This window comes from Procambarus clarkii, chromosome 49 (assembly GCF_040958095.1).
Source record: "Procambarus clarkii isolate CNS0578487 chromosome 49, FALCON_Pclarkii_2.0, whole genome shotgun sequence".
In the NCBI taxonomy this organism is placed as follows: domain Eukaryota; kingdom Metazoa; phylum Arthropoda; class Malacostraca; order Decapoda; family Cambaridae; genus Procambarus; species Procambarus clarkii.
The window spans coordinates 27,801,973-27,874,061 of NC_091198.1; the positions used below are offsets into that span (position 1 = coordinate 27,801,973).

Consider the following 72,089-nt stretch of genomic DNA (forward strand, 5'->3'; position numbering starts at 1 on the left):
CCGCAACACCACGACGAGGTCCCGATCATCAGGGGCAACCCCCCACTGCGGGGACCCAACAGCTTGAGACGCAGGAGGGCGGGCACAGGCAGCAACTTCGGAGCCTCGTACAGCACCATCATCCACGGCGGGGGATGCCAGGTGAGCACCATACTCCCCCACCTCCTCCCAAGGCACACCACGAAGGGAAGACACTCCGAGCCCGCCGCGAACGCTTCGAGACAGGCTGCACCACACCACGCCCAGCAGGCCCCTCCGCAGGCATGGCCACCATCTTCACATCCACACAGGCCACTCCCACACCGTCCGAAGAGTCCACAGAGGCCACATCGCCCGCACTGTCCACATCATCCAGGGAAACAGCCTCAGAACACCGACGCGCACGCTTCTGCAAAGAGATGGATAGAGCAGAACTACAGGCGCCAACACACACAGGCACGGCAGGCACTTCCCCCTGCCAAACCATACCTCCAAAACAGCAGAACCCGCATCCCCAGGAGACGGTACCACATCGACAGGCGGGGGTGGGACATGAACCTCCACCGGGACATCCCGCACTACACGCAGCGCAGGCGACGGCCCGACACCCACACACACCGGCTCAACAACCCCAGGGGCCACAGCAGTCACCAGACGTGTCGAACAGGCCGTAGAATTCGCCTCAATAGGCGGAGCAGCAGACAGGCAATCAGGCACCTCAGGCACAGCACCCACTCCGCCCTCAGAACCGTCCGAACACAACAGGGGCGGAAAATCCTCTGCACGAAAAACATGCACCCTACCAGTCACTCCCACGTCGCACCCTGCAGCCAGATGACCTCGTGACCACACCGGTAACAGGTGCGCTGTTGATGCCGATACTGGCGGAGTGTGTAACCCAACACGGACATTGATGACAGTACATTATACTTCAGCGACATCGTCAGGGTGCGGGAGCCGTCAAGCATACCAACACAGTGCCCGGCAACGACCTTGTTCCAACGAACACTTAACACTGTCCAAAATCGTTCAAAACAGGAGGTCAAGAAGTCGTCCGGTAATTCGAAGGGGGCACCATACACCGCCACAGTCGTCAAGGTGACACTAGGATTCACCACCTTAACAGAACCAGCAGTATCTGGGAGAGTTTAAACACGCCCCTCACACCGCTCGAGAAAAGCCTGAAAGGCAGCCTGGAGGCGGAACTTGACCACAGCACGGTTGTCCTGAAGCAGCTGGATGCCCACAAGGTCCGACAGCTGCACGTGGAGCACGTCCACCAGGGCGACACCAACCAACGAATGGTCCACTGGCACCGTAAATGCCAGACAAGCCGACAAAGTCCTCTTCACTGGAGGGCGAGAAGTCCCCATGGCTAAGTCAAACGTCACCCTGTCAGTGGCAAACCTCCACCAGCAATCACCCAACATAAACACGAGCCAGGAGCGGAGAGACCTGAGGAACGTCCGACCGGGCCGGTGGTCACCATGCAACTCTCTAAACTACTCACACATAGACTAGGGCTCGCCTTAGACAATTCAAAGAATCTCTGACAGCCAGCAGTTTCTTCCGTGGCGGTGTAGATAAGATTGACTACATTAAAATTTGTAACTGAAATCGTGTTCTTCAGTACTTCCATAATTTCCTAAAATTTCTACGTCCTTTATAAAATCTAATGAATTAGAAGGAACGTTGGTGCTAAATTATACTTTAAGGAATGAATTTTTGGGAGTGTTGTCAGATACAATTCCTCAGAATAGTTTTATATATCTATATAAATAAAAATGGAAATGTTCGTTTGTTCAAAATCGCTAATCTCCGAAAGTTCTTCACCGATTGCTTTGAAATTTTCACATAGCATTCCATTCGCATCCTAGCGGGTTTTTATATACATACTTTATAGATGTCACTTCTGTGACGGGAAAAAACATGCTTTTTTGAAAAACTGTTTTTTTAGGTGTTTTCCATGTGAGGGAAATCTTCGAAACCTCTTTTGATTTTGACACAACGTTGCATTCGAAAAGGCGTGTGTTTTTATTTACCTACTATATACATGCTTTACCTGTGACAGGAAAAAACATGCTATTTTTTTTAAATCGCCATCTGTTGGACGTAAGATCAACACAGGCTGTTAATCTCCGAAAGTTCTTCACTGATTGCGTTGAAATTTCGACACAATGTTTAATTTTAATATACACATGTTTTTATATACCTACTATATAGATATCACACTTGTGACAGGAAAAAAATATGCTTCTTTTTTGGAAAAACAGCGCCATCTATTGCTCATAATATCAGCACACGCTACACTAACTATGTTACGATTCCATTTCAATGTTTCCGATTGCATTGATAGGTTGAATATTTATTTATTTTGATTTATTTTCATTTTGATTTAATTTTTTTGTATGACATTGTGTTAGAATTGAGCTGTGTTATTTACCATACCATTCGTTTAGTAAGTATAAGAATAAATACTACACCTGTGACAGGTGAAAACATATTTTTTTTATGAAACAGTGCCATCTGTTACATGTAAGAGCAACACACTATACTAAATATGTTATGATTCCATTTCAATGTTTTCGATTGCAATAACAAACTAAATTTTCATAGATTTCAATTTATTTTAATTTTGATTTAATATTTTTGTGTAATATTGTGTTACAATTGAGCTGTGTGGTTTACCATACCGTTCATTTCGAGAGTATAAGTATAGATGCCACTTGAAATCAATCAATCAATCGACTTGAGAATAGTCCTGGATGGACCGAAACATTGTCATCCCCTCACTTTCTAGTGTGTGGTTTGGTCAACAATATATAGATGCAACACCTGTGACAGATAATATGTATTTTTTTTATTTTAAAATGCACCATCTGTTGCACATTAGAGCAACACTCACTATACTAAATATGTTAAAATTCAATGTCAAAGTTTCCAAATTCATTGTTAAATTAAACTTTCATAGATTTCGATTTATTTTCATTTTGATTTAATTATTTTGTGTGACATTGCATTGGAATTGTGTTGTGTTGTTTACAATAATGTTCATTTTATGAGTATTTTTTATTTTTGTATTTGTTCATTGTTTTTCATTTCGTTTTTAACTGTTTTGTTTATATTTCAGTGAGGGAAACATCAGATCATTTGATGTTCCCAATTTTCTGATGGGAACATCACATCATTTAGGAATGCATCAGATGTGGAAGTGGGGAATGGTGGAGTGGATGAGGGGACGGGGGAGTTGAGGATGATGGATAGGACAAGGGGATGGGGGATAGGGTAATAATGAGGAGGACTAGGGAAAGGGGACTGGGGAATGGTTAAGAGGATGAGGGGACGGGGGGAGTAAGGAATATTTGGGAGGACGAAGGGATGGGTGGGGGGGGGGGGGGAAGGGGGAATTGTGGGGAGGACTCGGAGACAGGGGAAGGTTGCTGTAGCTGGCTGAGCCACAGCAATGCGTGGCCGGGTTCAGCTAGTGTGTGTGTGTGTGTGTGTGTGTGTGTGTGTGTGTGTGTGTGTGTGTGTGTGTGTGTGTGTGTGTGTGTGTGTGTGTGTGTGTGTATATATATATATATATATATATATATATATATATATATATATATATATATATATATATATATATATATATATATATATATATATATATATATATGTTTAATATATAATATATTTAGAAGTACCACCACTGGTCCAATTGAAGGGACCCACATCCTCGAAGAAGAAAATAAAGAGTGTTGAGAAAAGACCTTGTGGATTGTCACTGAACACTTTAATCTTTTCCTCTCCTACCACCCTTATTATTTTTTATTAATTCGTTTTATTTAATTTTATTGCATTGCTACAGTTTACAGAGACCGCACACTTATATAACAATATAACAGTCAGTGTTCAAAGACTTCGTCCATCTCTTCGGAGGTCGGGTGCGTACCCAAGATACAGCACGTATATTCCCTCTGAACCGCAACACTGAGGTGCTGGAACATGAAATTGGCCGCTCTTGAGTCTTTAGTTTTCCCAATGAGGTCCTCACCAGTAGTATGAAGTATGCCAATGACGTGCAATTTTGTTTTTTTTCCATGCACGTCATTGGCACATGGGTTTTACGAACTTTTTTCTCCATGCACGTCATTGGCACATGGGTTTTAGGAACTTTTTTCTCCATGCACGTCATTGGCACATAGGTTTTACGAACTTTTTTCTCCATGCACGTCATTGGCACATGGGTTTTACAAACATTTTTCTCCATGCCAGTCTTCAATTTGCCTGGGGGTAGGATTAAAATGCCGGTCCCTGGCATACCCAAATTTCGTTAGCCCAGTGACCCTGCACAGACATTGCTAATGGTCAATGACGTCACCAGCTAGCCGCTCAGCGTTCCTGTACTGGCACGTTCAAGGGGATTAAAAAGCCGGTCTATGAGTCGTGTGTTTTGCGATACAACAGTGACCTTGAAACCTAATGTAAAATACCATCATCCCTAGTCTATTTTTAATTTCATATTTACTTCCAACCATCGCCCATTACATTTATCAAAGGGGATCATGTATGTGAGGGAAGAACATAACGTCAGCACTGCAAGAAGTTATGTGTGTATTTTCAAGTTCGTCTCCTGCTGCCTGTATTTACCCAGGTCTTTTTTCCTAAATATAAAACTTATCCAATTCATTCCTATTCTGTTTCATGTTGATACGTTTAATAGGTTATTAATATTCCCCTTGGCTATGACCATTCAGTCACACCTCTATCATGTCACCCCTATTTCTTCTTCGTCGTCGTTCTAGAGAATGTGATTTGAGCTTTGACAATCTTTCTTGAAGGATCGTTTATTATGCATAGGGCAAAAATAAAATGAAAAAAACTGCTATCAGTCGTTTATATGAAAAAACAGAGCCCTGGGCATTGGCGATTTCAATGCGAGTTCAGTAGTAACCCTATCCTCATACACGTCTCACATTCGCTCAAAACATACCTCCCACACCTTACTGTAGCATATAACAAATAAAAAAAATGCTCATTCAGTAAAGCAAGCCTCTCATGTTTTAAAATAAGGCCTTCTGCAGTTACCTTCTTTGTGACGTCATCAACCCTAATACGGCGCGAGGCGGCAACGCGCTAAATGCGGATCCCAGGAGGTTCACACAAAAGTGTGAACTCTTAATCTGGCTTAATACCTCAAGTGTACTCTGTGCTTCATCAAAGTTGATATTCAGCTACAATAGCTCGTATTTTCGCTCATTGCTTATATTTTCTGTTATTCGTAAACCCAATCAAACCATCCTAACCTAACTTATTATATATAACAAACAAATACATTCTACAGACCAGTTATTGTTGTTGTTTAGTGACATCGTGAAAAGCGACCTCAGGTATAGGGATAAGGTATTGCTGGCCATTAGCATATAGGTGTCAAGGTATTACAGCGCCTGACTGGTCAACTATGTATGACGTCACCAGATAACCAATGCGCTCTTTTGCGTCCTACTTGCATGTGTATTTGATGTTACATGCTCATATTTGATGTTACATGCTCGTTCCCATGCTCCCAGTGGAGCATGGGAATGGACGTCAGCTGGGAGTGTTGCCATTTCCGGAGTGTTCCAGAATTGTGAAGAGGCGGAGAGAAGGCTGCTCATTTATTCCTTTGCCATGTTGTTGATGCAGAGTTATGATTCTTTGATCTTTTAAGTAAACTACAAAACCACCTCCGTGTTTGTGTCAACCCTCCGTTACCTTGTTGCTATTGAGACTATCTAAGAGTGAGTGATTTAAACATATACTTACCTGTTACCAAATTTATTAGTATTCCCTGGGGCCACTACTATATTACAACTATTCCACTGAGGTGTTACTGGACATGGCAAACACCAGTTGGCGACCTATAGTGAGCGGTAGAGCCCTCTGTCGGGGCGGGCACATGATCAAGTGAAGTGATTGTGTTCTCACTCGTCTTTAGGTTACGAGGCCAGCTGGAGACAGACTGAGAGACTCTCCTAGTGAACAGTGGCACCGTGAGGATCGAGTGCAGACCCATGGGGGCTACAGTAAGTAACGTTTATCACTACTAATACTTGGTGGTGACTGGATAGAGAAAGAGACACCCCGACAATATATATATATATATATATATATATATATATATATATATATATATATATATATATATATATATATATATATATATATATATATATATGCAACAATGATCACAAAAACACTGATCCAAGTATGCAGAATAACCACATATGAAAAATAGAAAATGCTTAACGCGTTTTCGGCTAATTCGCCTTCATCAGAGCAAAGTAGAATCATTCTACTTTGCTCTGATGAAGGCGAATTAGCCGAAAACGCGTTAAGCATTTTCTATTTTTCATATGTGGTTATTCTGCATATATATATATATATATATATATATATATATATATATATATATATATATATATATATATATATATATATATATATGCAGAATAACCACATATGAAAAATAGAAAATGCTTAACGCGTTTTCGGCTAATTCGCCTTCATCAGAGCAAAGTAGAATCATTCTACTTTGCTCTGATGAAGGCGAATTAGCCGAAAACGCGTTAAGCATTTTCTATTTTTCATATGTGGTTATTCTGCATATATATATATATATGCAGAATAACCACATATGAAAAATAGAAAATGCTTAACGCGTTTTCGGCTAATTCGCCTTCATCAGAGCAAAGTAGAATGATTCTACTTTGCTCTGATGAAGGCGAATTAGCCGAAAACGCGTTAAGCATTTTCTATTTTTCATATGTGGTTATTCTGCATACTTCATACATACGTCATACATAGTTGACCAGTCAGGCGCTGTAATACCTTGACACCTATATGCTATGCATATATATATATATATATATATATGTCGTACCTAGTAGCCAGAACTCACTTCTCAGCCTACTATTCAAGGCCCGATTTGCCTAATAAGCCAAGTTTTCCTGAATTAATATATTTACTATAATTTTTTTCTTATGAAATGATAAAGCAACCCTTTTCTCTATGTATGAGGTAAATTTTTTTTTATTGGAGTTAAAATTAACGTAGATATATGACCGAACCTAACCAACCCTACCTAACCTAACCTAACCTATATTTATAGGTAAGGTTAGGTTAGGTAGCCAAAAAAAGCTAGGTTAGGTTAGGTAGGTTAGGTAGACGAAAAAATATTAATTCATGAAAACTTGGCTTATTAGGCAAATCGGGCCTTGAATAGTAGGCTGAGAAGTGCGTTCTGGCTATTAGGTACGACATATATATATATATATATATATATGTCGTACCTAATAGCCAGAACGCACTTCTCGGCTTACTATGCAAGGCTCGACTTGCCTAATAGTCCGAGTGATTTTCTTTATTTTCCAAAAATTGTTTCTAATTGATTTAATTGGAATATTATTATTATTATTATATTATAATATAATATAATGTGTGTTCTTGTACTAATTATCATAATAATAATTGTTGTATTTAATAATTATCACTCTTCCTTCTACTTGGTTTTTAAGGACGCCGGCCTCGGGTGAAAAGGGGCTGTGATGATCCTTGTCTGGAACGCGTAGGTGCAGGACCAGGATGTCCACCTCCCGAGGGTCGTGCGGCCCAGGCTCTGCTTCAGGTGGCTGGGGTCATTCATACCCTTGATGGGGTGGTTCTTCTCAGGTCCCGACCACGGCGGTCTCCGGGGTTGGAGGTCCCTGTGCCCTTCTTCACCACCTTCGAGGTCAACCCCAGAACTCACAGTTCCTGTGACGGCGCTGGAACCAATCGTATTGGTGTATGTCTTTCCATTGGAGACTTTCAGCGTCCTGGAGAGGGGGGACCTGCTGCCTGGGTAACAGCGTCTCCCCCCAATCGACCTACCCTGACTTTGCGCCCTGGTGAGGCCACTCCAGACCGACAACCAGAGCGCAACTCAATAGTCTCCTGAGACTGATGGATGCCTACTATATATTAGGAACATAATTTATTAACTTATTAGGTTAGGTTAGGTAGGTTCAGTCATATATCTACGTTAGTTGTAACTCAAATTTAAAAAAGTTAACACATTCATAATGAAATGGATAGCTTTATCATTTCATATGAAAAAAAATAGTAAAATTGCGAAATTTAGGAAAACTTTGCTTATTAGGCAAATCGGGACTTGCATAGTAGGCCAAGTACTGCATTCTGGCTACTAGGTACCATATATATATATATATATATATATATATATATATATATATATATATATATATATATATATATATGTAACTAAAAACTCACACCCCAGAAGTGACTCGAACCCATACTCCCAGGAGCAACACAACTGGTATGTACAAGACGCCTTAATCCACTTGACCATCACGACCGGACATAATGAGGTGATAGCCGAGGCTATTTGCACCACCCCACCGCCGGCACTCGGATAGTAATCTTGGGCATAGCATTTTACCAAATCACCTCATTCTTTGGGGCACACGTGAGGAACACAAATGTGAACAAGCCTGAATGGTCCCCAGGACAATATGCAACTGAAAACTCACACCCCAGAAGTGACTCGAACCCATACTCCCAGGAGCAATGCAACTGGTATGTACAAGACGCCTTAATCCACTTGACCATCACGACCGGACATAATGAGGTGATAGCCGAGGCTATTTGAACCACCCCACCGCCGGCACTCGGATAGTAATCTTGGGCATAGCATTTTACCAAATCACCTCATTCTTTGGGGCACACGTGAGGAACACAAATGCGAACAAGCCTGAATGGTCCCCAGGACGATATGCAACTGAAAACTCACACCCCAGAAGTGACTCGAACCCATACTCCCAGGAGCAACGCAACTGGTATGTACAAGACGCCTTAATCCACTTGACCATCACGACTATGCCCAAGATTACTATCTGAGTGCCGGCAGTGGGGTGGTTCAAATAGCCTCGGCTATCACCTCATTATGTCCGGTCGTGATGGTCAAGTGGATTAAGGCGTCTTGTACATACCAGTTGCGTTGCTCCTGGGAGTATGGGTTCGAGTCACTTCTGGGGTGTGAGTTTTCAGTTGCATATTGTGCTGTGGACCATTCAGGCTTGTTCGCATATATATATATATATATATGCAACAATGATCACAAAAACACTGATCCAAGTATGCAGAATAACCACATGTGAAAAAGAGAAAATGCTTAACGCGTTTTCGGCTAATTCGCCTTCATCAGAGCAAAGTAGAATGAAGATGACTACTCTTCATTCTACTTTGCTCTGATGAAGACGAATTAGCCGAAAACGCGTTAAGCATTTTCTCTTTTTCACATGTGGTTATATATATATATATATGATGCACAACTTGCCTAAACATGCAAATGAAGTTATACAACTTTAGAACACTTTCCCACCAGGAGACTCGAACCCTAGCCAGCACATAAGCCTTCCAGCAACTGGCATAACAGGTACGCCTTTAACCCACTGCACCATGCTCAGACCCTTAAAAGAGATGGTAATTTCAGGGTATTTCAACACCCCAAAGATTACCACCTCCCAAGGCAACTAGAGCAAGTGATGGGTCACTTATGTTTTTCATCTCGTCCCTGTTAATATGGGAGAACTCTGTGTCTATGCTTGATGCACAACTTGCCTAAACACACAAGTGAAGCTATACAACTTTAGAACACTTTCCCACCAAGAGACTCGAACCCTAGCCAGCACAGAAACCTTCCAGCAACTGGCATAACAGGTACGCCTTTAACCCGCTGCACCACGCTCAGACCCTTAAAAGAGATGGTAATTTCGGGGTATTTAAACACTGTGAAATTCTGCTCCACAGCTGTGTATCGTGACTTTGTCGGCCGCAATGACGGGAGGACGTTGACTCTGCCTGAGGGTGGTTGTTCGGTGGAAGTGTCGGTCAGGTGCAGTGAGACTACCTATGTGGCAGTTCATGGTGCTCCCTTTGAGTTCCCAGACTCCCTTCTCCAGTGTCACTTTACCCGGGTCTTGAGTGTCCGGATGAATGCAGTTTCCTCTGGGCGGAGGAAGGGTATCCCGTATGGGACCCTCATTGTGGTGCTGCGCTTGAAGGATCCAGTCCCCTCTGTCAGAAACGCCGACACCATTTAATAATATTACATACAATAGCCAGATAATATTGCTGCTGTGTTGTATACACAAGTTACCCATAGAAAATGTAGCTTGTAGTGGAATTTTTCGTCAATAGAAAACGGGATATCATTGCCACATAGTACGATAAATTCACCAGCTATTCTGTTGGGAATTATTCTTAAATGCTGTAGTCTTTGGACTTTTAATATCATAATGATCCGGTTCGAAGTACCATATAATGTGGGAACCAACTTGTGAGATTTATATTTATTTAATTTATGAGAATTTTTATAGAGTTTATATTTACGTTAATTTAAATATTTCGATAGCAATTTGTATGATGTTAAGTGGACTGTATTTCTGCAATATTTCTCACAAATCGATCCTTACACATTAGGGGGGTTTATATTAAATTTATATATATGCAGCCAATCAAACTACAGTATTAACTACAAATATTAGTAAATAAATTGGAGGTGCCTTGTCTTATTGTACAGCAAGCTTAGTACACCAGATATAACTAGGATGTAGACACCAAATTATCCTCATGTGAGGCTAGCTTCCATCACCCATAGTAACTGATATACCAAGATTAATTCTTGCTACCTCTCCTTGTTCCTGTCAAAGCACAGTAGCTGTAAAGTCGGAATCCTAATATACGACAGCTTATCAGAGAAAACACTGTATATTATATGATAAGGACCATGGCTTAATCATGTGTGTTGAGTCGATCGTTCGTGTTCTAGCCAGAAATAATTCTTTCTAACATAACATTACTGGCCAATAATGACTTAGATAAGATTTCGGAAAGACACTCCTCTTGTGGTTGTTGACAGCGTGTTGATGATGGTAGAAGCACTAATTTGATCTCCATAACACTTCGTCCAAGAGAAATTATAGGAGCCGAACTCGCTCCAAGTGTGTCTGAAGGTGCATAAGATTGTTAAATGTGTTTAGATTTGTTGTTAAAAGTTACTAAATAAATGGAATCTTTATTTTATGTGTTGCTTGGCAGTATACTAAAACTTTAGATAAGACGAGTTTTCTAGTGTTTATATCAGCAGTTTTAATTATTACACTGCGTGACTTTAGATGATGTATTGAACAGATGGCCGTAACCCTGATCTGGATGGGACTTGTGGGTCTCCTAGCAATGGGTATAGACTCTGAAGAACACTACACTTTCAATACTCTTCACAATGAGACTGGATCCCTCGCCATCGTCTCTACTAACACCTCTACAAAACGTCAGAGGGACGTGGGGTGAGTAGATCTCCCAGCTCCGTAATTACTAAATTGTACCGTTATTATTTTTTCCATTTTACCTATGATTCTCATGTGTGAACACAAAAAAAAAAAAAAAAAAAAAAAAAAAAAAAAAAAAAAAAAAACTTCTTCCCCTAGGCCTCGTGTGTCCTTCAACGTGAAGAGAGCTACAGATAAACTAACCGCCGTCGCTCACGTTCATTTTCAGGTAAGACTCGATAATTTGAGTCTTGATAGGTCTAGCAGTGTACTGTAACAGAATTTGTTAAAATGTACGCTACTTGCGTTTCAGTTGATGAAAATGTAATTTATTTGTGGCATTTATACACACGCTACAGGGACTTTAACTTGCAAAATCTTCGTACCACTAGAGTAAAATAAGGGGGGGGGGGTTCTTTAACGAGGTTAGCTGAAAAGGTTAAACAAAATTAAAACCTACTGTATAATGCACGGTAAGTTTGTATACTTGCACCACTTGACTCCTCTTAAGTTTAAACCCAGACGGTGTAGTATTATTCCCTAAACTAGTAAATTAGGTGTTACCCCTCTACCTTCCCCCCCCCCCCTTGTTTATGGTCAACAGTCCTTACCTGCAGCTCTTGATAGAAACATTATAAACTGTTCTGCATTTAAACGTCTCTAGTCACATTCTGTCCTAGACTTCTCAAATTATTCTAAGACTATAAATTTTTAATGTAATTATTGAACTTCCTAGATATTCTAGAGGAAACAATAGTTAACTTCCTTTACTACAGGAAGTGGTGACCAACACAGGAGGCGGTTGGGACAATACAACCAGCGAGTTCGTAGTTCCTGTTGCAGGACGTTATTTATTCATTTTCGGCGCTATTAGTGACCAGACCAGCAACTTTGCGTGAGTAGCAAACGCCCAACGTTATGAAGTGCTGAAACGAATAAGTGTGCATACAATATTATTTCAAATTTACACATGTTTGCAGACTGTCTTTGACCCACAATGGCGTGAATAGGGCGACTGCTTACGCGACAACCACCACCTTGGAATACGCCTCCACCTCGGTGACCCTGGACCTCTACACACTTGACAGGATATACTTACAGTTGCAGCAGGGCAGGATACACGAAAGGCCGGGCGAAGAAACCTTTACAACCTTCGTGGGTTATCTTCTCGTCCCCTGGTAAAAGTCTGTTTGATGTGAGGTGCCTTTATTCCGACTAAATTAATTTGTGCCTTGTGTTAATTTTACTAAGTTCGTTCCCATTGCTTGTTTATCCTGTATCGCTAGTGCTCAAATCTTTAGCAAAGTTTCAAATGAAACTTGGAGGGGAACTGGGCTGAAGTTCATAAAGATCTTGTATGTATGAATAGAATGCTTAAACATTAAACTACTGTAACTAATTGATCATGTCTTGACGCAAGTTAACCATATGTAATGCTAACTAGTCGGTCTTTCATGTTTCCCAATGTAAAGAAAAATAGTTAGTCTTTACTCTAACCTACAAAGGCCCCAATAGTGGGCAGTACATCTAAATCGCGAGCCGTTAACATTTTCTAGTAAAATTTGTCTTTGTATAACAAGTACGAACGAAATCCTACCTACTCTGTAGGATGAAGAGTTGGGTCAACATGCGTGACTCTTCCAAAACTAAAAGAAACGTAACTTGTGTGAATAAATCCACAAGGGCCATGACGAGGATTCGATCCTGCGTCTGGGAGCATCCCAAACACTGCCTTAATTTACTGAGCTACGACAGGGTAAAAGCACTGGAACCTAGGTTCTACTGAACTTGCTGGATCCCATAACCTCTCAGAGGCACAAACCAGGATTTTACAAAACTCCCCCTTGCACCTGAGCCATGTCAATAGGCAGTTAGGCCTGCCATAGAAGAGGGATATGTCAATAGGCCTGCCTCCCCTAAGGCAGTGTCTGGGATGCTCCCGAACGCAGGTTCGAATCCTCGTCACGGCCCTTGTGGATCTGTTCATTTGATGCATCGCGTTACTGTGATTGTGTAATAGTAACTTGTATATTCTTCCCCCTCGCTATTTCTTCCCCCCCCCCCCCTATTCCTTGCTCAACACTACATTTGAGCATGCTTACTGGGATCCAGAGGAGCCTCCCTAGTAGTTTAAAGAACGATAAAATGCAAGGAACTTTTACATTAAAACTTGGCTATACCCAGCCACATGTTGCTGTGGCTCGGCTATGTGTGGGAGTTTGAAACACGGCACCTGTCCTTCCCACAATTCCCCACTCCACCTCGTCCTCCCCCGCCACCCCATTCCAATGTGTTCGAAAGTGATATGATCCCATCACTGAAAAAAAATAAGAATAAACTTCAGGGGGGGGGGGCAGAGTTGGAGGGAACAAACTATACAAAAGAAATAAATTATATTGTGACACGGCTCAATGACTATGTAATCTCGAAAGAAATGATTAAAAACAAAAAATTCTAAATTTAACCAAGCAATCGGAAAGGTTGAAATGGCATAGAAATATGGTGCCTTCTTTTGATAATTACTTACTTACTTACTTAGTCCCGCTTCGTGGGCCAAATACTTTTTATCTCCTGCCTCTTGATTCTGCGCCTCTTGACGATTTCTCCCTTCATAGGCACATTGTTGATTCCGTGGACGGCCGTCACCTTCAACCCCACTTGTCTCGGTACATGTGTCGTTCCTGCTCCTCTTCAGGATGCAGCTTCCCACTCGGCTGCCTTATCCTGCCTTGGCGAGATCCCTGTTCAGGTCTCAAAGAACGCTCGGTTGAAGGCCAGTGTTGGCACTGTTCTCCTCCCGCCCCAATGTTGCGACCGGTGTTCGGAATCTGCAGGACTACCACGATGATAATCGGCATATCCTTGATGCCCAAGGCCATTCTGTCCTCCAGGTACTGTTTTTACTAGTCCCTCTCGTGGTCGTCGCCGTCAACCCCTTCGCGTTGTGAAGATCACCTTTGATGGTAGGACCCTTCCATCCTCTGTCATTCTTGCTGGTGCAGACCCCCTCCCAATCCGGCCCGTTGGCGCCGTGAGAAGGGCTTAGTAGACGGCTGCCGAAGTGTGATGCTCCACGGGACAGTCCTCTGTCCTTTTCTAGCCTTGTGCTCCTGCTGCCATCCTCTCCAATTGTGCTGAGCATCTTTTCCTTTTCCTTTGTTTAGTTTTTCTTCCCCCTCTTCTCCTATCTGCTTGCCGTTTCCTGCCGACCTTTTGCTTGTTTTGGTTATTCCCTTGGACTTCTTCTATTTTGACGCCCGGGTGCTTGAGGAGGCATACTCTTGCACCCGTAGAACTGTAGTACCCGACGTCGAGAGCGAGGGAAACCTTTTATTGTCAATCCCCCTTTCGTCACTGAACCCGATCTCGACGGACTGTCGGTTTCTTAAGGTGGCGTTTGTGGGGCGTATACTCACGACGCACCCCTAGGAGGCCCCGACAAGATCGGCGATAGCTTCTTGTTGGGTGTCCTGCCTCTAATTGTGGCTCCATGGTGGGTGTGGGGGCACATTCGTGAGTGAATTCTTCTTTTCGTCAAGATGATAACCCCTGTTTCGGCTGCTTCTGGCTTACCTTCTCAGGCTCATGGGGTGGGCGACCAAGCCCCCGAGTCGGTCCGTATTGGAAGACCGGGCTCTGTAGCCTCCGCTGCATTGGGCCCCGACCTTGCTCCTCCTTTGGCCTCTCTGACTCCTTCCCCTGGCCCCCCTCCCTCCTCTGTGGTTGGGTCGAGCCCCAAGCCCCCAGTGGTGACTACCTCGTCCCCTGGCGCGGCTCCTTCTCTAGTTGTAACTACTGCGCCTTTTAACCCCTCTCTCTCTGGGGGTTCTCACCGCCGTCCTCGTCACGGCCGCCCTCGCTCGCTTCCTTCCAGTTCTGCTACCTATCAAGCCTTGTTTGGTCCCGCTTCGTGGGCCAAATATTTTGATCTCCTCCCTCTTGATTCTGCGCCTCCTGACGATTTCTCCCTCCATCGACATCTCATTGATTCTGTGGATGCCTCCATTACTTTCAACCCCACTCGTCTCGGTACACGTGTCGTTGCTGCTCCTTCTCAGGATGCTGCTTCCCACTTGGCTGCCTTATCCTGCCTTGGCGAGACCCCCGTTCGGGTCTCGAAGAACGCTCAGTTGAATGCCAGTGTTGGCACTATTTTGCTCCCGCCCCATGTTGCGACCGGTGTTCGGGACCTGCGCGACTGCCACGACGATATTCGACATATCCTCGCTGCCCAGGGCCATTCTATTCTCCAGGAGGACACGTTTACTCGTCCCCCTCGTGGTAGTCGCTGTCAACCCCTCCGGGTTGTGAAGATTACCTTTGATGGTAGGACCCTTCCACCCTCTGTCATTCTTGCTGGTGCCAGGTGCTCTGTCCAGGAGTACATTTCTTCTCCTCGGCTCTGCAACAAGTGCTGGAGGTTTGAGCATGGTGCCCTCCGCTGCTCCGGGACTGTCTCTCTCTGTCCTTTGTGTGGTGGCGAAGGTCGCTCTAAGTCGGAGTGCACTTCTCCCCAGGCTCGTTGCCTCAACTGCGGTGAGGCCCATCCTACCTTCTCCCGTGCGTGTGTCCATTACAAGCTTGAGGCAGCCGTCCTCAACCTGAAGCACCGGGAACGTTTAACTTTTCCTGAGGCGAGGCGCCAGGTTCGCCGGCTCCCGCCTTATGCTAATATCTCTTATGCTCACGTGTTGCGCTCTTCCTCTCCTCGTCCTTCCCGCCTTCCTCAGACTCACAACCGTTTCCGGGCCTTGGACCCTGATGCGCCCACTGCCCCCTCCTCTGTTCCTTTGGGTTCTCTCCCGAAGGATCCTCCTCCTGGTCCTCTGTCTGGGGTTCCCCTTCCTTCTACCCGGTCTGTCGTGTCTTCTGTGTCTGCTTCCTCGTCCCCCTCCGATCCTCCTTCCCACCCTCTTCCTCCATCTATCGGCTCTCCCCACCGCCTGTCGGTGCGGGCGGATGTCCATCGCTCTCCTAACGGCCGTCGTGTATGGTCTCGTTCGGCTTCTCCTGTCGAGACACTGGAATCCGTTGCCCGGTACGTAGTTGCTGGGACACCGGTCTCTTTAAGTCAGAAGCGTCAGCCTGGCTCCTCTCCTTCCTCTTCCCCGGCGGGTAAGAAGGCTTCGCTTTCTTCCTCAGCTCCTCCTTCTGGCTCTGTTGCTCCTTCCCCTCCCGTTTCAGTGCTTGCGCCCCCTGTTCCTGCTATGGAGGTTTCTTTGGCCCCTGCTTCCCTTTCGGTTGCTGCTCTTGCTGGGGTGCGCTCCCCTCTTTCTACTCCCCCTCTTCCTGCTGCTGTCCTTGACTGCTCCTCTCCGTTGTCTCCTCCTCTTCCTCCTCCTCCTCCGGACCCTGCCCGCCCACCTCTGATCTGTTCTCCCGTTTCCTTCCCTCCGTCTTTGCTCAGTTTACCCATGCCCCCTAACCCTGACTTTGCTGACCCTGATCCCGACCCTGATATTCTTTAACGTGCTCTGTTGCTCTTTCGCCTTTGTTTCTTCCTTGTTCTCTGTTTTTGTCCTTTCTCTTCTCGTCGTTGTCCATTCTTCAATGGAACGTTCGAGGTTATTACGCCAATTTCCTCGAACTCCAACTTCTGATTTCGCGGTTTTCGCCCCTTTGTGTCTGTCTCCAGGAGCCAATGCTTGGTGCTCGTCCTGGTCGTTTTCGTGGCTATTCCTTTCTCTCCCCCCCATTGCTGGCGCTTCTAATTCTTCTGCTCTCTTGATTCGGGCTGATGTTCCCTTTGTTCCTTTGCTTTTTCCTTCGCCTCTCCATTGTTCTGCTGCTCGTATCTTTGTGGGGAAATGGTACACAGTTTGTTCCATTTATCTCCCCCCGAGTGTCCCGCTCTCTCTTCCTGATTTGAAACACCACCTAGACTCCTTGCCGGAGCCTGTGCTCCTGCTGGGTGACTTCAATTGTCGTCATTCTCTTTGGGGTGACGTTCTGACGAATACCCGGGGTCGCCTTCTTGAGCCGTTTCTCATCTCTTCTTCCCTGTCTCTTCTGAATTCTGGTGAGCCCACTCATTTGGACTCTCGGACTCGCACCCTTTCTTGTCTTGATCTTTCTCTCTGCTCTTCTTCTCTTTACTTAGATTTCACGTGGCAGGTTCTTGATGACCTCCATGGAAGTGATCATTTCCCCATCCTTGTTTCCTTTTTCTCTTTTCGCCCTTCCCTCTCTTTCCCTAGGTGGCAGTTTGCTAAGGCAGACTGGACCCTATTTACCCTCAGTGCTGCTCTCTCTGACCTCTCCCTTCTGCCTCTCTCTCGCGCTCTCCTCCTTTTTCATGACACTGTCTTCAACGCTGCCCTCCGCTCTATTCCTCGCTCTTCCTCTCGGGGTCCACGGAAGTGCGTTTCCTGGTGGAATGCGGAGTGTGCTCGGGCTGTCCGCTGTAAGCGTGCAGCCTGGAAGAGGCACCGCCATAGGCAGACGACCGATTCTTTTCTTTTCTTTCGGAAAGCGAGTGCGGTGGCCCGTAGGGCCATCCGTATGGCTAAACGTGAATGTTGGGCATCTTGTGTCTCAACAATTACGTCCGAGACCCCTCTGGCCCAGATCTGGAAGCGTATCCGCAAGTTAGCGGGTAAGTTCGTTCCCGATGTTTCACCGGTCCTTCACCTCCGTGATACTCTTGTGGCGGACCCGTTGCAGGTCGCTTCCGAACTGGGTTCCCACTTTTCTTCTGTTAGCTCTGGTCTTCATCTTCCCCAATCTTTCCTTCTTCGTAAACCTGTCCTTGAGTCTCTTCCTTTAGATTTCTGCACTCATCTTCAGCTTCCCTATAATGATCCCTTCTCTCTCTCTGAACTTCGTTCTGCCCTGGCCCTCTGCGGTTCTACGGCGGCGGGCTCCGATGGTATTCATTATGAGATGCTTCGCCATCTCCCTCCGAGCACGTCTCAGTATTTACTGAGTCTGTATAATTGGATCTGGGAGTCGTCGTCAGTCCCTGAGGGCTGGCTCGATGCCGTTGTCCTCCCTGTTCGCAAATCGGGGTCTCTGGGTACTTCCCCTAAGGACTTTCGCCCTATTGCTCTCACAAGTTGTCTGCAAACTCTTTGAACGTATGGTTAACGTTCGTCTGATGTGGTTCCTGGAACACCATCACCTCCTCTTCCCTTCTCAATTTGGTTTCCACAAGTGCCGCAGCACGACAGATGTCCTGGTGAACTTGGAGGTCTATATTCGTACTGCTTTTGCTGCGAAGACCTCCGTTGTTGCCGTCCTTTTTGACCTAGAAAAGGCTTACGACACCACTTGGCGTTATCATATCCTATCTCAACTTCATTCTTTTGGCCTTCGTGGTCATCTCCCTCTCTTTCTCCGCAGCTTCCTCTCTCGTCGTTCCTTTCGGGTGCGCCTTGGTACTGCTCTCTCTCCCTCTTTTCAGCAATACGAAGGTGTGCCCCAGGGTAGTGTTCTGAGCACTACTCTTTTTCTGGTTGCCCTCAATGGTCTTCTTTCCTCTCTTCCTTCTGGTGTCTTCTCCGCTCTCTATGTCGATGATCTTACCCTTTGTTGTCAGGGTGATGATTCGCCTCTCCTTCAACGCCGGCTTCAACTTGCAATTGATGCCATGTCGTCTTGGGCCACAGGTCATGGCTTCAAGTTCTCTACTTCTAAGACTTGTGCCATGACTTTTACGCGGAAACGGGTTGTTCTTCGTCCCTCTTTGTCACTTTATGGTCATCCCCTTGAATACAAAGATTCCGCGAAGATTTTGGGATTATTCCTTGACACTCGTTTGTCTTGGTCTCCCCATATCTCTTACCTCCGTGTTGAGTGCTCTAAGGCCCTTACCCTCCTTCGGGTCTTGTCCCATACTTCTTGGGGGGCAGATAGGCGCACTCTCCTTGCTTTACATTCCTCTCTCGTCCTGTCTAAGCTCGATTATGGTTGCCCTGCTTACTCGTCTGCTTCTCCTTCTACTCTTCGCCGTCTTGATGCTTTGCACCATACTGGGTTGCGCCTCAGTTCTGGTGCCTTTCGTTCGACTCCCATCCTTAGCTTGTATGTTGACACTGGTTTCCTGTCTCTCCAGGACCGCCGTGATCGCTACTGTCTTCGCTATCTTGCGCGGTCCTTGCAACATCCTTCCTCTCGCCTCTGTCGTGCTTTAACTTTTACCCCTCCTGCGGTTCCTGTTCCTCTTCACCACCTCCCTCTTTCTGTCCGGTTATCTCGCCTACAAGATTCTCTCTCCGTTCGTATTTCTGATGTTTCTCCTCGTGTTGTTCCTTCTTTGCCCCCGAGTAAGGGTCCCTCTTCCGCGGTTTTGTACTTCCTTGACCCGTATCACTAAAGCTTTTACCCCTCCTACGGTTCTCAAACGCCTTTTCCTCGAGCACTTTTCTTCTCACTCCCGCTCCGTTTCTGTCTTCACCGATGGGTCTAAGTCAGCGGACGGTGTTGGCTACTCTGTTGTTTTTCCTGATCGCACTTATATGTGTCGCTTGCCTCCGGAGACTAGCATCTTTACAGCGGAACTTTATGCTATTCTCTATGCTCTTCGTCTCCTGCTTTCTCGTTGTCATTGTTGACTCTCGTAGTGCCCTCATGGCTCTCGGGTCCTTTAATCCGGTTCATCCAGTAGTTATCGAGATCCAGCATTGGCTGTTTCTCGTTCACAGTAAACTTAAGTCGGTTGAGTTTTGTTGGGTTCCCAGCCATATTGGTGTGTCTTTAAATGAGCGTGCGGATGCTGCCGCTAAGGAAGCTGTCCGCTCTTGTCCCATCTCTCGTAAAGGCATTCCGTATTCCGACTTTTACCTGGTTATCCATTCCTCAGTCCTTACCCGTTGGCAGGCTTCTTGGTTGTCTGTTACTGGTAACAAGCTACGTACTCTTAAATGTTGTGTTTCCTCGTGGCCGTCCTCCTTCCACCGTAACCGGCGGTGGGAAACAGCTCTGGCGAGGTTGCGTATTGGCCATACTCGCTTAACCCATGGTCACTTGATGGAGCGCCGCTCTGCTCCTTATTGTCCTAGTTGCATTGTCCCTCTTACGGTCGTGCATGTCCTTCTTGAATGTCCTGACTTCCAGGACGAGCGTGTGTCTTGCTTTCCGACCGCCCCTCGCGGTCACCTGTCCCTCGATAGAATTCTTGGTGACTCAGATACTTTTGATATCGTTCGCCTTATGCGTTTTTGTTCTCGTATTGGCATCCTTGGTGATATTTAGCGCCCTCTGATTATTTTGCGTATTTGATGGTGCTACATAGCCTTCCCGGTTTGGTGCCTTCTTTTGATAATTACTTACTTACTTGAGGAGGCATACTCTTGCAACCGTAGAACTGTAGTACTAACGTCGAGAGCGAGGGGAATCCTTTATTGTCAATCCCCCTTCCATCACTGAACCCGATCTCGACGGACTGTCGGTTCTTAAGGTAGCGTTTGTGGGGCGTATACTCACGACGCACCCCTAGGAGGCCCTGGCATGATCGGCAATAGTTTGCTGGGTGTACTGCCTCTAATTGTGGCTCCATGGTGGGTGTGGGGGCACATTCGTGAATGAATGCTGATTTTTCATAGCAATGATATCTACTGTTTCTCCTTTACCTTCTCAGGCTCGTGGGGTGGGCAACCAAGCCCCGAGTCGGTCCGTGTTGGAAGACCGAGTCTGTAGCCTCCGCTGCATTGGGCTCCGCCTTTGCTCCTCCTTTGGCCTCTCTGACTCCTCCCCTCGGCTCCCCTCCCTCCTCTATGGTTGAGTCGAGCCCCAAGCCTCTAGTGGTGACTACGTCGTCCCCTGCCGCGGCCCCATCTCTAGTTTTAACTACTGCGCCTTTTAACCCCTCTCTCTCTGGGGGTTCTCACCGCCGTCTTCGTCACGGCCGCCCTCGCTAGATTCCTTCCCGTTCTGATACCTATCAAGATTTGTTTGGTCCTGCTTCGTGGGCCAAATATTTTGATCTCCTCCCTCTTGACTCTGTGACTCCTGACGATTTCTCCCTCCATCGACATCTCGTTGATTCCGTGGATGTCTCTGTTACTTTCAACCCCACTCGTCTCGGTACACGTGTCGTTGCTGCTCCTCCTCAGAATGCAGCTTCCCGCTTGGCTGCCTTATCCTGCCTTGGCGAGACCCCTGTTCGAGTCTCGAAGAACGTTCAGTTGAACGCCAGTGTTGGCACTATTCTCCTCCCGCCCCATGTTGCGACCGGTGTTCGGGATCTGCGAGACTGCCACGACGATATTCGACATATCCTTGATGACCAGGGCCATTCTATTCTCCAGGTGGACACGTTTACTCGTCCCCCACGTGGTAGTCGCCGTCAACCCCTTCGGGTTATGAAGATCACCTTTGATGGTAGGACCCTTCCATCCTGTCATTCTTGCTGGTGCCAGGTGCTCTGTCCAGGAGTACATTCCTTCTCCTAGGCTCTGTAACAATTGCTGGAGGTTTGGGCATGGTGCCCTCCGCTGCTCCGGGACTGTCTCTCTCTGTTCTTTGTGTGGTGGCGAAGGTCACTCTAAGTCGGAGTGCACTTCTCCCCAGGCTCGTTGCCTCATCTGCGGTGAGGCCCATCCTACCTTCTCCCGTGCGTGTGTCCATTACAAGCTTGAGGCAGCCGTCCTCAACTTGAAGCACCGGGAGCGTTTATCTTTTCCTGAGGAGAGGCGCCAGGTTTGCCGGCTCCCGCCTTATGCTAATGTCTCTTATACTCGCGTGTTGCGCTCTTCCTCTCCTCCTTCTTTCCACCTTCCTCAGACTCTCAACCGTTTCCGGGCCTTGGACCCTGATACACCCACTGCCCCCTCTTCTGTTCCTTTGAGTTCTGTCCCGAAGGATCCACCTCCTGGTCCTCTGTCTGGGGTTCCCCTCCTTTCTACAAAGTCTGTCTCGTCTCCTGTGTCTCCTACCTCGTCTCCCTCCGTTCCTCCTTCCCATCCTATCTCCTCCGACTCTTGACTCTCCCCGCCGCCTGTCGGTGCGGGCTGATGTCCATCGCTCTCCAAAAGGCCGTCGCGTGTGCTCTCGTTCGGCTTCTCCTGTTGAGACGCTAGAATCCGTTGCCCAGTACGTTGTTGCTGGGACGCCTGTCTCTTTACGTCAGAAGCGTAAGCCTTGCTCCTCTCCTTCCTCCTCCCCGGCGAGTAAGAAGGTTTCGATTTCTTCCTCGGCCCCTACTTCTGCCTCTATCGCTCCTTCCCCTCCCATTTCGGTGGTTGCGCCCCATGTTCCTGCTGTGGAGGTTTCTTAGGCCCCCCACTTCCCTCTCGGTTGCTGCCCTTGCTGAGGTGCACACCCCTGTTTCTACTCCCCCTCTTCCTGCTGCTGTCCTTGATTACTCATCTCCGTTCTCTTCTCTTCCTCCTCCTCCTCCGGACCCTGCCCGCTCCCCTCTGGTCTGTTCTCCCGCTTATTTCCCTCCGCGTTTGCTCAGTTTACCTATGCCCACTAACCCTGACTTTGCTGACCCTGATCCCGACCCTGATATTTTTTAACGTGCTATATTGCTCTTTCGCCTTTGTTTCTTCCTTGTTCTCTGTTGTTGATCTGTCTCTTCTCGTCGCTGTCTATTCTTCACTGGTACGTTCGAGGTTATTACTGCAATTTCCTCGGACTCCAACTTCTAACTTCGCGGTTTTCGCCCCTTTGTGTCTGTCTCCAGGAGCCGATGCTTGGTGCTCGTCCTGGTCGTTTTCGTGGGTATTCGTTTCTCACTGCCCCCCCCCCCCCAGCTGTTGCTGGGGCTCCTAATTCTTCTGCTCTCTTGATTCGCACTGATGTTCCCTTTGTGCCCTTACTTTTTCCTTTCCCTCTCCATTGTTCTGCTGCTCGTATCTTTGTGGGGAAATGGTACACAGTTTGTTCCATTTATCTCTCCCCCCCCCCCCCCCCCCCGAGTGTCCCGCTTTCACTTCCTGATCTGAAACACCTCCTGGACTCCTTGCTGGAGCCTGGGCTCCTGCTAGGTGATTTCAATTGTCATTCTCTTTGGGGTGATGTTCTGACGAATACCCGAGGGCGCCTTCTTGAGCCATTTATCCTCTCTTCTTCCCTGTCTCTTCTGAATTCTGGTGAGCCCACTCATTTTGACTCACGTGGCAGGTTCTTGATGACCTCCATGGCAGTGACCATTTCCCCATCCTTGTTTCGTTTTTCTCTTTTCGCCCTTCCCTCTCCTTTCCTAGGTGGCGATTTGCTAAAGCGGACTGGAACCTATTTACCCTCAGTGCTGCTTTCTCTGACCTCTCCCTTCTGCCTCTCCCTCGTGCTCTCCTCCTTTTTCATGACACTGTCTTCGACGCTGCCCTCCGTTCTATTCCTCGCTCTTCCTCTCGGGGTCCACGGAAGTGCGCTCCATGGTGGAATACAGACTGTGCTCGGACTGTCCGCTGTAAGTGTGCAGCCTGGAAGATTCACCGCAGTCGGCAGACCGCCGATTCTTTTCTTTTCTTTCAGAAAGCGAGTGCGGTGGCCTGTAGGACCATCCGTATGGCTAAACGTAAATGTTGAGCATCTTATATCTCTACCATCACGTCCGAAACTCCTCTGCCGCAGATCTGGAAGCGTATCCACAAGATAGCGGGTAAGTTCGTTCCCGATTTTTCACCGGTCCTCCACCTCCGTGGTTCACTTGAGGCGGACCCGTTGCAGGTCGCTACCGAACTGGGTTCCCATTTTTCTTCTGTTAGCTCTGGTCTTCATCTTCCCCAATCTTTCGTTCTTCATAAACCTGTCCTTGAGTCTCGTACTTTAGATTTTTGCACTCGTCTTCGACTACCCTATAACTATCCCTTCTCTCTCTCTCTCTGAACTTTGTTCTGCCCTGGCCCTCTGCGGTTCTACGGCGGCGGGCGCCGATGGTATTCATTATGAAATGCTTCGCTATCTCCCTCCGTGCACGTCTCAGTATTTACTGAGTTTGTATAATCGGATCTGGGTGTCGTCGTCAGTCATTGAGGACTGGCTCGATGCCGTTGTCCTCCCTGTTCGCAAACCGGGGTCTCTGGGAACTTCCTCTAAGGACTTTCGCCCTTTTGCCCTCACAAGTTGTGTCTGCAAACTTTTTGAACGTATGGTTAACGTTCGTCTGATGTGGTTCCTGGAACACCATCACCACCTCTCCCATTCTCAATTTGCTTTCCACAAGTGCCACAGCACGACAGATGTCCTGGTGAACTTGGAGGTCTATATTCGTACTGCTTTTGCTGCGAAGATCTCCGTTGTTGCCGTCCTTTTTGACCTGGAAAAGGCTTTCGACTCCATTTGGCGATATCATATTCTATCCCAGCTTCATTCTTTTGGCCTTCATGGTCATCAACCTCTCTTTCTCCTCAGCTTCCTCTCTCGTCGTTCCTTTCGGTTGCGACTTGGTACCGCTCTCTCTGCCTCTTTTCAGCACTACGAAGGTGTGCCCCAGGGTAGTGTTCTGAGCACTACTCTTTTTCTGGTTGCCCTCAATGGTCTTCTTTCCTCTCTTCCTTCGGGCGTCTTCTCCGCTCTCTAAGTCGATGATCTTACCCTTTGCTGTCAGGGTGATGATTTGCCTCAACTTTAACTTGCGATTGATGCCGTGTCGTCTTGGGCCACCGATCATGGCTTCAAGTTCTCTACTACTAAGTCTTGTGCCTTGACTTTTACTCGGAAATGGGTTGTTCTTCGTCCCTCTTTGTCAATTTATGGTCATCCTCTTGAGTACAAAGATTCAAAAACGAACAAAAAAACATAAGAACAAAAACGCATAAGGCGAACAATATCAAAAGTATCCGAGTCGCTAAGAATTCTACTGAGGGACAGGTGACCACGAGGGGCGGTCAGAAAGCAAGACACACGCTCGTCCTGGAAGTCAGGACATTCAAGAAGGACATGCACGACCGTAAGAGGGACAATGCAACTAGAACAATAAGGAGCAGGGCGGCACTCCATCAAGTGACCAAGGGTTAAGCGAGTATGGCCAATACGCAACCTTGCCAGAGCTGTTTCCCACCGCAAGTTATGGTGGGAGGAGGACGGCCACGAGGAAACACAACATTTAAGAGTACGTAGATTGTTACCAGTAACAGACAACCAAGAAGCCTGCCAACGGGTAAAGACGGAGGAATGGATAACCGGGTAAAAGTCGGAATACGGAATACCTTTACGAGAGATGAGACAAGAGCGGACAGCTTCCTTGCCGGCAGCATCCGCACGCTCATTTAAAGACACACCAATATGGCTGGGAACCCAACAAAACTCAACCGACTTAAATTTACTGTGAACAACAAACAGCCAATGCTGGATCTCGACAACTACTGGATGAACCGGTTTAAAGGACCCGAGAGCCATGAGGGCACTACTAGAGTCAACAACAACTACAAAGGAAGACTGACAACGAGAAAGCAGGAGACGAAGAGCATAGAGAAAAGCATAAAGCTCCGCAGTAAAGATTCTAGTCTCCGGAGGTAAGCGACACATATAAGTGCGATCAGGAAAAACAACAGAGTAGCCAACACGGTCCGCAGACTTAGACCCATCGGTGAAGACAGAAACGGAGCGGGAGTGAGAAGAACAGTGCTCAAGGAAAAGGCGTTTTAGAACCGTAGGAGGGGTAAAAGCTTTAGTGATACGGGTCAAGGATTTACAAAACCGCGGAAGAGGGACTCTCCACGGGGGCAAAGAAGGAACAACACGAGGAGAAACATTAGAAATACGAACGGAAAGAGAGTCCTGTAGGCGAGATAACCGGACAGAAAGAGGGAGGTGGTGAAGAGGAACAGGAACCGCAGGAGGGGTAAAAGTTAAAGCACAACAGAGACGAGAGGAAGGATGTTGTAAGGACCGCGCAAGATAGCGAAGACAGTAGCGATCACGGCGGTCTTGGAGAGACAGGAAGCCAGTGTCAACATACAAGCTAAGGACGGGAGTCGAACGAAAGGCACCAGAACTGAGGCGCAACCCAGTATGGTGCAAAGCATCAAGACGGCGAAGAGTAGAAGGAGAAACAGACGAGTAAGCTGGGCAACCATAATCGAGCTTAGACAGGACGAGAGAGGAATGTAAAGCAAGGAGAGTGCGCCTATCTGCCCCCCCAAGAAGTATGGGACAAGACCCGAAGGAGGGTAAGGGCCTTAGAGCACTCAACACTGAGGTAAGAGATATGGGGAGACCAAGACAAACGAGTGTCAAGGAATAACCCCAATAGCTTCGCGGAATCTTTGTACTCAAGGGGATGACCATAAAGTGACAGAGGGACGAAGAACGACCCGTTTCCGCGTAAAAGTCATGGCACAAGTCTTAGAAGTAGAGAACTTGAAGCCATGATCGGTGGCCCAAGATGACACGGCATCAATTGCAAGTTGAAGCCGGCGCTGAAGGAAAGGCGAATCATCACCCTTGACAGCAAAGCGTAAGATCATCGACATAGAGAACAAAGAAGACACCTGAAGGAAGAGAGGAAATAAGACCATAGAGCAACCAGAAAAAGAGTACTGCACAGAACACTACCCTGGGGCACACCTTCGTATTGCTGAAAAGAGGCAGAGAGAGCGGTACCAAGGAGCACCCGAAAGGAACGACGAGAGAGGAAGCTGCGGAGAAAGAGGGAGACGACCACGAAGACCAAAAGAATGAAGTTGAGATAGAATATGATACCGTCAAGTGGTGCCGTAAGCCTTACCCAGGTCAAAAAGGACGGCAACAACGGAGGTCTTCGCAGCAAAAGCAGTACGAGTATAGACCTCCAAGATCACCAGTACATCTGTCGTGCTGCGGCACTTAGGGAAACCAAATTGAGAAGGGGAGAGGTGGTGATGGTGTTCCAGGAACCACATCAGACGAACGTTAACCATACGTTCAAAGAGTTTGCAGACACAACTTGTGAGGGCAATAGGGCGATAGTCCTTAGGGGAAGTACCCAGAGACCCCGGTTTGCGAACAGGGAGGATAACGGCATCGAGCCAGTCCTCAGGGACTGACGACGACTCCCAGATCCGATTATACAGACTCAGTAAATACCGAGACGTGCACGGAGGGAGATAGCGAAGCATCTCATAATGAATACCATCGGAGCCCGCCGCCGTAGAACCGCAGAGGGCCAGGGCAGAACGAAGTTCAGAGAGAAAGAAGGGATCATTATAGGCAAGCTGAAGACGAGTGCAGAAATCTAAAGGACGAGACTCAAGGACAGGTTTACGAAGAAGGAAAGATTGGGGAAGATGAAGACCAGAGCTAACAGAAGAAAAGTGGGAACCCAGTATGGAAGCGACCTGCAACGGGTCCGCCACAGGAGTATCATGGAGGTGAAGGACCGGTGAAACATTGGGAGCGAACTTACCCGCTATCTTGCGGATACGCTTCCAGATCTGGTGCAGAGGAGTTTCGGACGTAATTGTTGAGACGTAAGCTGCCCAACATTCACGTTTAGCCGTACGGATGGACCTACGGGCCACCGCACTCTCTTTCCGAAAGAAAAGAGAAAAGAATCGGTCGTCTGCCTACGGCGGTGCCTCTTCCAGGCTGCACGCTAACAGCGGACAGCCCGAGCACAGTCCGCATTCCACCATGGAACGCACTTCCGTGAACCCCGAGAGGAAGAGCGAGGAATAGAGCGGAGGGCAGCGTTGAAGACAGTGTCATGAAAAAGGAGGAGAGCGCGAGAGAGAGGCATAAGGGAGAGGTCAGAGAGAGCAGCACTGAGGGTAAATAGGGTTCAGTCCGCCTTAGCAAACTGCCACCTAGGGAAAGAGAGGGAAGGGCAAAAAGAGAAAAAGGAAACAAGGATGGGGAAATGATCACTTCCATGGAGGTCATCAAGAACCTGCCACGTGAAATCTAAGTAAAGAGGAGAAGAGCAGAGAGAAAGATCAAGACAAGAAAGGGTGCGAGTCCGAGAGTCCAAATGAGTGGGCTCACCAGAATTCAGAAGAGACAGGGAAGAAGAGGAGAAACGGCTCAAGAAGGCGACCCCGGGTATTCGTCAGAACGTCACCCCAAAGAAAATGACGACAATTGAAGTCACCCAGCAGGAGCACAGGCTCCGGCAAGGAGTCAAGGTGTTGTTTCAAATCAGGAAGAGAGAGCGGGACACTCGGGGGGAGATAAATGGAACAAACTGTGTAGCATTTCCCCACAAAGATAAGAGCAGCAGAACAATGGAGAGGCGAAGGAAAAAGTAAAGAACAAAGGGAACATCAGCACGAATCAAGAGAGCAGAAGAATTAGAAGCGCCAGCAATGGGGGAGAGAGAAAGGAATAGCCACGAAAACGACCAGGACGAGCACCAAGCATTGGCTCCTGGAGACAGACACAAAGGGGCGAAAACCGCGAAATTAGAAGTTGGAGTTCGAAGAAATTGGCGTAATAACCTCGAACGTTCCATTGAAGAATGGACAACGACGAGAAGAGAAAAGACAAAAAACAGAGAACAAGGAAGAAACAAAGGCGAAAGAGCAACAGAGTACGTAAAAGAATATCAGGGTCGGGATCAGGGTCAGCAAAGTCATGGTTAGGGGGCATGGGTAAACTGAGCAAAGACGGAGGGAAGGAAACGGGAGAACAGATCAGAGGTGGGCAGGCGGGGTCCGGAGGAGAAGGAAGAGGAAGAGACAACGGAGGGGAGCAGTCAAGGACAGCAGCAGGAAGAGGGGGAGTAGAAAGAGGAGCGTACCCAGCAAGAGCAGCAACCGAAAGGGAAGCAGGGGCCAAAGAAACCTCCATAGCAGGAACAGGGGGCGCAATCACTGAAACGGGAGGGGAAGGAGCGAGAGAGCCAGAAGTAGGAGCTGAGGAAGAAAGCGAAGCCTTCTTACCCGCCGAGAAGGAGGAAGGAGAGGAGCCAGGCTGACGCTTCTGACTTAAAGAGACTGGTGTCCCAGCAACTACGTACCGGGCAACTGATTCATGTCTCAACAGAAGCTGAACGAGAGCACACACGACGGCCGTTAGGAGAGCGATGGACATCCGCCCGCACCGACAGGCGGTGGGGAGAGCCGATAGATGGAGGAAGAGGGTGGGAAGGAGGATCGGAGGGGGACGAGGAAGAAGACACAGGAGACATGACAGACCGGGTAGAAAGAAGGGGAACCCCAGACAGAGGACCAGTAGGGGGACCCTCGGGACAGAACACAAAGGGACAGAGGAGGGGGCAGTGGGCGTATCAGGGTCCAAGGCTCGGAAACGGTTACGAGTCTGAAGAAGGGGGGGAAGGACGAGTAGAGGAGGAGCGCAACACGCGAGCATAAGAGATGTTAGTTTAAGGCGGGAGCCGGCGAACGTGGCGCCTCGCCTCAGGAAAAGATAAACGCTCCCGGTGCTTCAGGTAGAGGACGGCTGCCTCAAGCTTGTAATGGACACAGGCACGGGAGAAGGTAGGATGGGCCTCGCCGCAGTTGAGGCAGCGAGCTTGGGGAGAAGTGCACTCCGACTTAAGAGTGACCTTCGCCACCACACAAAGGACAGAGAGAGACAGTCCCGGAGCAGCGGAGGTCACCATGCCCAAACCTCCAGCACTTGTTACAAAGTCGAGGAGAAGGAATATACTCCTGGACAGAGCACCTAACACCAGCAAGAATGACAGAGGATGGAAGGGTCCTACCATCAAAGGTGATCTTCACAACGCGAAGGGGTTGACGGCGACGACCAAGAGGGGGACGAGTAAACGAGTCAACCTGGAGGACAGAATGGCCTTGGGCATCAAGGATATGCCGAATATCATCGTGGCAATCCTGCAGTTTCCGAACACCGGTTGCAACATGGGGTGGGAGGAGAATAGTGCCAACACTGGCATTCATCTGAACGTTCTTGGAGACCCGAACAGGGATCTCGCCAAGGCAAGATAAGGCAGCCAAGCGGGAAGCTGCATCCTGAGAAGGAGCAGCAACAACACGTGTACCGAGACGAGTGGGGTTGACAATAACAGACGCATCCACGGAATCTACAAGATGCCGATGGAGGGAGAAATCGTCAAGAGGCGCAGAATCAAGAGGGAGGAGATCAAAGCATTTGGCCCATGAAGGACCAAACAAGGCTTGATACGCATCGGCACAGGAAGGAATCGAGCGAGTGCGGATGGGGCGCGAACGGCGTTGAGAACCCCTAGAGGACTCCCAACAGGAAGCTATTGCCGATCATGCCGGGGCCCCCTAGGGGTGCGTCGTGAGTATACGCCCCACAAACGCCACCTTAAGAACCGTCAGTCCGTCGAGATCGGGTTCAGCGACGAAAGGGGGATTGACAATAAAAGGTTCCCCTCGCTCGAGACGTTGGGTACTACAGTTCTACGGGTGCAAGAGTATGCCTCCTCAAACACCCGGGCCTCAAAATAGAAGAAGTCCAAAGAAATAATCCAAAACAAGCAAAAGGTCGGCAGGAAACAAGCAGATAGGAGAAGAGGGGGAGAAAAACGAAAACAGACGGAAAAGGAAAAGGTGCTCAGCAGAATGGGAGAGGACCGCAGCGGGAGCACTAGGCTAGAAAAGGACAGAGGACTGTCCCAAGGAGCATCACACTCTGGCAGCCGCCCAATAAGCCCCCCTCACGGCAACAACGAGCTGAGCGGGGAGGGGGGTGGGAAGCGAGTAATTATCAAAAAAGATGGCACCAAACTGGGAAGGTTATGTAGGGAATTGTGGGAAGGACAGTTTGTGGTTCAAACTCCCACACATAGCCGAGCCACAGCAACACGTGGCTGGGTACAGCCAAGTTTTAATGCAAGTTCCTTGCATTTTATTCTTTTAACTACTAGGGAGGCTCTTCTGGATCCCAGTAAGCATGCTCAAATGTAGGGATGAGCAAGGAAAAAGGGGGGGGGGTTAATGGCGAGGGTGTAAGACTATACAAGTTACCATTACACACAGATCTCACCAACATGATAATCAAATAAATCCAGAAGGGCCGTGACGAGGATTCGAACCTGCGTCCGTGAGTATCCCAGACACTGCCTTAGGGAGGCAGGCCTATTGACAATCTTGCCATTGAAGAGGGAGAACGGCCTATTGACATAGTCTGGTGCAAAAGGAGGGGGAGGGGGGAAATTGTGCAAAATGCTGGTGTGCGCCTCCGAGAGGCTACTGGTTCCAGCAAGTTCAGTAGAACTTTGGTTTCAATAAAAAAATTTTAACCACCCTGTCGTAGCTCAGTAGATTAAGGCAGTGTCTGGGATGCTCCCGGACGCAGGTTCGAATCCACGTCACGGCCCTTGTGGATTTGTTCATACAAACTACCCTTCCTGTAGTTTTTGAAGAATCATGAATGTCGACCCAACTTTCCCTCTTACAAAGTACGTAGGATTCCGTTCGTACGAGTTATACAAAGCCATAATTTTTTTTTGCTATTAAATGAAACCGCTCACGATTTAGATGTACTGTCCTGTTTTGGGGCCTTTGTAGGTTAGAGTAAAGGACATTTAGTCTATTTTTCTTGATGGGAAACATGAAAGGCTGACTAGTTAACATTACATATGGTTAACTTTCATCAAGATATAAATTAATTACAGTAGTTTAATCTGTAAGCATTCTATTTATGCAAGCAAGATCTTTATGAACTTCAGCCCAGTTCCCCTCCAAGTTTCATTTGAAACTTTGCTAAATATTTGAGTACCAACGATACAGGATAAACAATGGGAACGAACTCATTAAAATTCACAATGCACGAATTCGTTTAATAAAGATGAAGGCACCTCACATCTGACCGACTTTTACCAGGGGACGAGAAGATAACCCACGAAGGTTGTAAAAGTTTCTTCGCCCGGCCTTTCGTGTATCCTGCCCTGCTGCAACTGTAAGTATATCCTGTCAAGTGTGTAGAGGTCCAGGGTCACCGAGGTGGAGGCGTATTCCAAGGTGGTGGTTGTCGCGTAAGCAGTCGCCCTATTCACGCCATTGTGGGTCAAAGACAGTCTGCAAACAAATGTAAATTTGAATTAATGATGTATGCACTTTTTCGTTTCAGCACTACCTAACGTTGAGTGTTTCTACTCACGCAAAGTTGCTGGTCTGGTCACTAATAGCGCCGAAAATGAATAAATAACGTCCTGCAACAGGAACCACGAACTCGCTGGTTGTATTGTCCCAACCGCCTCCTGTGTTGGTCACCACTTCCTGTAGTAAAGGAAGTTAGACTATTGTTTCTGCTAGAATGTCTCGAAACTTCAATACCTATATTTAAATATATTTTTTTAATCTTTGAATAATTTGAGAAGTCTATGACAATATAGTCTAAAGATTTTTAAACTAAGAACAGTTACTATGAACAGGTGCAGTTCAGGATTGTTTAGCGTAAACACGTGCGTGTGCATGGGAGGAGGTAATGGGTTAACACCTAATTTACTAGTTTAGGGAATAACACTACACCGTCTTAAGCTTAAACTTGAGACGAGTCATGTGGTGCAAGTATACAAACTTATACCTTGCATTATACAGTAGGTTTTATTTTTGTTAAGCCTTTTCAGCCAAGCTCATTAAAGAACCTCTCCCCCCCCCCCCCCCCATCTTTTACTTTAGTGGTACGAAGTTTCCAAGTTAATGTGCCCTATAGCGTGTATATAAATTCCACATCAATTTTTTTTTTCCATTTACTAAAACACAAGTAGCATACATTATACCAAATTCCATTACAGTAGAATTGTCAAAACTCAAATTCTCTAGTCGTTTACCTGAAAATGAACGTGAGCGACGGCGGTAAGTTTATCTGTAGCCCTCTTTACGTTGAAGGACACACGAGGCCTAAGGGAAGAATTTTTAGTGTACACAAATTTGAAACATTTGCAAAATATATAAAAAAACTAACTGAACAATTTAGTAGCCACGGAGCTGGGAGATCTACTCACGTCACGTCCCTCTGACGTTTTGTAGTGGCGTTAGTAGAGACGTTGGCGAGGGGTCCGGTCTCGTTGTGAAGAGTAGTGAAAGTAGACTGCTCTTCAGAGTCTATACCTATTGCTAGGAGACCCACAAGTACCATCCAGATAAGGGTTACGTCCATCTGTTCAATACATTTAAAGTCATGCAATTTATGTAATAATTAAAACCGCAGATATAAACACTACAAAACTTGTATAACCTAAAGTTAAGTATACTGCCAAGCAACACCCAAAATAAAGATTAAATTTATTTAGTAACTTTTAACTACATATCTGAACACACATTTCACAATCTTACTCACCTCAGATAAATAAGTATACACAAAACTGGACGTAGATCTTCACCAAACAAGAAAAGAAGGCAGACTAACCAACACCCACTGACCAACGTCGCTTGTAAACTTTCAACAAGGACGTACTGGTCGGGATATCACACTAAGCCGACAACTGCCACACATAACCGGAGTTGCCTGAACGTAAGATCGCAGTTACCTCGCCATCTATTGAGCGAGTTAGGAACAAGAGTCAGAAAGTAATTGTTCATTCACCTGAGAATCATGCAAAAATTAAGCCTTCGCTAAGTATAATTCACGGTCCATTAAACGCGTGGAGTCTTTGATCAATTTGTAAAATGCCTGAAGACTAGGTGGCCAGCTGTGTCAAGGCGATATCTCGAGCAATGTCTCACATGCGGCCATCGGGACACTGGTGGCCCACAAGCGGCCCACAAACAGCTCACAAGCCGCCCACAAACAGCATACAAGCGGCCCTTTACCCTTCAGTATGTTGCCTGTGAGGCACTCATTTCACCCACACCTTTGACGACCCGACTACCACACCTTAAGTTGAAAATACTGAAAATATATGAGAAAATTGATGTCTTGTGGCCATTCAAACTTAAGTGCTTAATTGTAGGCCCTGTAGCGCTTCAGTTTGTCAATGGATATTTGTCAATGCCAGTTCAGTAGATATCAGTTAATTACCTTTCTAAGTAGTCCACAGACCCAGTTTTTAGTATGTATAAGAAAAAGTTAAGAAATTTACTACATTTTCTATAGGAATTGATGACATTATACATATAACTGATGTAGTGCAACTTGAAAAGTGTTTTCTTCAAGGAAACAAGAATTTTTAGCTTTGATGTCAATAAATAGAACAAAAATAGATGATGAATAATTGATGAGTTTGACAGGAATACTCGTGGCACTAGGCATTTATTGGACCAAAGCTACGAGTCTCGCTATTACACAACACCACCAATGCAAGCCACGTAGATGCTCGGTAGAAAGGCTGACGTAGCTTCTTGACATCAGAAAATGATAACTGCATCTAACAACTTTGAAAGTTCGCAATTTCCTTTCACATTATTCACCGCGAAATGTTAAGTAGTAGAACGTAAACAAATTATGAAGAGACAGTAAAGCTACCGGGCCACAAAATCTTTTTTTTATTATTATTTGGTAAACACAAGTACAACAAACAGAGGGTGTGTGAGCAGACCCTTGGGGCCGTGGCAGTTGGAGGGATGGCGGCCCCCCTCCCTCCTGTGAAGCTGAGGGATACCATTGGCCTAGAATTTACTGGCCCAGCGTCTTACCCGGCAGTTGAGGTGGTGATGATTGACCTGTTGCGGGTGGATGTGGCATCTGTGTGCGGCGTTCAACTTGTATCCGGGCATCGAATTCTTGTGAAATTCTGCTCTACGGGTGTGTATCGTGAGTTTGTGGACCGCTATGACGGGAGGACGTTTACTCTGCCTGAGGGTGGTGGTTCGGTGGAGGTGTCGGACTGGTGCAGTGAGATTACCTATGTGGCAGTTCATGGTGCTCCCTTTGAGTTCCCTGATTCTCTTCTCCAGCATCACCTTACCCGGTATGGGTTGGTCTTGAGTGTTCGGATGAATACAGTCTACTCCGGGCGGTGGAAGGGTATCCCGAATGGAACCCGCACTGTGGTGCTGCACTTGAAGGATTCCATCCCTTCGTCTCTCCAGCTTCTGGGCATTATGGTACGCGTATTCTATGGGGATCAGCCCCAAACTTGTTTCCGGTGCAGACTCTCGGGCCATCAGGCTGCGGGATGTGATGCGAGCCGGGTCGGGCCTGTGAACCTCTTCAGGGAGGAGGACTTTCCACCGTTGGCGGTCCCGGACCTGTCGGAAGATGCTGCTGTGATGGGTGATACTTCCCAGTCGTCTGGTGCCCCGTTGTCGGTCTCTGATGCCGGCCTCGATGTGGCTGTGGGTGTCGGAGTGGAAGTTAGTGCATCCCCGGCTCCCGCACCTCAGCCTTCCCTACCTGCCTCGTCTCCAGTCGAGTCTCCAGTTGTGTCTCCTGTGATGTGTGATCTCGTGACTCCGAACGTCGAGGCTGCACCTCGGCCTGTACTGTCTCCGGCAGCTGTGTCTTCGGCCTGTGTCGACGTGCACACTGTGATGTCTCCTGCGGTGTGTGGTCCTCTTCCCCGGTTTGTTGAGGTTGCGATATTGAGTGATCGTGCGCTGCGGGGAGTTGCGCGACCAACCGGCGGTTCTGCTACGGTGCTTCCTAGCGGGGGTGATAGTTCCGACGATCTGCGACCTGTGTCCAAGCGTTCGCGGCGGGCTTTGAGTCTGTCTCTGCCTCGTGATGAGGCCTGGGCCGACGTCAGGGATTTTGAGGACTCTGGAAGTTCGTCTTCTGTGGATGGTGATGTGTGCGACACTGTTGGAGCGCCTGCGGCTTCTGTGGGCCGAGTTGCAGCGGTGATGGGTCTTGTGGTGGGATTGTCGCCTGGCCCTGGTCCGGTGTCTTCTCCGGCTGCTTCCGCATCACCGGTTGCTGGTTCCCCGAGTTGGGAGGTTGTGCCACCGGCCGAGATTGCCGGAGAGGGAGGGGACTTGGTGCTGGTTCTTAAGAATGCTTCTGTTCCGGCGACCCTCGTGCCTCTGGCGTCTATATCTGTGCCTTCCGCGCATCTGCCCTCGGTGATGCCGACCGCTGCGTGGCTGCCCTCTGCTGAGCCGTCCTTTGTTACTCCGCCCCCTGTGGTGTCGGTTCCTGCACCATCGCCCTCTGTGATTGTGTTCCTTGCGACTCTGCCTGCTATGTTGCCAGACTGTGTCTGGCCGACTCCTGTGCTTCAGTCCTGTGGGGTTCCACCGTCTGTACCGAAGAGCTCTGTGCAGCCTCTTCCCGTGACTTCCGCCCCCGTGGTGGAGGGCGCCGAGTTGAAAGTTCCTGACTTCATGCATCGTCCGCGAGGATCACGTAGTCACGTTAACGCGTCTGTGGAGTCGTGGGCTCAGTGGGAAGAAGTGCCCGCGTCGTTTCTATCCAGATAAATATGATGATGATTAACTGTGGATGTGGTTCTTGCTTTGTGTTGCTTTATTTATTTATTTACTTGTTTTGATAAGCTGTGTGATACGAGTTTTTTTCATGTTTTTCTTACCTGGTTATTGTTGAATTATAATGCTCTAGTGTTTTTTCTTTTCTGACTGTATTTCATTGTTACCTATGTTTATGATTCCGTTTTGTGTATTGTATGACTTTTGTTTTTGTGTTTTCCTGTTCTACAGTTTGTCGGTGTGTTTCTGCTTTGTACATGTGAATGATGCTGTTGATGTTTTTCTGTTTTGTTGTATTTGTGTTTCCCAAATAAAAAAAAAAAGAGTTTGCATCTATGTTGCTATCTATCTCGCTCAACAGATGGCGTGTTTGGCTTGTTGCTATGCTGCAACTTACAGCATATGTTGTAATCCATATATTAGATGGAAATATTAGCTAGAGAATCATTACTGCAACACTTAACAAATGATGAGTGGAAGTACATGTTAAGTGTACAGACGACTGGTCACACATCGAGGTAAGGTCAAGGGATTAAGACCGCAGCTACTTGCCCAACTAATGATTACAGCCAAGAGGATAAAAGGTGACCTCAGGCTTCTAGGAACAAGGTGACCGACGGCTAATCGAATTATACCTTCCATGAGAGGCGGGGTGAAATGTTTGAAGCTATGGCTGGCTGGAGTTAGTCTGGTGGTAGGAATGGTACTGGCAAGTCCTCCAGCTCTCGTCTGTGCCAGTAACGAAGTGCAGCTGACATATATGTGGGAGCCTGATGTGATCTTGCTGACCCAAGTCCAGTCTGCAGTGTATGAGTATTGACTGTAAGACTAACCTGGGTGTAGCGTTGTAATAATCATTCAGTACTAGCTGTACCCGGCCACGCGTTGCTGTGACTCAGCAACGCATGTGCTCCTAACGCCTCATGTTGCGACCGGTGTTCGGAATCTGCGAGACTGCCACGACGATATTCGACATATCCTTGATGCCCAGGGCCATTCTAATCTCCAGGTGGACACGTTTACTCGTCCCCCTCGTGGTAGTCGCCGTCAACCCCTTCGGGTTGTGCAGATTACCTTTGATGGTCGGACCCCTTCCACCCTCTGTCATTCTTGCTGGTGCCAGGTGCTCTGTCCAGGAGTACATTCCTTCTCCTAGGCTCTGAAACAAGTGGTGGAGGTTTGGGCATGGTGCCCTCCGCTGCTCTGTGACTGTCTCTCTCTGTCCTTTGTGTGGTGGCGAAGGTCACTTTAAGTCGGAGTGCACTTCTCCCCGGGCTCGTTGCCTCAGCTGCGGTGAGGCCCATCCTACCTTCTCCTGTGCGTGTGTCCATTACAAGCTTGAGGCAGCCGTCCTCAACTTCAAGAACCGGGAGCGTTTATCTTTTCTTGAGGCGGGGCACCAGGTTCGCCGGCTCCCGCCTTATGCTAGTATCTCTTATGCTCGCCTGTTACGCTCTTCCTCTCCTCATCCTTCCCACCTTCCTCAGACTCACAACCGTTTCCGAGCCTTGGACCCTGATACGCCCACTGCCCCCTCCTCTGTTCCTTTGAGTTCTGTCCCGAAGGATCCACCTCCTGGTCCTCTGTCTGGGGTTCCCCTCCTTTCTACCCAGTCTGTCTTGTCTCCTGTGTCTTCTTCCTCGTCTCCCTCTGTTCCTTCTTCCCATCCTTCCCCTCCGTCTCTTGACTCTCCCCGCCGCCTGTCGGTGCGGGCTGATGTCCATTGCTCTCCAAACGGCCGTCGTGTGTGCTCTCGATCGGCTTCTCCTGTTGAGACGCTCGAATCCTTTGCCCGGTACGTAGTTGCTGGGACACCTATCTCTTTCCGTCAGAAGCGTAAGCCTGGCTCCTCTCCTTCCTCCTCCCCGGCGGGTAAGATGGTTTCGTTTTCTTCCTCGGCCCCTACTTCTGCCTCTATCGCACCTTCCCCTCCCATTTCGGTGGTTGCGCCCCCTGTTCCTGCTATGGAGGTTTCTTTGGCCCCCACTTCCCTCTTGGTTGCTGCCTTTGCTGAGGTGCGCTCCCCTCTTTCTACTCCCCCTCTTCCTGCTGCTGTCCTTGACTGCTCCTCTCCGTTGTCTCCTCCTCTTCCTCCTCCTGATCCGGACCCCGCCCACCCCCCTCTGGTCTGTTCTCCCGCTTCCTTCCCTCCGTCTTTGCTCAGTTTACCTATGCCCCCTAACCCTGACTTTGCTGACCCTGATATTCTTTAATGTGCTGTATTACTCTTTTACCTTTGTTTCTTCCTTGTTTTCTGTTGTTGTCCTTTCTCTTCTCGTCGATGTCTATTCTTCAATGGAACGTTCGAGGTTCTTACGCTAAATTCCTCGAACTCCAACTTCTGATTTTGCGGTTTTGGCCCCTTTGTGTCTGTCTCCAGGAGCCGATGCTTAGTGCTCGTTCTGGTCGTTTTCGTGGCTATTCCTTTCTCACCCCCTCCCCTCCCCAGCTGTTGCTGAGGCTCCTAATTCTTCTGCTCTCTTGATTCGCACTGATGTTCCCTTTGTCCCCTTACTTTTTCCTTTGCCTCTCCATTGTTCTGCTGCTCGTGTCTTTATGGGGAAATGGTACACAGTTTGTTCCATTTATCTCCCCCCCCCCTTCCCCCGAGTGTCCCAATTTCTCTTCCTGATCTGAATCACCTCCAGGACTCCTTGCCGGAGCTTGTGCTCCTGCTAGGTGATTTCAATTGTCGTCATTCTCATTGGGGTGATGTTCTGACGAATACCCGAGGTCGCTTTCTTGAGCCGTTTCTCCTCTCTTCTTCCCTATCTCTTCTGAATTCTGGTGAGCCCACTCATTTGGACTCGCGGACTCGCACCCTTTCCTGTCTTGATCTTTCTCTTTGCTCTTCTTCTATTTACTTAGATTTCACGTGGTAGGTTCTTGATGACCTCCATGGCAGTGACCATTTCCCCATCCTTGTTTCTTTTAACTCTTTTCGTCCTTCCCTCTCCTTCGCAAGGTGGCAGTTTGCTAAAGCGGACTGGAACCTATTTACCCTCAGTGCTGCTCTCTCTGACCTCCCCTTTCTGCCTCTCCCTCACGTTCTCCTCCTTTTTCATGACACTGTCTTCGACGCTGCCCTCCGCTCTATTCCTCGCTCTTCCTCTTGGGGTCCGCGGAAGTGCGTTCCCTGGTGGAGTTTGGACTGTGCTCGGGCTGTCCGCTGTAAGCGTGCAGCCTGGAAGAGGCACCGCCGTCGGCAGACGGCCGATTCTTTTCTTTTCTTTCGGAAAGCGAGTGCGGTGGGCCGTAGGGCCATCCGTACGGCTAAACGTGAATGTTAGGCATCATATGTCTCCACAATTACGTCCGAAACTCCACTGCCACAGATCTATAAGCATATCCGCAAGATAGCGGGTAAGTTCGTTCCCGATGTTTCACCGGTCCTTCACCTCCGTGGTACTCTTGTGGCGGACCCGTTGCAGGTTGCTACCTAACTGGGTTCCCACTTTTCTTCTGTTAGCTCTGGTCTTCATCTTCCCCAATCTTTCCTTCTATGTAAACCTGTCCTTGAGTCTCGTCCTTTAAATTTCTGCACTCGTCTTCGACTTTCCTATAACGATCCCTTCTCTCTCTCTGAACTTCGTTCTGCCCTGGCCCTTTGCGGTTCTATGGCTGCGGGCTTCGATGGTATTCATTATGAGATGCTTCGCCATTTCCTTCCGTGCACGTTTCAGTATTTACTGAGTCTGTATAATCGGATCTAGGAGTCGTCAGTCCCTGAGGACTGGCTCGATGCCGTTGTCCTCCCTGTTCGCAAACCAGGGTCTCTGGATACTTCCCATAAGGACTTTCGCCCTATTGCCCTCACAAGTTGTGTCTGCAAACTCTTTGAATGTATGGTTAACGTCCGTCTGGTGTGGTTCCTGGAACACCATCACCTCCTCTCCCATTCTCAATTTGGTTTCTGCAAGTGCCGCAGCACGACAGATGTCCTGGTGAACTTGGAGGTCTATATTCGTACTGCTTTTGCTTCGAGGACCTCCTTTGTTGCCATCCTCTTTGACCTGGAAAGGCTTACGACACTACTTGGCGATATCATATTCTATCCCAGCTTCATTCTTTTGGCCTTCGTGGTCATCTTCCTCTCTTTCTCCGCAGCTTCCTCTCTCGTCGTTCCTTTCGGGTGCGCCTTGGTACCGCTCTTTCTGCCTCTTTTCAGCAGTACGAAGGTGTGCCCCAGGGTAGTGTTCTGAGCACTACTCTTTTTCTGGTTGCCTTCAATGGTCTTCTTTCCTCTCTTCCTTCGGGTGTCTTCTCCGCTCTCTATGTCGATAATCTTACCCTTTGCTGCCAGCGTGATGATTCGCCTCTCCCTCAGTGCCGGCTTCAACTTGCAATTGATGCCGTGTCGTCTTGGGCCACCGATCATGGCTTCAAGTTCTCTACTTCTAAGACTTGTGCCATGTCTTTTACTCGGAAACGAGTCGTTCTTCGTCCCTCTTCGTCACTTTATGGTCATCCCCTTGAGTACAAAGATTCCGCAAAGCTTTTCGCGTTATTCCTTGACACTCGTTTGTCTTGGTCTCCCCATATCTCTTACCTCCGTATTGAGTGCTCTAAGGCCCTTACCCTTCTTCAGGTATTGTCCCTTACTTCTTGGAGAGCGGATAGTCGCACTCTCCTTGCTTTACATTCCTCTCTCGTCCTGTCTAAGCTCGATTATGGTTGCCCTGCTTACTCATCTGCTTCTCCTTCTACTCTTCGCCGTCTTGATGCTTTGCACTATACTGGGTTGCGCCTCAGTTCTGGTGCCTTGCGTTCGACTCCCGTCCTTAGCTTGTATGTTGACACTGGCTTCCTGTCTCTCCAGGACAGCCGTGATCGCTACTGTCTTCGCTATCTTGCGTGGTCCTTACAACATCCTTCCTCTTGCCTCTGTCGTGCTTCAACTTTTACCTTTCCTGCGGTTCCTGTTCCTCTTCACCACCACCCTCTTTCTGCCCGGTTATCTCGCTTACAGGATTCTCTTTCCGTTCGTGTTTCTAATGTTTCTCCTCGTGTTGTTCCTTCTTTGCCCCCGTGGAGAGTCCCCCTTCCGCAGTTTTGTACATCCTTGACCCCGCATCACTAAAGCTTTTACTCCTCCTTCGGTTCTAAAACGCCTTTTCCTTGCGCACTTTTATTTTCACTTCTGCTCCGTTTCTGTCTTCACCGATGGGTCTAAGTCTGCGGACGGTGTTAACTAGTATGTTGTTTTTCCTGATCGCACTTATATGTGTCACTTACCTCCAGAGACTAGCATCTTTACAGCGGAGCTTTATGCTATTCTCTATGCTCTTCGTCTTCTGCTTTCTCGTTGTCAGTCTTCCTTTGTAGTTATTGTGTACTCGCGTAGTGCCCTCATGGCTCTCGGGTCCTTTAATCCGGTTCATCCAGTAGTTGCCGATATCCAGCATTGGCTGTTTCTTGTTCACAGTATATGTATGTCGGTTAAGTTTTGTCGGGTTCCCAGCCATATTGGTGTGTCTTTAAATGAGTGTGCGGATGCTGCCGCTAAGGAAGCTGTCCGCTCTTGTCCCATCTCTCGTAAAGGTATTTCAAATTCCGACTTTTACCCGGTTATCCATTCCTTCATCCTTACCCGTTGGCAGGCTTCTTGGTCGTCTGTTACTGGTAACAAACTACGTACTCTTAAATGTTGTGTTTCCTCGTGGCCGTCCTCCTACCACTGTAACCGTCGATGGGAAACAGCTCTGGCGAGGTTGCGTATTGGCCATACTTGCTTAACCCATGGTCACTTGATGGAGCGCCGTCCTCCTTATTGTACTAATGGCATTGTCCCTCTTACGGTCGTGCATGTCCTTCTTGAATGTCCTGACTTCCAGGACGAGCATGTGTTTTGCTTTCCGACTGCCCCTCGCGGTCGCCTGTCCCTCAATAGAATTCTTGGTGACTCGGATACTTTTGATATCATTCGCCTTATGCGTTTTTGTTCTCGTATTAGCATCCTTGGTGATATTTAGCGCCCTCTGATTATTCCGCACATTTGATGGTGCTACATAGCCTTCCCGGTTTGGTGCCTTCTTTTGATAATTACTTACTGATCCACGTACGGCATAGCAGTGCGCGCAAGACGTTAACTAATACTTCTCCAGAAACTTGTATATCGGAATGCGCAAGCAGTATGCTTCCCAAATCATCGACAGGTCAGAGGGCATTCAGCCACCAGGCGGTGCCCTCGGCTGAGATATCTTATCCGGCACCCTTTAAACAAACTCTTTCACGGTAGATACCCAGACAGTGGACGTGCACCACGGGATCGGAAGCACCCAGGCATCCCGATAAGGGCCCTACACCGGACCCCAACAGGGCACGACCCCCGCAGTCGGAACTAGGCTTCCCCTAGTCCAGGACAACGAAGGAGGGGGAACCGCAGGGGATGCAGGCGCAACATCGACCGCATCACAGGGCACAGGAGCTGAGGCACCTCGACGCATATCTTTCCGCAACACCACGACGAGGTCCCGATCATCAGGGGCAACCCCCCACTGCGGGGATCCAACAGCTTGAGACGCAGGAGGGCGGGCACAGGCAGCAACTTCGGAGCCTCGTACAGCACCATCATCCACGGCGGGGGATGCCAGGTGAGCACCATACTCCCCCACCTCCTCCCAAGGCACACCACGAAGGGAAGACACACTCTGAGCCCGCCGCGAACGCTTCGAGACAGGCTGCAACACACCACGCCCAGCAGGCCCCTCCGCAGGCATGGCCACCATCTTCACATCCACACAGGCCACTCCCGTACCGTCCGAAGAGTCCACAGAGGCCACATCGCCCGCACTGTCCACATCATCCAGGGAAACAGCCTCAGAACACCGACGCGCACGCTTCTGCAAAGAGATGGAAAGAGCAGAACTACAGGCGCCAACACACACAGGCACGGCAGGCACTTCCCCCTGCCAAAGCTTACCCTCCAAAACAGCAGAACCCGCATCCCCAGGAGACGGTACCACATCGACAGGCGGGGGTGGGACATGAACCTCCACCGGGACATCCCGCACTACACGCAGCGCAGGCGACGGCCCGACACCCACACACACCGGCTCAACAACCCCAGGGGCCACAGCAGTCACCAGACGTGTCGAACAGGCCGTAGAATTCGCCTCAATAGGCGGAGCAGCAGACAGGCAATCAGGCACCTCAGGTACAGCACCCACTCCGCCCTCAGAACCGTCCGAACACAACAGGGGCGGAAAATCCTCAGCACGAAAAACATGCACCCTACCAGTCACTCCCACGTCGCACCCTGCAGCCAGATGACCTCGTGACCACACCGATAACAGGTGCGCTGTTGATGCCGATACTGGCGGAGTGTGTAACCCAACACGGACATTGATGACGGTACATTATACTTCAGCGACATCGTCAGGGTGCGGGAGCCGTCAAGCATACCAACACAGTGCCCGGCAACGACCTTGTTCCAACGAACACTTAACACTGTCCCAAATCGTTCAAAACAGGAGGTCAAGAAGTCGTCCTGTAATTCGAAGGGGGCACCATACACCGCCACAGTCGTCAAGGTGACACTAGGATTCACCACCTTAACAGAACCAGCAGTATCTGGGAGAGTTTAAACACGCCCCTCACACCGCTCGAGAAAAGCCTGAAAGGCAGCCTGGAGGCGGAACTTGACCACAGCACGGTTGTCCTGAAGCAGCTGGATGCCCACAAGGTCCGACAGCTGCACGTGGAGCACGTCCACCAGGGCGACACCAACCAACGAATGGTCCACTGGCACCGTAAATGCCGGACAAGCCGACAAAGTCCTCTTCACTGGAGGGCGAGAAGTCCCCATGGCTAAGTCAAACGTCACCCTGTCAGTGGCAAACCTCCACCAGCAATCACCCAACATAAACACGAGCCAGGAGCGGAGAGACCTGAGGAACGTCCGACCGGGCCGGTGGTCACCATGCAACTCTCTAAACTACTCACACATCGACTAGGGCTCGCCTTAGACAATTCAAAGAATCTCTGACAGCCAGCAGTTTCTTCCGTGGCGGTGTAGATAAGATTGACTACATTAAAATTTGTAACTGAAATCGTGTTCTTCAGTACTTCCATAATTTCCTAAAATTTCTACGTCCTTTATAAAATCTAATGAATTAGAAGGAACGTTGGTGCTAAATTATACTTTAAGGAATGAATTTTTGGGAGTGTTGTCAGATACAATTCCTCAGAATAGTTTTATATATCTATATAAATAAAAATGGAAATGTTCGTTTGTTCAAAATCGCTAATCTCCGAAAGTTCTTCACCGATTGCTTTGAAATTTTCACACAGCATTCCATTCGCATCCTAGCGGGTTTTTATATACATACTTTATAGATGTCACTTCTGTGACGGGAAAAAACATGCTTTTTTGAAAAACTGTTTTTTTAGGTGTTTTCCATGTGAGGGAAATCTTCGAAACCTCTTTTGATTTTGACACAACGTTGCATTAGAAAAGGCGTGTGTTTTTATTTACCTACTATATACATGCTTTACCTGTGACAGGAAAAAAACATGCTATTTTTTTTAAATCGCCATCTGTTGGACGTAAGATCAACACAGGCTGTTAATCTCCGAAAGTTCTTCACTTATTGCGTTGAAATTTCGACACAATGTTTAATTTTAATATGCACATGTTTTTATATACCTACTATATAGATATCACACTTGTGACAGGAAAAAAATATGCTTCTTTTTTGGAAAAACAGCGCCATCTATTGCTCATAATATCAGCACACGCTACACTAACTATGTTACGATTCCATTTCAATGTTTCCGATTGCATTGATAGGTTGAATATTTATTTATTTTGATTTATTTTCATTTTGATTTAATTTTTTTGTATGACATTGTGTTAGAATTGAGCTGTGTTATTTACCATACCATTCGTTTAGTAAGTATAAGAATAAATGCTACACCTGTGACAGGTAAAAACATTTTATTTTTATGAAACAGTGCCATCTGTTACATGTAAGAGCAACACACACTATACTAAATATGTTATGATTCCATTTCAATGTTTTCGATTGCAATAACAAACTAAATTTTCATAGATTTCAATTTATTTTCATTTTGATTTAATATTTTTGTGTAATATTGTGTTACAATTGAGCTGTGTGGTTTACCATACCGTTCATTTCGAGAGTATAAGTATAGATGCCACTTGAAATCAATCAATCAATCGACTTGAGAATGGTCCTGGATGGACCGAAACATTGTCGTCCCCTCACTTTCTAGTGTGTGGTTTGGTCAGCAATATATAGATGCAACACCTGTGACAGGTAATATGTTTTTTTTTTTATTTTAAAATGCACCATCTGTTGCACATTAGAGCAACACTCGCTATACTAAATATGTTAAAATTCAATGTCAAAGTTTCCAAATTCATTGTTAAATTAAACTTTCATAGATTTCGATTTATTTTCATTTTGATTTAATTATTTTGTGTGACATTGCATTGGAATTGTGTTGTGTTGTTTACAATAATGTTCATTTCATGAGTATTTTTTGTTTTTGTATTTTTTCATTGTTTTTCATTTCGTTTTTAACTGTTTTGTTTATATTTCAGTGAGGGAAACATCAGATCATTTGATGTTCCCAATTTTCTGATGGGAACATCACATCATTTAGGAATGCATCAGATGTGGAAGTGGGGAATGGTGGAGTGGATGAGGGGACGGGGGAGTTAAGGATGATGGATAGGACAAGGGGATGGGGATAGGGTAATAATGAGGAGGACTAGGGAAAGGGGACTGGGGAATGGTTAAGAGGATGAGGGGACGAGGGGAGTAAGGAATATTTGCGAGGACGAAGGGATGGGGGGGGGGGGGAAGGGGGAATTGTGGGGAGGACTCGGAGACAGGGGAAGGTTGCTGTAGCTGGCTGAGCCACAGCAACGCGTGGCCGGGTTCAGCTAGTGTGTGTGTGTGTGTATATATATATATATGTCGTACCTAGTAGCCAGAACGCACTTTTTGGACTACTATGCAAGGCCCGATTTGCCTAATAAGCCAAGTTTTCCTGAATTAATATGTTTTCTCTAATTTTTTTCTTATGAAATGATAAAGCTACCCATTTCATTATGTATGAGGTAAATTTTTTTTTATTGGAGTTAAAATTAACGTAGATATATGACCGAACCTAACCAACCCTACCTAACCTAACCTAACCTATCTTTATAGGTTAGGTTAGGTTAGGTAGCCGAAAACGTTAGGTTAGGTTAGGTTAGGTAGGTTAGGTAGTCGAAAAAACATTAATTCATGAAAACTAGGCTTATTAGGCAAATCGGGCCTTGCATAGTAGGCTGAGAAGTGAGTTCTGGCTACTAGGTACGACATATATATATATATATATATATATATATATATATATATATATATATATATATATATATATATATATATATATATATATATATATATATATATATGTGTGTGTTTAATATATAATATATTTAGAAGTACCACCACTGGTCCAATTGAAGGGACCCACATCCTCGAAGAAGAAAATAAAGAGTGTTGAGAGAAGACCTTGTGGATTCTCACTGAACACTTTAATCTTTTCCTCTCCTACCACCCCTATTATTTTTTATTAATTTGTTTTATTTAATTTTATTGCATTGCTACAGTTTACAGAGACCGCACACTTATATAACAATATAACAGTCAGTGTTCAAACACTTCGTCCATCTCTTCGGAGGTCGGGTGCGTACCCAAGATACAGCACGTATATACCCTCTGAACCGCGACACTGAGGTGCTGGAACATGAAATTGGCCGCTCTTGAGTCTCTAGTAGTTACCTATGAGGTATGTTACCTATCGTTCATTACGGCTCGTGACCCTACAGCAGCCAAGCTTTAATTACGTCTAGGGATACCACTGCTGCTCTCTAAAGCGGGTCACCAGTATAACCCCATGAATGATAACAGGCACAGAATTAAAAGTATATCTCCCTTAGGACTGAAGAAATATACGTATGCATTTTAATATATATATATATTTCATATACATCTCAATATTGTATATATGAACAGTGGGTCACTATTAAAGCAAACATCAAATATTGTCTCTCCCAGAGTAAAAAATCTACTACATGACACAACAACAAGTAAACAGACTTATCTCCCACATGTTATTCTTCCTGGTCCCTCGAAGCTACTGACTCTCGCTCTGTCGTTTACCCATAATTCTCTCCCGTCTGCCTCATCCAGGATGAGGGATGGAAACTAAGGACTTTTTAATATTTAAAACTAATTGAACAACCACTTGTTCTCAAAACACATAAGAATGCAAATTAAATATAATAGTTACTTGCAAAATATATAAGTACAATGCCACCTGTTTAATTACAGAAAATAAACAATTATATATACTAAATAAAAGTGACATCTGGAACTTCCAAACTGAACAGGTCCAGCTTCCCGAATCTAACAGGTATTAGACGTGTGAAAAGCAACCGCGCTCCTGTCTCCACTGACGCTGCTACACCACACGATTATTTACAAAAACACAATGTGTGTACATATACAGGCAATGATATAATGGAACAAAAAGCGTTATTTTAAATTTATATACGTATTCTGCTAGGAGTACGTAACACTTCCACCTCCAAGAAAAAAAATGCAATAGATTGAAGATCAATGGCATTTTTTCAAAGTAAAATGTATGACACTTGAGATTTATGGTATTAATTTCACCAAACATGTATAAGTAATAAGAACACATCTCTGGACAAAAATGAAAACACTCCAAATATAGTCTTACAGGAAACTCAGAAATTTCAGTCTTATGACTATGTTCTACATATGTGTCACTGGAGTATGCAAATTTATCTCTCCAAGGTACTATCTCATTTATTTCACTTTGTTTCAGATCATATTTCACACTCCTATCTACAACATTATCATTAGTAGCATGAATAGAATTATCAATAAAGGTAGCTGCTTGCACACAGTTATCACGGCAATTTATCTTCCTATCTGTTTCCACTATTTCTCTAAGATCAGTCCCGTATTTCCATGTGATTCCTTTTCCACATGGTGAATTTTTCCAAAACAGACTCCATTTTCCATTACTCCCTTTTTCTGGAGCTGAACTGCTTAATTGAAGCTGACTGGATGTTGAGTAGATTTGGGACTTCTCCTGGGTATGCTCTGACACAGACATCTGCCCTTCATCACTCTTGATCCTCTGTGGAACACATACTCTCGCCCAATGGATACTAAAATTAGAGAAATTAGCATTAAACCTCACAATTATGCATAAGACTTTCCCATTCATAGAACCTTCCGAAACACAAGACACCGACTTAGCAAACCGTTGACCTTCAAACCAAGAAATACAACCCAAGATAAGTGCAAAGACTACTTGATCGAACTGACTCAGATGATCCATAAGGAACACAGAAATCAATTGCCTCATAACTCTGTCATGACGATCAGTGAAAGAAAACAGGCATATGCCTAGGCACCATATCTCAATCAGAACTCCGAAGACAAGTTCACACCCTCTGATGGTGAACTTGAACACCACACACACTTTCATCAACCGTCTAGTCTGCCAAAAGACTAAATAAAACATGCCGAAAACTTTACAACCCTCACCATCACTTCCCAAGTGATTTACGTCTGATGACAACCAATCAACCAAGAGGTTTAAGGGTCTTAACATCTTGAAGATGAACAGCAGATTACCTGGGAAACACCCAAGGACAATCTGAAACCCTTCACAATGATTAACACTAGGTAGGATAACCTTATCCCCCAACTTGAAATACACACCTGGAGGCTCAAACATCTGCTCCCCAGTATGATTTAATCCTTCACCCACAATATGACTCTGAAAATCAACTCCAATATGACTCTGAAAGTCAACACCACACTTGAGTGGAACATACACTTTCATCACTCGTGCATCAAAATTAACTGGATCTGAATATAGAGACACTGCTCTAGCATAACTCACCACTTCCTCAGAACTGCTGGGTGCACAACCTACTTGAGTAAACTCTCTCGGCTCAACCACAAGGCTTGACAAAGATGTCCCACAGTCCATCACTTCACAAGAAAATGGCTCCTGCAGAATAAAAGTAGATTTCAACATCCTACACACACTCTGACTCAATGTACCCAATGAGAAATACTTACTCCACATGGAATAAGAATCACAACTCCGCAACTTAGATCCAAATGCTACTTTACCACTCTCAATGATTTTACCAAAATTTCCTCCCATGACTTCTGGAGCTGCTTGGAGTACTGTCTGTTCACAATCAATAATATCACTACCAAGCTGGGTCACATCCTCACAGACAACTGAAGAGGGAGGCTCAATGGGTCTCCATCTACTCAACAGAAGCTGATCCTCTGGCTGCTTTCCCACACTCTCCAAAACTGGATCTACAGTACAGACTGTCCCCTTGCTTCTCTCTGAAATCTTAGGGTCAGTTCTACTCAATGCACTTAAATTAAGGGAATCTGAAACGAGCGGGCAAGTAACAGGTAGTTTGACCTCCTCCCCTATTATATCACCTTGACTAGGGTGAGGCCGGGCCTCTACAACAGACTTACTCTCGACAACTGATTCTAAACTTGGAGTGAGCGGGAATACTTCTGCCAACCCGACATCTTGTCCTAAACCATTTACTTGGCTGGAATACAGAGTCGTGGCTTTCAAGTTTCTCTCAACTCCTGGCACAACGTTCGTAGTGAGCGGGCAAGACAATGGTACATGGACATCCTTTCCCAATTTATTGGAATAAAGCAGAGTCATAGTATCAGGCTTACTCTCAACCACTAAATCGGCCACACAAGAATCTGGAACACCCACATCCCACTTCTCCACTGAAGGGGTACTGGTTACTGGAACAAATGCTTGAGTAACATTAGAACTGACAACTGGATTTATAATAGTACTGACATCAGCACCGGTAGAATGGACAAAACCATCTTCTACAACAGGTTCATTCATAGAACTAACTTCAGCACAGGCAGAATAATCATGGTCTGCAACTGGCTGTTTACACAAACGGGGATCATTCTCACCCACAACATGATTTATGGCCACATCATTACCCAATATAACATCCACACCTGGGATGGGCAACTGTGTACTAACACCCACAGTGCATAAACTTGGTGTAATGGTGGATCTGAAATTAATGTCTATTAGAGGTACAGTTTTACATCCTGCAACACTCTGAAGAACAACAAACTTTCCAGTCTCTCTCTTTTCAACATCAGAAAGAATACTGGATGAAATTATGGTTTGGGAGGCACCTGAATCACGAAGAATAACCACTGGCTTCCACTTCCCATTAATACACAAAACTTCACCTGAAGACATATATGGTGAATACTGTTTCACCCAATTGGGGTTTACAGTTACATGTTTATTAGTAAGTTTATTTTGCACATCTCTGCAATAAATGAGACCAGTTGGTCGTAACTCAGGGTGCAATATAAAACAGGAATTAATTCCATGGCCTTTTCTCTTACAATGGGAACAAGACCTTACAGTGGACACACTGGTAGAACCAACTGTAGGTTTAGAAATAACCTTATTATTATTTGACATTCCTGACAATGAAGTAGCAGGGTTAGGTTTTGTAAGAGAAGAGCTCATGGGAGTAACTGGAGTACTAGGACTGGATGGATTCTGATAAGGAGTTCGGTGAGCATTATAATTTACTCTACGACTAGACTTAGGTGAAGTGGCCGTAAACTGGGCCTTAGTCAACAACTCATGCTCATCCGCGAGCTTTGACAGCTCATAAATGTCTGTTACATTCTTTTGTTCTGCCATAAAAGTAGACAACTTGTCTGGGAGACATGACAATACTTCTTCCATTATAAGAAGATTCTTTAGAGCCTCAAACTCAGTGACTGAAAGTGACTTTAACCATCTGTTGCAAAAATTCGTCTTCTGACGAGTAAAATCTGCTATTGTCTGATCACTTACCCTCCTTAGGTTCCTAAACTTTTGCCTGTGTGCCTCTGGATTTATTTGATATGCATTTAAGATGTTTTTCTTTACAAATTCGTAATCAAAGCTATGAGCGTCAGGTAGGGATGTAAAAACCTCCTGACTACGCCCCTTAAATTGAGACTGCATAATGGCTACCCACTGATCCCTTGGCCAGTTCATACTGATGGCAATTTTATAAAAATGTGCAAAGAAAACCTCAGGATCCTCTTCATTGAACTTGGGCAACTCTATATACTTATTCATCCTTATGGGATTATTATCACTATTTGTTGAAACATTACTAGTATTTCCATGCCCAGTTGCCATACGCTGTGATTCAAGCCTGAAGTTAGTGTCAGCCATTTGTTGTTGAATCTCTAATTGTTGCTTCTTTGTGGCTTCTAGTTGCAACTGTGCCATAACCTCTAAACGTCTAGTCTCAAGCTCCCTTTGCTGAGCTTCAGCCTCTAATATTTTCTGTTCTTTTTGAGCTTCAGCTTCTAACTTTTTCTGTTCCTTTTGAGCTTCAAGTTCTAATATTCTCTGTTCTTTTTGAGCATCAAGCTTAGCATATGCTATTTGCGCTTCAAACTCAAGACGCTTTAACGTCATCTGATCACTCTACTCCTCTCTTAACTCCTCTAGAATTTCTTCCTCTAACTCCCCATTCTCAACAAAATGTGTCACAATGACTTTCAATATTTGGGCTTTAACCATTCTATTGTTGGCTGTCAAATCCAAATGATTTGCCATTTGTATTAACTCAGTCTTTTTAAGGCTCTGAATCCCTTCAAAGTCTGGGTGAGCCACCAACGCTGCAACTTTCTCCTCCATCGTTACTAACACTTGGCACTTGATTCACAACAATAATTAAAAACAATGGCACTGCACTACACTTCACTGTAAAATTGTCACCACACTGAAAATTCGCTCGGCCTCACTGCACAAACAAAATATATAGGATGACTTACCTCAAAATCGTGAAACGTTGTTACTTGACACACAGGAAAGCTTGCTTGGCACATGGAATAGTTCTTATAAAACACACAGACACCTAACACACTGGTACCTAGGAAGGCAGGGTTAGATTAGCATAATTAAGGTTAAGTGGGAACAATATTTCCCGGCACAGGCCCCCATAACTCTTGTTACCTATCGTTCGTTACGGCTCGTGACCCTACAGCAGCCAAGCTTTAATTACGTCTAGGGATACCACTGCTGCTCTCTAAAGCGGGTCACCAGTATAACCCCATGAATGATAACAGGCACAGAATTAAAAGTATATCTCCCTTAGGACTGAAGAAATATACGTATGCATTTTAATATATATATATATTTCATATACATCTCAATATTGTATATATGAACAGTGGGTCACTATTAAAGCAAAAATCAAATATTGTCTCTCCCATAGTAAAAAATCTACTACATGACACAACAACAAGTAAACAGACTTATCTCCCACATGTTATTCTTCCTGGTCCCTCGAAGCTACTGAACTCTCGCTCTGTCGCTACCCATAATTCTCTCCCGTCTGCCTCATCCAGGATGAGGGATGGAAACTAAAGACTTTTTAATATTTAAAACTAATTGAACAACCACTTGTTCTCAAAACACATAAGAATGCAAATTAAATATAATAGTTACTTGCAAAATATATAAGTACAATGCCACCTGTTTAATTACAGAAAATAAACAATTATATATACTAAATAAAAGTGACATCTGGAACTTCCAAACTGAACAGGTCCAGCTTCCCGAATCTAACAGGTATTAGACGTGTGAAAAGCAACCGCGCTCCTGTCTCCACTGACGCTGCCACACCACACGATAATTTACAAAAACACAATGTGTGTACATATACAGGCAATGATATAATGGAACAAAAAAAGTTATTTTAAATTTATATACGTATTCTGCTAGGAGTACGTAACAAGGTCCTCACCCACCTTCTTTAGGAATTTAAGTGCACATATACCCCAAGCGCCCAGAGTCTCGGAGCCTATCAGCACGAACCTGTAACAATGTTCTAGGTTCCTGTACTTGTTGGTTTTCTGGGTCTCCCTGAAGATGGCCGTCCCGCCTCCATCAGCTGTGCTTTAACGTAGATAGGTATCAGCCAATGTAGCCGTACACTTGTAATCCTATACGACCTGTCTACCTTCCCTCCATGGCTGCAGGGTGACTCCATCTGGGCGTTTTTGGTTGTTGTCAAGTCTGCACAACTGAGGTTCCCTTTGTGTTGGGAACCCAGCTGTAGTCAAACTTCTCTTGATGATGTTATTGACTGCTTCGTGTCTGGCAATCTTTCCTTGTGTCTTACGACAGATGAGACCATGGCTACCGTATTCGTCTGCCCGTGCATGGCCGCAAATACACCTATGTTCGGTGGAGATAGGGGCGGCAAGGCACAGGGCAACACAAGTACTTAGGACCTGGTGGTCCAGGCGGGTGCCCAAGACGGAATTATGGACTGCCAATAGGAAGTCCCTGACATGGGGAGCTTGCACAGCTAGAAGACACGCTCTGTCCTTCCTGGAAGCTGCCTCCAGCAATGATGTGGCGATGTTCTCCACTATGGGGCTATCCCATTTGGCCTGTTTGCAGTCATTTGGAAAAGTCAGTCGAGGGTGAGGGTTGGCAAGAGTGTTCCACTGACTGACTCCCTCCGCGAATTTGGAATCATGAATTCCAATGGAATCTCTTAGGTATTCTGGTAGTATTTCCTTAACTAAATCACCTGTAGCACTGGTCGAGGATAAGAATGCCGGCAATGCTAACTGCGTCGCCTTGCGAATACCTATACCCCCTTAGTCTAACTGGGAGCGTTGCTTGGTCCCATTGGTCATCTTGCAGGGAGAGGTTTAACACTTTCACGGTTATTGACCTTAGGAGTGAGTCATATTCTGTTAATTTTGGGCTGTCGAAGGAGGGAGACCTTAGGAACCTTAGGAAATAGGTCAGTCTAGGCAAAGCCAGGCACCTTGTGAAAAGGTACAAAGCATCGTGGGCGTCCAAAGCCCCTATTCTTCCCTCCATCTTCCTCAGGTCGTTCAGCTTTTCCTCGAGGACTATCTCAATGGCGCTCGAGCCCAGAGGTGCCCCTTGCAGCTCACTGTTCGTGGGCGCGATCACTGGGGCTCCTGGCAATATGATTCGTACTGCATCTATGGTTGGCTGGCTACATGAGATTATTTCACACTTTAATGGGTTTTGTGTGAGTCCTAACTCCTCTCCCTTAGATTTCACCAGGTGTAGATCTTCTTACAGGGAATCCTGTGTCCCTGCCAGGGTGCCATCGTCCAGGAACCAGATGTTGAGTTCGCTGGTCAACCTGCTTGTGACCACTTTGACAGCCATGCAAAAAAGGAAAGGGGCAAGCGGGTTTCCCTGCTGGACACCTTCTGTGGAAACAACTTCATGTTCCCCAGACAACAACGTCGATTCCCTACTGTACCCTGCTGAGACGAAAGGAAGTAGACAAGGAAAGCTTGGTCGAACTGCTTCCAGTACCACATCCCTTTTTACCTGGTTGAAGTCATTTTTAAAGTCTAATTTAATTAATGCCATATTTTCTGGGAGGTCCTTAATATAGGCTTGTGCTGAATAAGCTGCTGCTTCACAGCCATGAGGGACACCAAAACCTAGTTGATGGGGTCGAAGCATCGTTGCAGCGTTTATGCTCATTTTTCTGACAGCTGCCCTAGCAACAAGGCGCCGAAGTGCGATACCCACGGCAATGGGTTTGACTCCAACACCCTTCTTCTTAAGGGAACAAAGGGATGCTCCGAAGAAGAAGGGTTTAATTGTACCTGGGATCAGCCCAGAGAGGCAGTCGTTGACAAACTTCGTGACCTCTGAGAGTAGTGTCTCGGCAACTTCGCCGAGAACTGGGTTTGTCATCTCCTTGAGGAGCTGAGGTCTTACTTCAGTGTATCCCCCTGCTGAGCCTGGCAGAAATGACATGATGGCTTTGTATACCTCTGACGCTTGGAGGAATAGAGGTCCCATGTCTGGGGACATTTGTGTCCCGAGCAGTGGGTTCCCACGGTACTCTAGGAGGGTGCTTCTCTCTCAGTGAGTCGGAGGTAGCGGGATTTCTAGGGGCGATTGTGTCTTCACTGGTAAGTAACCTAATTGCACATACTGTGTTGCCCTCTTAAATTTTTTTGGTCACTTGTGTTCCTAGTTTAAAATTGTCATTGGAACTCTTGGGTCTGCCACGGTTCTTTTTGCGTTGAGGATGAATAGGGATCAAGTTGTTAGCTCTGTGGAAATTATTTATTGCCCTAGTGACTGATGAGGGTAGTGACTGATGAGGCTAGCTTGCCTCCTCTTGTAAGTATGCCTAAGCAAATATTGACAAACAAGAGCAAATTATGCCATGCTTTGATGGTGGCCGCGGCATTAAGATTTGCAGACCGTTCATTCACTTTCCTTAGAAGGGATGTATATTTCCCTGCTGCAAATGAGCGCGCTGCTTTAGGAATGTGGGGAAGAGTTCTGGTGGTGGATGCTTTGGTGGCCCCCAGGAGGACACCTGCTGACATGAAGTTCGCTGGGATGTGTGGGGGTGTTGGAAATTTCCAACACCGAATACAACACTGTTGTATTCTCATTAATTATTACTAATTCTACTAATCTTTGTAGTAAGTAAAATTAACACAACGTAGAATTCACATGTACTAATAATTTCATCTGTGCAATAGGCTAGAATTCTCACGTCACCCGACGCCAGTATTGCGTCAGATTTCATTACAATAAACACATTATATCCAATGTATCTGAGAATTGAATTCGATTCTCTATAACCCAGGCGTTCTGTGTGATAATTAATTACAGATAAATTGACCTCCAACTAAAAGCCGAATAGAGCGTTAGAGTCATAGCAGTTATCTAGCAATAAAAATTAACGTCACAAGTGAATGCCATGGAGAGACATTAATTCCTCTCCATTATATGTTTACTATCACTGAACTGGCAAATAATAAAATTTCACTCTTCTAAATAATAAACCCGTCCTGTCTCGAACATTTCAAGCACAATTGCGAGAAATACTAATATTCATGATAATAATTTGTCTAATGAACGCGAGACGCGGAGCGGGGAAGGAGAGCAAGCCAGTACATGTGTTGAGAAGCTCTCGAGCAGACCTGTTCGCGTCGTGCTCACGAGGAGACGCCATTACCCAGTCATCAGGGTAAACGCTATCCATCCTCCAGAAGAAAGTCGCCACTGTGAGGCGTGAAAGGCCTTGCAGACAATATCTTCAACTGGTGTCAGTGTCATATAAGGAACCTATCAATTCTGGTTCTTTGTGATTCCACGTGACCGGCCAGTGAAGCGCGCCATTATCCAGGATAGGTGAAGCCAGAGCCTGGGACGCGAATTTCGGCAATCTTAAAACTTACACAGTGCCCATATTAGCTAAGTATCTTATCCTTATTTGATGCATCTGATAGGGTGTAGAATTGTAGCTGGGTGATTTGTCGTGACGACGTATACCAACACCAAACTACAGGTCAATATCCATTATCTACTATTAACATTAATTTCTTGGACATAGAAATTCAGTAGTTTAATTAGTTGCTACTGTAAATATTTGTTTTGCAGCACGTGAGAAGAATTCTCCTAGCTGTCCTCTCCCATGTCAATCGAATCCCAATCGTCATCCAGTCGAGCCCAGGAGAATCAGAGGAAGCGTCGTGACTTACTTTAAGGAATCGTCATTAAGCTAAGATTCCTTTGTATTCCTTTAATTATTATCTGGAATTATTTACATGCAGAACTCTGTTTTGGATTGACATGTGTTTATTATGATTATCATTATTATATTCATAATCTATGTTCCCATTAATGATAATGACACTGATTTCACAATTATTCATAGGATTAGATTATTATATCTTGGATTAGTGAACGACCCACACTAGTTCCTGGACGTACTGAGTTCCAGTAATAACCCCCCAATGTAGGTGTTTGAGGGTTTGATTCATTTAATTATACAGCCCATTAATTATTTCTATGATCATATTCTCTAGTATTTTATCCATAGTTACTGGTTCATCTAGGAATTATCTAATGATCATAATTTCTCAGTTTCCCATTTTACTATAAAAGCGGGTGGTCCTTCGTAATTTAATTTACTACATTAATATTTAAATAATTAGATTCAAGCCCCAAATGTCCCACAGGGGGTGCATGAGGGACCTGTAGGCCTTCTCTCTCTACAGGTTCCGTCCCTGCACTCGCACAGCCGTTGTGTCTGTATAGGGTTCCATCGTTCTAAAGGTTGTGAGATTTGTCACAAACCCGCCACTTTCCTCTGGGTCAGGGTGCGCCTCTGGGTGCATTGTTCCCAGGACCGTGTTCTTGGTTGAGGGGTTCCTGGTAAGTTGGCGGAGTCCCCTCCATCCCCCGGGCGAGCCCCCTGTGCCATATCTGGGTGCCTGGAGGGTAACACATCCCTGCAATAGGTGGGTGGGAAACGCGCAGGCGCAGGGTAGGCTGGGTGGTGGGTTGGCAGAAGGTACAGTGGTGCGGTGAGGCTATCAGGCAGGGAGTAGGGAGGGGTTTGACCCCGCCACGGTTGTCTCCCTTCAAAGACACCTTATAATATATATATTATAATATATATATATATAACTGAAAACTCACACCCCAGAAGTGACTCGAACCCATACTGCCAGGAGCAACGCAACTGGTATGTACAGGGACGCCTTAATCCGCTTGACCATCACGACCGGACAAAAGGAAGTGATAGCCGAAGCTATTTGAACCACTTCCCCGCTGGCACTCGGATGGTAATATTGGGCATAGCATTTTATCAAATCACCTCATTCTTTGGGGCACCCGTGAGGAACACAAATGCAAACAAGCCTGAATGGTCCCCAGGACTATATACAACTGAAAACTCACACCCCAGAAGTGACTCGAACCCATACTGCCAGGAGCAACGCAACTGGTATGTACAGGGACGCCTTAATCCGCTTGACCATCACGACCGGACAAAAGGAAGTGATAGCCGAAGCTATTTGAACCACTTCCCCGCCGGCACTCGGATGGTAATCTTGGGCATAGCATTTTATCAAATCACCTCATTCTTTGGGACACACGTGAGGAACACAAATGCAAACAAGCCTGAATGGTCCCCAGGACTATATACAACTGAAAACTCACACCCCAGAAGTGACTCGAACCCATACTGCCAGGAGCAACGCAACTGGTATGTACAGGGACGCCTTAATCCGCTTGACCGTCACGACCGGACAAAAGGAAGTGATAGCCGAAGCTATTTGAACCACTTCCCCGCCGGCACTCGGATGGTAATCTTGGGCATAGCATTTTATCAAATCACCTCATTCTTTGGGGCACACGTGAGGAACACAAATGCAAACAAGCCTGAATGGTCCCCAGGACTATATACAACTGAAAACTCACACCCCAGAAGTGACTCGAACCCATACTGCCAGGAGCAACGTAACTGGTATGTACAGGGACGCCTTAATCCGCTTGACCATCACGACCGGACAAAAGGAAGTGATAGCCAAAGCTATTTGAACCACTTCCCCGCCGGCACTCGGATGGTAATCTTGGGCATAGCATTTTATCAAATCACCTCATTCTTTGGGGCACACGTGAGGAACACAAATGCAAACAAGCCTGAATGGTCCCCAGGACTATATACAACTGAAAACTCACACCCCAGAAGTGACTCGAACCCATACTGCCAGGAGCAACGCAACTGGTATGTACAGGGACGCCTTAATCCGCTTGACCATCACGACCGGACAAAAGGAAGTGATAGCCGAAGCTATTTGAACCACTTCCCCGCTGGCACTCGGATGGTAATCTTGGGCATAGCATTTTATCAAATCACCTCATTCTTTGGGGCACACGTGAGGAACACAAATGCAAACAAGCCTGAATGGTCCCCAGGACTATATACAACTGAAAACTCACACCCCAGAAGTGACTCGAACCCATACTGCCAGGAGCAACGCAACTGGTATGTACAGGGATGCCTTAATCTGCTTGACCATCACGACCGGACAAAAGGAAGTGATAGCCGAAGCCATTTGAACCACTTCCCCGCCGGCACTCGGATGGTAATCTTGGGCATAGCATTTTATCAAATCACCTCATTCTTTGGGGCACACGTGAGGAACACAAATGCAAACAAGCCTGAATGGTCCCCAGGACTATATACAACTGAAAACTCACACCCCAGAAGTGATTCGAACCCATACTGCCAGGAGCAACGCAACTGGTATGTACAGGGACGCCTTAATCCGCTTGACCATCACGACCGGACAAAAGGAAGTGATAGCCGAAGCTATTTGAACCACTTCCCCGCCGGCACTCGGATGGTAATCTTGGGCATAGCATTTTATCAAATCACCTCATTCTTTGGGGCACACGTGAGGAACACAAATGCAAACAAGCCTGAATGGTATCCAGGACTATATACAACTAAAAACTCACACCCCAGAAGTGACTCGAACCCATACTGCCAGGAGCAACGCAACTGGTATGTACAGGGACGCCTCAATCCGCTTGACCATCACGACCGGACAAAAGGAAGTGATAGCCGAAGCTATTTGAACCACTTCCCCGCCGGCACTCGGATGGTAATCTTGGGCATAGCATTTTATCAAATCACCTAATTCTTTGGGACACACGAGAAAAACACAAATGCAAACAAGCCTGAATGGTCCCCAGGACTATATACAACTGAAAACTCACACCCCAGAAGTGACTCGAACCCTTACTGCCAGGAGCAACGCAACTGGTATGTACAGGGACGCCTTAATCCGCTTGACCATCACGACCGGACAAAAGGAAGTGATAGCCGAAGCTATTTGAACCACTTCCCCGCCGGCACTCGGATGGTAATCTTGGGCATAGCATTTTATCAAATCACCTCATTCTTTGGGGCACACGTGAGGAACACAAATGCAAACATGCCTGAATGGTCCCCAGGACTATATACAACTGAAAACTCACACCCCAGAAGTGACTCGAACCCATACTGCCAGGAGCAACGCAACTGGTATGTACAGGGATGCCTTAATCTGCTTGACCATCACGACCGGACAAAAGGAAGTGATAGCCGAAGCCATTTGAACCACTTCCCCGCCGGCACTCGGATGGTAATCTTGGGCATAGCATTTTATCAAATCACCTCATTCTTTGGGGCACACGTGAGGAACACAAATGCAAACAAGCCTGAATGGTCCCCAGGACTATATACAACTGAAAACTCACACCCCAGAAGTGATTCGAACCCATACTGCCAGGAGCAACGCAACTGGTATGTACAGGGACGCCTTAATCCGCTTGACCATCACGACCGGACAAAAGGAAGTGATAGCCGAAGCTATTTGAACCACTTCCCCGCCGGCACTCGGATGGTAATCTTGGGCATAGCATTTTATCAAATCACCTCATTCTTTGGGGCACACGTGAGGAACACAAATGCAAACAAGCCTGAATGGTATCCAGGACTATATACAACTAAAAACTCACACCCCAGAAGTGACTCGAACCCATACTGCCAGCAGCAACGCAACTGGTATGTACAGGGACGCCTCAATCCGCTTGACCATCACGACCGGACAAAAGGAAGTGATAGCCGAAGCTATTTGAACCACTTCCCCGCCGGCACTCGGATGGTAATCTTGGGCATAGCATTTTATCAAATCACCTCATTCTTTGGGACACACGTGAGAAACACAAATGCAAACAAGCCTGAATGGTCCCCAGGACTATATACAACTGAAAACTCACACCCCAGAAGTGACTCGAACCCTTACTGCCAGGAGCAACGCAACTGGTATGTACAGGGACGCCTTAATCCGCTTGACCATCACGACCGGACAAAAGGAAGTGATAGCCGAAGCTATTTGAACCACTTCCCCGCCGGCACTCGGATGGTAATCTTGGGCATAGCATTTTATCAAATCACCTCATTCTTTGGGGCACACGTGAGGAACACAAATGCAAACAAGCCTGAATGGTCCCCAGGACTATATACAACTGAAAACTCACACCCCAGAAGTGACTCGAACCCATACTGCCAGGAGCAACGCAACTGGTATGTACAGGGACGCCTTAATCCGCTTGACCATCACGATCGGACAAAAGGAAGTGATAGCCGAAGCTATTTGAACCACTTCCCCGCCGGCACTCGGATGGTAATCTTGGGCATAGCATTTTATCAAATCACCTCATTCTTTGGGGCACACGTGAGGAACACAAATGCAAACAAGCCTGAATGGTCCCCAGGACTATATACAACTGAAAACTCACACCCCAGAAGTGACTCGAACCCATACTGCCAGGAGCAACGCAACTGGTATGTACAGGGACGCCTTAATCCGCTTGACCATCACGACCGGACAAAAGGAAGTGATAGCCGAAGCTATTTGAACCACTTCCCCGCCGGCACTCGGATGGTAATGTTGGGCATAGCATTTTATCAAATCACCTCATTCTTTGGGGCACACGTGAGGAACACAAATGCAAACAAGCCTGTACATACCAGTTGCGTTGCTCCTGGCAGTATGGGTTCGAGTCACTTCTGGGGTGTGAGTTTTCAGTTCTATATAGTCCTGGGGACCATTCAGGCTTGTTTGCATTTGTGTTCCTCACGTGTGCCCCAAAGAATGAGGTGATTTGATAAAATGCTATGCCCAAGATTACCATCCGAGTGCCGGCGGGGAAGTGGTTCAAATAGCTTCGTCTATCACTTCCTTTTGTCCGGTCGTGATGGTCAAGCGGATTAAGGCGTCCCTGTACATACCAGTTGCATTGCTCCTGGCAGTATGGGTTCGAGTCACTTCTGGGGTGTGAGTTTTCAGTTGTATATAGTCTTGGGGACCATTCAGGCTTGTTTGCATATATATATATATATATATATATATATATATATATATATATATATATATATATATATATATATATATATATATATATAAGCCTATACTTGCATAAACCACAAGTGAAGATTAACAATCTTTGGACAACACCCACCAGTGGGCCTCGAACCCAGAAAGCACAACTACCTTCCAGTAGCTGCCATAACTAGTATGCCTTAACCCACTACACCATCAGACCCTTCAAAAGAAGTAGAGACTTCGAGATATATATACACCTCAAATATCTCCACTTCCCGAGGGCACTAGACAAGTGAGAGGTTACTATGCGTTTTTCATCAAGCCACTGTTAATATGAGAGAACTCATGTCCATGCTATAAGCCTATACTTGCATAAACCACAAGTGAAGATTAACATTCTTTGGACAACAGATTGGACAACTACCTTTGGAAAGTAGTTGTGCTTTCTGGGTTCGAGGCCCACTGGTGGGTGTTGTCCAAAGATTATATATATATATATATATATATATATATATATATATATATATATATATATATATATATATATATATATATATATATATATATATATATATATATATTTATTTATTTTGTGACGATAATCTCTTTCAAGTGAGATTGAGCCTGCTCTTCCCTACATATTTACGTCTTTCAAGTACAAGATACTATATTGAAGATATGTCCACCAGTATCGCCAAACGTTTTGCCCAGGAAGCAAAGCGTACCAAGCACAACCCGACACACTGGCCCGCCCGCCGTCAACCAGCAAATTCATTCTCCGCCTGCCTGTTGCTGATTGGCTGGTGCCTCGCCGCACCTGCACTCCCGCCACTCCATGAGTCGACGTCTGGGCCAGCAGCACGCCAACTCCTCAGAATATCTCTGTGCTCCTTGGAGTTGACATCTCTCTATTAGTAGACTAAGCCCTGGCTGTCGTGTACTAAGGGAGGTGGCAGCTTGAAGCCAGTATTCCCAGCACCTCACTTATTTGATTTATTTTAACTTGCACATACTTGTCTTAGAGTAACTTTTCATTGCCAGTAATTATTCATGTTGTTTTGTTTGTTGACTTGTTTTGAATTTTAAGAGATTGTCTTTATTCATATCTTGTTTTCTAGAGTAATTAAAATTTCATTGTTTATACTTTGTGTTTTATGTGTCTTCCCATTACCTTACCACAGACAAAAGGACAAACTTCTCTTTTTTTTTGTTATGTGACGAGGCCCTGCCCCCAGCTTTTGAAACAGCCGAACACCAACGCTTTACCGTCACATTACATGGGGCCTGTCCACGGAGCTTCACTCAGGTACTGGTACCAGATCGTAAAATTATGGAAAGCGTACTTTGCTTTGGTAAAGTAACTTTTCACTATTTTCAATACTCAATTATATTTTCATATGGTGTTGTGTGTATTGTGCATTCCGAGAGTAGCATATGGTGAAGGTGAGACAACTTTGGATTACGTGGTGACTGTAGGCTCAGTCATTCTCTTAATTGGTCATCTCTCCCTCCGTGTTATTACTCGTGTTTACCATCTTTTATCCCTAGGATATTTCTCATATTTTCGGCAGATCATCATATTGGTACCCTGGTACTATGGTCTGTCCCCGGGTCAAGGGCACCTAATCTTCAAGAGTGAAGTCTGGGCAGTGACGTCAGGGACGACTGTACAGTTTCACCAGTCGCGTAATGACGTAGCGGCTGGGCCAGTTCACCGTGAGGAAGGAGAAGAACGAACTAGCTGGGAATACGAACGACTGCAGCCGTGAGTAAGGACTGCAGACGTAGCTGTGAGGAGGAGGCGACGGCCAGGAGACCGACTCCAACCCTTCAAGAGGTTGTGGAGGAGCACGGAGCCTGCAGAGGGAAGCAGCACGGAGAAGACGCCTTTTTTGGTGTTGGTTGAGTTCCTGGAATATATATATATATATATATATATATATATATATATATATATATATATATATATATATATATATATATATATATATATATATTATATATATATATATGTATAGCAGTATATGCTAGCAGTAACCGGCCATGCATTGGCCGGGTACAGCTAGTATATATTCCTGTTCCCTGGAACCTTCCCTGTCCGCGAGTCCCCCCCCCCCCCCCAAAAAAAAAAAAAAAAAAATCCCCCCTCTCCCATTTCCTCGTTCTCCCAACCATTCCTCACTCCACTGTTCCCTCGTCCTCCCCACCATTCCCCACTGACCTCTTCCTTCCCTCCATGCCCCACTCCCCTGTCCCTTCGTCCTACCCACCATTCTCCATTCCCCCATCCCCTCGTCCCCACCATCCCAAACTCCCCCGTCCCCTCGTCCTTCCCCATCATTACACCTTACCTTATCCCTTCGTCCTCCCCGCCATCTCTTGCTTCCGTCCCCTCATCATCCCCACCATTCTCCACTCCCTTGTGTGATGCCTTCCCAAATGATCTGATGTTCCATCAGAAAATTGATAACATCAAGTGATCTGATGTTCCCATCACTGAAATATACGAAAAACAGTTAAAAAAGGAAATGAAAATATGAAAAAGTAAAAAAATAAACTATTCTCACGAAATGAACGGTATGGCAAACAACACAGCTCAATTCCAATGCAATTCTCACAAAATAATTAAATCAAAATGAAAATCAATCAAAATGTTTGAAAATTCAATTTATTAATGCAATCAGAAACACTGAAATGGAATTGTAACATATTTAGTATAGCATGTGTGTTCTTCTTACATGCAACAGATGGCACTGATTTTCAAGAAATGCATAGTTTCACCTATAACAGGTGTGGCATCTCTACTTATACTTACGAAATGAATGGTATGGTAAACAACATAGCTCAATTCCAACACAATGTCACACAAAATAATTCAATAAAAAATTAAATAAATCGAAATCTATGAAAATCTAATTTATCAATGCAATCGGAAACATTCAAATGGAATTGTGACATATTTAGTATAGCGAGCATGTTGCTATTATGTGCAACAGATGGCGCTGTTTTCAAAAATGCATGTTTTTACCTGTCAAAGAGGTGGCATTTATATACCAGGTAGGTATATAAAAAGACGCGCATATTCGAATGGAACGTTGTGTCAGAATTTCAAAGCAATCATTGAAGAACTTTGGGAGGTTACAGTGTGTGTTGCTCTTTTATCCAACAGATGGCGATGTTTTTTAAAAAAAAGCATGTTTTCTCCGGTCACAGGTAAGGCATGTATATAGTAAGTATATTGAAACACGCGCCTATTCGAATGCAACGTCGTGTAAAAATTTCAAAGCAATCGGTAAAGAGGTTTCGAAGATTTCTCTCACATGAAAAACACATGAAAAACACAGTTAAAAAAAAAAACATGTTTTTTCCATCACAGACGTGACATCAATATAATATGTACATACAAATCTGCTCGCATGCGAATAAAATATTGTGTGAAAATTTCAAAGCAATTGGTGTAGAACTTTCGGAGATTAATGATTTTGAAGAAACGAACATTTCCATTTTTATTTATATACTGGCTGTACCCGGCCACGCATTGCTGTGGCTCAGCAACGCATGTGCATTGCTGAGCCACAGCAATCTTTCCCTGTCTACCAGTCCTCCCTACCATTCCCCTCTCCCCTGTTCCCTCATCCTCCCAACCATTCCCCACTCCCGCATCCCCTCGTCCTCCCCACCGATCCCCCCCACCATCCCTTTACCCTCCCCACCGATCCCCCCCACCATCCCTTTACCCTCCCCACTCTATCGTGTCCTCGTCCTCCTAATCATTTCCCACTCAACCGTCCCCTCGTCCTCCCTACAATCTCCCACTCCTCCATCCCCTCGTTCTCTCTACCATTCTTCCCTTTCCCATCCCCTCGTCTTCCCCACCATCCCCCACTCCCCTATCTCCTTATCCTCTCCACCATTCTCCACTCCCCTCGACCCCACCATCCCCAGCTCACATATCCCCTCGTCCTTCCCAACCATTACCCCCTCCCCTGTTCCCCCGCCCTTCCCACCATCCTCCCCTCCTGTTCCCTCGTCCTCCCCACCAATCCCCACTCCCTCGTCTGATGCATTCCCAAATGATCTAATGTTCCCATCTGAAAATTGGGAACATCAAATGATCTGATGTTCCCATTACTTAAATATATGAAAAACAGTTTGAAAACGAAATGAAAATCAATAAAAAAAAATGTAATATTCTCACGAAATGAACGGTATGGTAAACAACACCGCTCAATTCCAATGCAATGTCACACAAAACAAATAAAAAAAATCTAAAGAAATCGAAATCTATGAAAATTAAATTTATCAGTGATATCGGAAACATTGAAATGGGATCATAACATATTTAGTACAGCGTGTTTTGCTCTTACGTGCAACAGATGGCATTGTTTCTTAAAGAAAGAATGTGTTTACCTGGCATAGGTGTCGCATCTATACTTTTACTTATGAAACGAACGGTATGGTAAGCAACACAGCTCAATGCCAACACAATGTCAAACAATATAATTAAATCAAAATGAAAATATATTGAAATCATTTGAAAATTAAATTTATAAATGCAATCGGAAACATTGAAAGGGAATCATAACATATGTAGCATAGGGTGTTGCTAATATGGGCAACAGATGGCGCTGTTTTTACAAAAAACGTGATTTTACCTTTCACAGGTGTGGCATCTATATAGCAGGTATATAAAAATATGCTCGTATTCAAGTGAAATATTGTGTTAAAATTTCAAAGCAATCAGTGAAGATCTTTCGGAGATTACAGTGTGTGTTGCTCTTACGTCCAAAAGATGGCGCTGTTTAAAAAAAAAAAACATGTTTTTTTTCGTGTCACAGGTGAGGCATGTATATAGTAGGTATTACCTATAAAAAGGCTTTGGAACATGCTCTTGCTGAACACCGCCAACATGTTATCGTCCATACAGATTCGAGAACCGCCATTGAAACCTTGCAACAGGAACACATATGTGATAACATCCATCTGATCACCAATGTCTTATCATTCATGCACACACTCCACCTACAAGGCCGACGGGTGCTTATCAACTGGGTGCCAAGTCATGTGGGACTATTAGGTAATGACATTGCAGACGAAGCTGCGAAACTTGCTACTAAGAGGAGGAATGTAGACATTTACATACCACCGAGTCTCTCCCAGATGAAGAAAGTGATTCGAAACAGAGCAATGCGAAGGCTGTACAGTGACCACAACACAGCAGTTGCAACATCAGGATCTGCGGGTTGGTACAAGAATTCCACCAACTACGAACCACTTAGTTTGATGAAAGGGGGCAGTAGAACAACAGAAGTGCACTTACATCGCATCAGGCTTGGATACCCATGTGCATGGGAAATAGGCTTACGGGTTCCGGAAGGTGAGAGGAAATGTCAACACTGTGGAGAAATGCCCGACAGACCACTGGAACATTATCTAACACAGTGCACAGTTACAAACCCGTTAAGATTTCACCTTCGATTCGACAGAGCAGAGGAAGTTGTTAAACACATATGGCAAAATCTTACTGAAGCGACCATACGGGTCATACATACTCATCCTCCGCTCAGGTAAACCAGAAACGAGCATCACTTAGTGGGCCAGCCAGAGGCTTAGGGCCCGCGCAGGATTATCCCTGCTAAAAAGAAAAAAAAAAAAAAAAACTATAAAAACGCTCGATTATTCGAATGCAACTTTGTGTCAAAATTTCAGAGAAATCGGTAAAGTGGTTTCGAAGATTTCCTTCGCATGAAAAACACATGGAAAAACACAGTTTTTCAAAAGAAGCATGTTTTTCCCGTCACAGACTTGACATCTATATAGTATATATATAAAAACTCGCTCGGATGCGAATGGAACGTTGTGTGCTAATTTCAAAGCAATCTGTGAAGAACTTTCAGAGAATAGCGATTTAAAACAAACGAACATTTACATTTATATATATACTAGCTGTACCCGCTACGCGTTTCTGTGGGTCAGTCTGGTTAAATGCAAAAGAAAGAAAAGACAAAGCGCACGTTTCTAATATGTTTAATTTCACAATGCTTGTGGGTATACAATATCTTTTGCTGTTCCATTGTCTGTGGAGATATAGAGATTTTCTGGTTTGCCGACTCTAGAACACTCAACATATAATTGTCCATGTGAGAAGCAATCCATGTCTAGATATAAACTGCACAATTCTAAAGATTGGCCCTGAGCTTTGTTGATGGTGATTGCAAACGCCAATCGAATTGGAAATTACAATCTCTTAAATTGAAATGGCATATCTGTTGAAATAATAGGAATGCGAGGAATGAGGACATCTTCACTATTAAAAAGTCCTGCCAAGATTGTTGCTTCTACGACGTTGCTGATTAATTTTTTTACTGCAAGGCAGATCGAGTGAATACAAAAATTCTGTTGGATAATTAACCGCTTTATCTGCTTCCTCAACAGTATCGACGGACTTGTATGTGACTGCCTCGCTTTAAATGTTAGACTGAATAATATTGTTAAGTTCATAGACGTCTTTGTTCTTGGCCTCAAGAACAGCTCGTTCATTCAGCCAATCGTGAGTCTTATAATTGGTTTGAATGTTGGGAAATACTTTTTCAACCAATTCTTCTTTTGACGTCACTAAATTGTAGAAGTTATGAGGCAATGAAATTCGTCCTGAGGTCAGATCAACCGGCACGTTTCCGATCACAATTTTCAGAAATTGATGTGAGAATATCTCAGCTGATGGATCTTCCGTTTTACAACAAGACACGTAAATTTGTAGTTAATTTTAACGTCTTTACGTTGCACCACAAAGAAGAGTATTTCAGGCAAGCATTTATTTCGTCCGCAGGTGTCCATCGAGGAATTACAGGTAATGTGTACCTGAAATCTCATGCAAGCAATATTAATGCATTCCCAAATGGTCTAATGTTTCAGCGCAAATATTGTAATGAAGTGGAGCCGGTGGCTGAGCGGAAAGAACACTGGATGCATGATCCTGTGGTCCCGGGTTCGATCCCAGGCGCCGGCGAAAAACGATGGGCGGAGTTTCTTTCATCTTGATGCCGTATTACCTAGTAGTAAATAGGTACCTGGGAGTTAGTCAGCTGTCATGGGCTTGATCTGGGGGTGGATGCCTGGTCGAGGACCGGGCCGCGGGGACACTAAAACCCCGAAATCATTTCAAGATAACCTCAAGATAGATCGATCAAGAACCTCGAGCGATTTTTTCTGGGCCATTGTACATTCATCCCAAACAATAAGTTTACATTTCTGCAATACTTTTCCCATGCCGGATGCTTTGGAAATGTTGCACGTGGGAGTTTCAATGAATTGCATGTTCAATGGTAATTTCTAAGCCGAAGTAGCAGTTCTTCCACCTAGTAACAATGTCGCAGTTCTTCCGGACGATACAAGAGCTAAGGTTATGCCATTTTGGGATCGAAATGCTGCCAGAATCAATCTAATTAGGAAGGTTTTACAGTTCCTCCTGGCGCATCTAAGAAGATTTCTCCAAACCCGTTATTGACAGTTTGAATTATTTGATTGTAAATGCCTTTTCGCTCATGCGTTAGCGTAGGAATATTTAATTGCACATACGACAACAGATCACAAGTGTTGTAATTTTGTTCACGACGCAATTCTACATCGACTAAGCAGCAGCAGCAGATAGATTCGGCAAAGATGGCATTTGATTTAGAACTTTGTTCGCGATTTCAAATCTCAAATCTTCAATCATTATCAACGCTTGTTGTAGATTTCTGCTGTGAAATCGATGTTCATATTTGAATTTTCCTTGTGTATTCGACGAATAATATCTTCAGCGATATGAGATTTATATTTCTCCCATAATCTGTTGGAGATGAAGGAGAGCAGGCAGTCAATATGATTGCAAACAATGCACGAATTTGATTTGGATGTGACGTGTTGGACGCGTCATTAATGCACACATCCCAGCGTTGGTCGTTCTCCAATAAATTCAGAGCGTGACATGCACTACGGAAAGTAGCATGTGTTAAGCCGTTGACAAATCTCAATGGCTGGAAAGACGTTGGACCGGGCACATTTACCAACAGCATGCGAAGAAAGAAGCATTCATTTTGATTGGGATGCACTTCGTTCAAATAATTTTCTACTGGCATTCATTGTGTAATACGTTGGCACTTCTGAATACAGCAGTGTTTTCGCAAATGCGTCATTTTGAAATAACGTGAAGAAAGCAGTTAACGTTGTAGCCGGTGGATTCATAGCTGTTTGTTACACATTTGCAGCTGTGAAATAAACGTGTTGTTTATTTTCTTGTTTTCAAAACAAAAACAAAATATACTAACGAAATATTTTAATTTAAGCACAGATTAATCGACACAGCCCAATTTCACCACCAACTGCACTAAAAAATAAGAGGAACAGTTAAAAAAACGAACTATAAACAATGAAAAAAGAAACAAATAAGCTATACCCACGAAATGAACGGTATGGTAAGCAACACAGTTCAATTCCAATGGAACATCACACAAAATAATTAAATCAAAATGAAAATAAATCAAAATCTATGGAAGTTGAATTTATCAATGCAATCGGAAACATTGAAATGGAATCGTAACATATTTTGTGTACCGTGTGTTTCTCTTACGTGCAACAGATGGTGCTGTTTTTACAAAAACCCATGTTTTTACCTGTCACAGGTGTGACATCTAAATAGTAAATAGTATAAAAACATGCACGTATTCCATTGGAACATTGTGTCAAAATTTCAAAGCAATCAGTGAAGAACTTTTGGAGATTACATCGTGTTGTGCTCATACGTCCTACAGATGGCGCTTAAAAAAAAAAAAAATGTTTTTTTTCTGTTACAGGTGAATCATGTATATAGCAGGCATATAAAAGAACTCACCTATTCGAATGCAATGTTGTGTCAAAATTTGAAAGCAATCGGTAAAGAGGTTTCGAAGATTTCCCTCCCATGAAAAACACACCAAAATCATAGCTTTTCAAAAAAAGCATGTTTTTTCTCGTCACCGAAGTGTCATCTATATAGAATGTATACATAAACCCGCTCGGATGCGCATGGAACTTTGTGTGAAAATTTCAAGGCAATTGGTTCAGAACTTTTGGAGATTAGCGATTTTGAACAAACCAACATTTCCATATACATATATATATATATATATATATATATATATATATATATATATATATATATATATATATATATATATATATTTATATATATATATATATATATACCTAATAGCCAGAACGCACTTCTCAGCCTACTATGCAAGGCCCGATTTGCCTAATAAGCCAAGTTTTCCTGAATTAATATAATTTCTCCAATTTTTTGCTTATGAAATGATAAAGCTACCCATTTCATTATGTATGAGGTCAATTTTTTTTTATTGGAGTTAAAATTGACGTAGATATATGACCAAACCTAACCAACCCTACCTAACCTAACCTAACCTATCTTTATAGGTTAGGTTAGGTTAGGTAGCCGAAAAAGTTAGGTTAGGTTAGGTTAGGAAGGTTAGGTAGTCGAAAAACAATTATTTCATGAAAACTTGGCTTATTAGGCAAATCGGGCCTTGCATAGTAGGCTGAGAAGTGCGTTCTGGCTACTAGGTACGACATTATATATATATATATATATATATGTCGTACCTAGTAGCCAGAACTCACTTCTCAGCTTACTATGCGAGGCCCGATTTGCCTAATAAGCCAAGTTTTACTGAATTAATATATTTTCTCTAATTTTTTTCTTATGAAATGATAAAGCTACCCATTTC

At 45.6% G+C, this 72,089-nt stretch overlaps 2 protein-coding genes across 2 annotated transcripts; one reads left to right on the plus strand and one right to left on the minus strand.

The window, feature by feature from the left end:
- Positions 1 to 11,187: 11,187 nt before the first annotated feature.
- On the plus strand, positions 11,188 to 12,557 carry LOC138351241 (complement C1q-like protein 2). Its single transcript, XM_069302873.1, has 4 exons — positions 11,188 to 11,357; positions 11,499 to 11,568; positions 12,116 to 12,234; positions 12,320 to 12,557. The coding sequence occupies exons 1-4, from the start codon at positions 11,203 to 11,205 to the stop codon at positions 12,519 to 12,521; spliced, it is 546 nt and encodes a 181-aa protein (XP_069158974.1). The 5' UTR covers positions 11,188 to 11,202; the 3' UTR covers positions 12,522 to 12,557.
- A 19,364-nt stretch (positions 12,558 to 31,921) lies between these two features.
- On the minus strand, positions 31,922 to 33,577 carry LOC138351362 (cerebellin-3-like). Its single transcript, XM_069303154.1, has 5 exons — positions 33,438 to 33,577; positions 33,103 to 33,257; positions 32,929 to 32,998; positions 32,256 to 32,374; positions 31,922 to 32,173 (listed from the first exon to the last, which is right to left on the minus strand). Exons 2-5 carry the CDS (start codon positions 33,255 to 33,257, stop codon positions 31,972 to 31,974), a joined length of 546 nt encoding a protein of 181 aa, XP_069159255.1. The 5' UTR covers positions 33,438 to 33,577; the 3' UTR covers positions 31,922 to 31,971.
- Between the last annotated feature and the right edge of the window lie 38,512 nt (positions 33,578 to 72,089).

Bases quoted from the DNA above. Each gene is read 5' to 3' on its own strand.
- LOC138351241 (XM_069302873.1), top strand. From the start codon at position 11,203: ATGGCCGTAACCCTGATCTGGATGGGACTTGTGGGTCTCCTAGCAATG. The intron at 11,358-11,498 runs GTGAGTAGATCT...TTCTTCCCCTAG, and splicing joins AAACGTCAGAGGGACGTGGG to GCCTCGTGTGTCCTTCAACG. The intron at 12,235-12,319 runs GTGAGTAGCAAA...ACATGTTTGCAG, and splicing joins GACCAGACCAGCAACTTTGC to ACTGTCTTTGACCCACAATG.
- LOC138351362 (XM_069303154.1), bottom strand. From the start codon at position 33,257: ATGGACGTAACCCTTATCTGGATGGTACTTGTGGGTCTCCTAGCAATA. The intron at 32,999-33,102 runs GTGAGTAGATCT...TTCTTCCCTTAG, and splicing joins AAACGTCAGAGGGACGTGAC to GCCTCGTGTGTCCTTCAACG. The intron at 32,375-32,928 runs GTAAACGACTAG...CCTTTACTACAG, and splicing joins TCGCTCACGTTCATTTTCAG to GAAGTGGTGACCAACACAGG.